The following is a 60948-nucleotide window of genomic DNA, read 5'->3' on the forward strand; positions in this document are numbered from 1 at the left end:
CCGAAGTCGTGGATACAGTAGAAGATGAGGTATGTGGTGTAGTCGTCGACGAGCCATTCATGGTTACCGTGAAGGGAAACTTGAATACAACAAAACAAACATATTACACACATGTAACTGTATTATTTAATCGTATTGTTTCTGCGATTCCAATGGGTTTAAACGTGGCCAAATACTATTTGATATATATACGTATTGACTCGTTTGCGGGGCCTTAAACATGTATTGACCTGTGCGAAACTCCTCACGCGCGAAATAGCCTGTGTACGAAACGTAACAGCGGTTACTTGTGTGGAAAAATTGGCGTCCTTCAAACGTTTGCAGAAGGGTGGATAAGAATTTCGAACGGGGGAGTGGGGGTAGGGGGTTGGGGCGCGGGCGATTGAAAAAAACAACAAATACCGCATTGAAGGCAGTGTCAAACTCAAAGGAACTAAAGAAACAGGGGAACTCGGCTGTAGAGCATCATTATCAGCCCATCTCAGACGATGATCTACAGAGGGAAAAATTCAGCAGCACAAGGTATGTGTAACAACTTTGTCAATATCACATTTCGTGATTAATTCAAAAATAATGTTTGGTACAGTGGCCTTGACCTAAAATTTCATTTAATGTGGTTTCAGGTAATGACGGAAACTCCTGACTATGGTTTAAGAGGTGCTAACATCATTGAATTGTACAAATAGTTTGCTAACATCTTGATGCAATATATAAAAAAAATGGTTCAGGTGTTTGCTTATACAAGTAGGTGAAGACAACCGAAACGCTGTAATAGTTATGTATAGTTTTGTTGATTCCTTAAGACCATGCGGTAAGACACCGATTAATCACCAATAACCGCTGAACCGAGGTTCTGGTTTTCGAAATTATGTCATCATATGCAAATGTACAACTACATGTTAAGTAGAAAACGAAATGCTTTCTTTAAATCATTTGTCAAAAAATGTCAAAGTGGATAAATAATCAGAAAAGGGAGCTTCTTGCTACAATTCTTTTTTATTATCACTGTAAAGAGTGTAAAAGGAATTACGTTTATAAACAATAAAAAATGTTGTAAAGAAGAAAACCGAGATTATTTTAAAATATGAACGTAATGGTATCTCCATACATACCTCCTTGACTTGCCCGAACTTTAAATTCGAGTGGCATCCTATTTCCACGGTAGAGAGGGCAGTGTCGCTAAGTGAACAGGTCTTCCCATATTTGTCGTAGACGTAAGAGACGCAGGAATTATCTTCAGAACATCTCTTTGCACAGTGTAGCAAACTTGTTGCAGAACCACTATCCGAACAGAAAGAAGTACATATTGTACTATATTGGAGAGAGTATACCCGTTTATGCATTATTTCTGATATGAGAAGCTACCGTATAATCAGTAGCTTGTGGTTAAACTAGAACGATAGTGAATTATGCGAACGACACTTAATGCACGGTAAATGTGACCATAAGGTACAGAACTATTATGGCAATATATCGTATATTGTGTCATATTAATCATAGTTGGGTCTTAGGGAGGAAAACGAGGTATAATTTTGTTTGCGAATACGCAGGTAATAGAAGCAATTTTAAAAACCTTTGAAAAGTAACCCGTATTCAATTATGCATGTGAATGGCATTTTTTTATTCGATCAAATTGGTCAATATCTTTTTTCGCGATAAGGTCGCCATGGCACTCGTAAAACTCATTTTAACTGACGACGTATTTATTTTACAACGATTGTGATGAAAGTCATATTAGCTTATGTTAAGTAACTCTCGTTAGCACGATGTAGCGAAAAAGTGTGGTCTTGAGTTGTAGGGAGTAACGGAGTACCCGGAGAAAACCCAACTTCCCGGCTTAGTGACCAGCAACCAAACTCACATGCTCAGGCCAGGAATCAAACCCGGCTCTCCTTCGTGAAAGACAATGTCACAAGACAAAGCAACAAAACAAATGATAACCTGTTGGAAAAGGATCCGGAAAGGACAGAACAAACCCCACTCTCTTGTCGGTATTTGTTCTCATTAATGCTTTGAGCTTGCAACAACGGAACTCCAAGAAGGAAAATGAGCGCTGCTGAAATTCAATCATCAGAGAATACATTTCATTATACATATTCCATCAAAAATAACTCCAGGGACTACAATTCCAGCTTCTTGAAAATAAATATATTTAAGGGCCACATGGCAAGGGCCATTCTTCGCCATATTCTGGGAAAATCGTAAATGTCGCTAAAGTAACTGATTTAATCGCTTATTGAAGTATTTCATTGAAAGAAATTAGTTAATAAAGCTTGATTTTACAAGTAAAAATACTTTGTGGTAAAATACTTTAACAGAAATTTACTTTAAACGTCTAAAAACACGTTCAAAAATTAATATCACACACTTTTAACTAGATGCAGTGATAAACTTGATTCTGTTACAAAAGGGTGAACATGGTCCCAGGAACAAGAATTACGATCACATGCAAAAACACAATGTATGGATACGGTAAGGTATTATGCGTCATACTTTTCGGCAACTTTTTGAACTATAAATTTTTAGAATTTTATAGGAATGCAGAGGATATTTAACAAAAGAAAAGATCTGTCTGTTATATGTATACATAATAATGACTCGATAATTGAATCGTTCCGCTTACATTGCGTCTCTTTCCTTTATAGTACTTCACATCTATCTAAGTTCTTTCTAAGAGAAATTAGCGGAAAAGTGATAAAGTTAATGAACCTAAGGAGTGCTTTTCGTGAGAATGCTTATTTCTGCCATTTTACGTGAATGCCCTTTGGGACGAAGACTCGACAAACAGCATTCCGATGAGTTATGTGGCCGAGGTTTTAGAAGACAATACATAGTACACAGTACATAGCCTTTTCGCTCTCAAGCGTTACCAAGTTCTTTGTCGCCCTTTCGCCTTTTTCCGTGTCGGGTAAGGAAAGAGATACAAAGAAGGCGAAAACGCGATAAAGCAAAGTAAAACGTCGAGTTTCCGCTTTAAATTGTTCCTTTTTCGGGTCCAGGTTTATTATCAATAATCGAAAGCATTTACGTCATAGATAGAACATGTCTCTAAACGTTGATACAAAAATGCCGAATATTAACAAAGGCGCTTAAACTTTATAATTATCCATAGAGCACGCTTTCGTTTTTAAGCTAAACATATAGCATTTAACTATTGTAAAATTAATAAAATTAATTAAATAATAAAAGAATTCACTATTGTTAGATTAACAAAATCGTTATAAGATTCAATCATCATCATTATCATCGTTATCATCATTATCATCATCATTAAGTCGTCCAACAAAGTGTAACATACCTCCATATAACCAGCGCATTTTTCCAATCTCAATCTCTCCAATCTCCAGAAAAAAATGAAATAAAATTGCCCTTCTGAGACAGAACTTTGCCCGTAAAATAAAGTACTTTAAACGTCTTAAAAATCTATATTTTATTGGTTTTTGCCTAATAAGAATGTTTAACTATTGTTAATTTATTCTTTGACTTTGAATATTTCATTTAGAAACTATTATTGAAGTTCAAGAATAAATATTAGCACAATCTGTACATATATATTATGTTTACATTTGTCGGCGGTTGACGTATACAATATACATCAAAACGGTTTGTTTCATGGCATGTTTATAATGGTCAAGTTCAAAGGCAATACACTTGCAAATAGGGGAAGTCAAGAGCAATGCTTATATCAATTTAATGAAATACAAATAAGTGATACAGCTTATGAACTGTACATTTGATAATTGCAAAATAAAGCGACTGAATTAATATACATTTCAGAAATATTGACTCCGTTGTGAATGCGGTTTGTGCACGTTAACTGGTTTAAACCCCCAGTAAATTTACAATTTACTGACCGTTCCAAGGCGGTACCTAACAATTCTCGATAATCATACCTAGTTTTTAATATAGTATATATGCACTGTGTTGTTTTGTGCTGTTGTTCCATGTTTCTTGTTTGTGATTTTTTTTGTGTGTGTTCTATGTCTTTGGCGTTTACCCTGTGCCATTAACCGGGATTTATGTTTAAACCTTTGGCTACTGAGCTTGTTTCTGTATTTTTTCACATAAGAACTGTTGCATGGGCCGATCTTGACATTTGTTTTTGATTTTGTAATACTTTGAAACAAGTTTATACATTTCCCTCGCATAGCTGTCTTTATATGTGTGCCCGGATCGATGGTTGTATATTGCCGTTTTGGCTTGATTATATTCTTTCTTAAGAATCATTTTCATTGGTCAACATATACTTAAAGGCGATTGTGATTGGTTCAGGCATAGTTTTACTAAGTCAGTCACAAAGTTTTGGAGCGAAAACACTGTTCGCTTATATCATTTTTAATGAACCTGGCTGCCTTTCAATTAGATATGATTAATATATTCAGTTCTGAATATAATGGACCAGAACAAGGCGTTCATTTTTGTTAAAACTTTTTTTCTTCAGTTTTTGTTGCTTTGGTCTATTAACATATTTAAGATTTTGAAAAAAATATTTTACATTTAGGATTGATTTCCATGTTTGCAATAAAATCACTTTTATTGTGTAATGCCGACGTAAACATAGTTATTATACAATATTGATTTTTTCTTCTTCTGAATACAACCTGCATTATTCTTTATTTATATTATCGCTCATTTAATCCTTACATGAAGCGTTTTTGTTTTAAGGATTTTATTTTCTTGATTACCATTGTCGTGAATTATGTGTTTGGTTCGGCCTTGTTTTTGTAAATGTATGTACTCTGAACGCAATGATGAGGTGAGTTGGGTTAACTGAGCCTTCCTTGAATTTAATTCAGAAGTTCTAGACCTAAAGAAGATGTATCTGGTACGTCTGTCCTTAAAAAGTTACCAAAGTTCAACCCTTGAATGAGTAGAATAAACAAACATGAATAATTTATAAGAATAAGAAATACACACACAGCGTTCGGCTCTAGTACGGATTTTGTGAAACGAAGTTGTTTCAATATTTGCCTATATAATAAGACTCCCTTCTCGGTTCGACCTTATTTATTTAACCACGTACGACGCCTTTGTTTCACATTGAGATGACGGAACCGGAGGTCATAAAAAGATATGCAAGCGTCACTGTAACGATTTCTTGGGCCATTCGGAATTCCTCTGCCATTTTTATCAAAACAACCTCGGATGTATGCCGGTACATCTGTTGAAGTAGTTCGTTAATTTTTTAATTATATCATTAATTAAACATAGTGTTTTAGAGTTGTATTTATTGATCTAAGTTTAAATTAATTGCCAGTAAAGTGTTTTATTACAAACATAATTAAGATTCCAAAGAGTCAATTCATAAAGTTAAACTGCTTAATAAAATTACTACGCGGTCTCCATGAAGCGCACTTTTTGAGTATGTAAACCGTCCAAATACACCCAAGGTTGTTTTCGATAAAAATGGCCGAGAAGCTCCGAATGTTGTTGGGCATGGCTGTCTTACTATGTACTGTCACATATTCAAAGCGCCCAGTGTTTGGGCTGGGGGAGGATGTACATTGTGATTTAGCCTAAATAAGGAAATTGTCTGTCTGGTTGATGTTGACCGTCATCAAAACTGAAATTGACTCAGACTGACGATACGAACAATTTAAAGCAAAACAGGTAAAACAAAAACTGAAGATATAAATACTTCGTTATTGTCTATGCTGTAATTCAAGAGATATAGAAGATAAATTTCATTTTATTTGTATTTGTACACGTTTTGAAACTTTAAGAAAGAAATATATAAAACAGTATTATTATTTACGTTCGTCTGTTTTTACGTTAAATGAACTGTTATACACAAGAAATGAAAAGCAAAAAAGTAAAAAAATAACTGAAGTAATAATTACCTCAGAGGCCTTCATTTGTGATAATGTGGTTGACAAGCTGTTTGGTCGACATTCATTCTTATGATATGAAAACGTTGATTGAAACTACATGCTTTTTATCTTCTCTGTTGCATAAAGGGAAGCAAACAGAGTGGTGTTAGTTCAAATAAAACTTCTCTGTTCACATAGAAATGACGTGAAATACAATATATGGAAAGTTTAACTCATAAAATCAAATAAACATTGCTTAAACTGACCATTAAAGCTATTTCTAATTTCTCAGAAATATCAATTCGAAAATCTAGTCATGGCCCCCAAAACGTTTAACCATCAATCTATCAGAGCTTTTCTCAAAGTACTGCAGAAACACAAAGGTTATTGATTGCATACATAAAGCGATATCAAATAAAGAAGAAAAATATAGATAAAGTGAACGCTTAAAATACACGTTTAAATCATGCTAATCTTAATGGTTTATATCTTATGATTTTGATGTCCACAGCTTTTCAAAACTCACAGGTACGTTTTTGTTTTACAGCGAAGTTGATAAACAACTCATATATTCAACTATCATTTGACTTAAATGGTTTCATACCCAGTCTTGATTTTATACTTCCGAACGTTTACATGTTCTCATGCGTCTCTCGATCATAATTTGTCCAACTGAACGTGACACAAAATCAACCTAACAAATTAAATATTTAAACATTACATTGTACTGACGGGCAAAACATTATTTAAACTGTCAATATAATACAACATTGCGATTATCACGGTAACCGATATATATTTCGTATTAATAAATTATCCTCTGTATAACACAGGGTGATAAATTCCGTCATATATGCTACTTCGGATGGCAACATGCTTAAAATGAAGACATAAATCAAAGATAACTTTTTTAACTTTACCATTTTGAATAAAATAAAGGACAGTCTATGTCGCTTAAAGATCCCCGCCTTCGCTTTATTACTGAAGATGATTAGTTTCACCAAACACTTCGACAAACCTGTTTCCAAAATAATGTTTTGACAGTACTCCGTCAGACGGCCTTATTGTGAAAAGGTTTGTCGAAGTGTTTTACGAAACTAAACTCTCAATTAAACTCGGGTAAAAGACCGAAGGCGGGGCTCCGTAAGAGGCGTAGACTGCGCTAAGTTTCATTTTAAATGGTGAAGAAATACTGAGAAGTAATCTTTGTTTCAAGTCTTGATTAGAAGCAAATTATTTCCTTCCGACGTAGCATTTATGACACAATTTATCACGTGGTATACATACACTGTAACATGTTTACCCCAATTTCGGCACTAGTCTGATGCAATTGGACCATCTTAATCAATGCGTCAAATCTCCTTAAAGAGCCTCAATACACACTGAGAAAGACTGGAAAGAAATGAACCACTTGAACACCAATTTGCCAGCCCAATAAAAAGAGGACAAGAATTCTTCATTGTTACCGATATGTTCACTTTTATACATACAAACGTTTTGTATGTCAATGAACGTCTCGTTCTTTGCTTAGGAATCTGGAAGTGATGCAACTTTCAATTCAAAAGAATTGATATCTTCTAAATACTTCTATACTATAACGATATCATTAAATGTTCAAGCGTGATTTAGATAATGAATATGTGAAAAACAGACACACAAAAACAGTCTTTATATTTGTTTATCCTCCGCACAACGGCTTCATCCCAACCATATTCTCGGCACATGTCAGAGGTAACTGGACGACCTTTAGCAAAGCTTCACAGGCTCCTTTAAGAGGGTCAATACAGGCAGAGAAGGGCAGGAGGAAGATGTACCACCAAGCAACGAAAAATCCAATTGGCCAGCCCAGGAAGATGAGGATTAGAAACCACAGAATGGCCCAGAGAATGCCTGGACATAGTCCTCCTTTTCCGCTGCCTTGACCTTCACCTTGGCCACTGCCCATCTTGTAAAATGATCGTCAACTCACTGTGCTTGCCTTCTTTGCGGATTTTTTCTTCAACGTTTCTGTTTAATTGACAACAGTAGGTACATGTCTTGTTCTGTTCTTTTTAACTTTTGCTCCGAGGACTGACTTTTCCTCCGATGCGTTTTTTCTCTGTCTGTGGAATAAACATAATCATTTAATAAGATGATTGATGAAGGAACGACGCATAGAAGATACAGGATACAAAAATCTTTATTTAAAGGCAGTTTTCTTTGCGGACGATGCGTTATTTTCTCTGTCTGTGGAATAAAAGAAATAATTAAAAATAGGACGGATTGAAGAAACTAAGACAAAATGTGTAGTTATATACAGTTGAAAAAATTGCTACCTATTTTTATATTGTCATTATTTTCTCGTAGATGATATATTTCTCCAAACTGAAATATAACTTATTGAATTGCATTATTAAGTCATTTACAAGTGTATTAGAATCCATACTTAAATTAAACAATTGAACTGACTTACATTAAGTTATCCGTAAAAGTGTAGTTCCTGAACAATGCAGAAACAACAGAGTGAGCGATACGTGTTCACAGACTGTTGATATTTTATTAATTTATCGGGTGTTTGTTTACAAAGTTGCTAAGGCGTCTGCTTGGAAAGCATCAGACGATGCCATGCCCGAGATCGTTAGGAGATGCATTTATCCTGGTGGAATTGACATTTTAAGCTGAGGCCAAAAATGGTTTGGTTAGGGTTACATTCTTTTCAAAAACAGGTAGGGAAGGTAGGCTTTTAAAAAAAATATAAGGCATTATATAAGAACATAATTGTCATCATTGGATAATGATTTTAATTAAAATTCTGTATAAAGCATTAAAGGTTTAAAACGACATCCTTAAACAGACAGCAGGTAGGGTCGGCGACTATATCGCAGGTAGGTCGGCTCCTAAATCGCAGATAGGGTCGGCGCCTATATCGCAGGTAGGTCCGGCGCCAATATCGCAGGTAGAGTCGGCGCCTATATCGCAGTTAGGTCCGGCGCCTATATCGCAGGTAGGGTCGGCGCCTATATCATAGGTAGGGTCAGTGCCTATATCGCAGGTAGGGTCGGCGCCTGTATCGCAGATAGGGTCGGCTCCTATATCACAGGTAGGTCCGGTGCCTATATCGCAGGTAGGGTCGGCTCCTATATCACAGGTAGGGTCGGCGCCTATATCGCAGGTAGGGTCGGCTCCTATATCACAGGTAGGGTCGGCGCCTTTATCGCAGGTAGGGTCGGCGCCTATATCACAGGTAGGGTCGGCGCCTATATCACAGGTAGGGTCGGCTCCTATATCACAGGTAGGGTCGGCGCCTATATCACAGGTAGGGTCGGCGCCTATATCGCAGGTAGGGTCGGCTCCTATATCACAGGTAGGGTCGGCGCCTATATCGCAAGTAGGGTCGGCTCCTATATCACAGGTAGGGTCGGCGCCTATATCGCAGGTAGGGTCGGCTCCTATATCACAGGTACGGTCGGCTCCTATATCACAGGTAGGGTCGGCGCCTATATCGCAGGTAGGGTCGGCTCCTATATCACAGGTAGGTCCGGTGCCTGTATCGCAGGTAGGGTCGGCTCCTATATCACAGGTAGGTCCGGTGCCTATATCGCAGGTAGGGTCGGCTCCTATATCACAGGTAGGGTCGGCGCCTTTATCGAAGGTAGGGTCGGCTCCTATATCACAGGTAGGTCCGGTGCCTATATCGCAGGTAGGGTCGGCTCCTATATCACAGGTAGGTCCGGCGCCTATATCGCAGGTAGGGTCGGCTCCTATATCACAGGTAGGTCCGGTGCTTCTATCGCAGGTAGGGTCGGCTCCTAAATCGCAGATAGGGTCGGCGCCTATATCGCAGGTAGGTCCGGCGCCTATATCGCAGGTAGGGTCGGCGCTTATATCGCAGGTAGGTCCGGCGCCTATATCGCAGGTAGGGTCGGCGCCTATATCATAGGTAGGGTCAGTGCCTATATCGCAGGTAGGGTCGGCGCCTGTATCGCAGGTAGGGTCGGCTCCTATATCACAGGTAGGTCCGGCGCCTATATCGCAGGTAGGGTCGGCTCCTATATCACAGGTAGGTCCGGTGCTTGTATCGCAGGTAGGGTTGGCTCCTAAATCACAGGTAGGGTCGGCGCCTATATCGCAGGTAGGGTCGGCGCCTGTATCGCAGGTATGGTCGGCTCCTATATCGCAAGTAGGGTAGGCCCCTATATCGCAGGTAGGGTCGGCGCCTATATCGCAGGGTGGTCCGGCGCCTATATCACAGGAAGGGTCGGCGCCTATATCGCAGGTAGGGTCGGCGCCTGTATCGCAGGTAGGGTCGGCGCCTTTGCCGCAGGTAGGGTCGGCGCCTATGCCGCAGGTAGGGTCGGCGCCTATATCGCAGGTAGGGTCGGCGCCTGTATCGCAGGTACGGTCGGCGCCTATATCGCAGGTACGGTCGGCGCCTATATCGCAGGTAGGTCCGGCGCCTATATCGCAGGTAGGTCCGGCGCCTATATCGCAGGTAGGTCCGGCGCCTATATCGCATGAAGGGTCGGCGCCTATATCATAGGTAGGGTCGGCGCCTATATCGCAGGTAGGGTTGGCGCCTTTGCCGCAGGTAGGGTCGGCGCTTATATCGCAGGTAGGGTCGACTCCTATGTCGCAGCGCCTATATTGCAGGTAGGGTCGGCTCCTGTATCGCAGGTAGGGTCGGCGCCTATGCTGCAGGTAGGGTCGGCGCCTTTGCCGCAGGTAGGGTCGGCGCTTATATCGCAGGTAGGGTCGACGCCTATGTCGCAGCGCCTATATTGCAGGTAGGGTCGCCTCCTGTATCGCAGGTAGGGTCGGCGCCTATGCTGCAGGTAGGGTCGGCGCCTTTGCCGCATGTAGGGTCGGCGCTTATATCGCAGGTAGGGTCGGCGCCTGTATCGCAGGTAGGGTCGACGCCTATGCCGCAGGTAGGGTTGGCGCCTATGCCGCAGGTAGGGTCGGCGCTTATATCGCAGGTAGGGTCGACGCCTATGTCGCAGCCCCTATATCGCAGGTAGGTTCGGCGCCTTTATCGCAGGTAGGGGTAACCCGAAACAAATGCCCTTTTTAGGCCTGATCTTGATATTTTTTTAGTTTTGAAGAAGTGGTCTTATCTTAGACGCATATTTAAAGATATATAAATATATTGATATATAATTACGTATGTAAACATAATTATGAACTGCTGAAGCAGAAATTGAAAAAAAAATAAAGTCTTTTTTATCGCTTGGTTTCACTGCGCTTGCTTTTGAAACTGTTTGCGCTTTGTATAGCAGCGTATTATATAAACAGTTTAATATCTTGATATGGAGAAGGCTATCAAAACCGTTTGATGAGTGTGAAATAGGTTTTATTAGCTAATGAAGTCATTCAAGGTTCCAAAAATCAAAAATAAAAGAAATTTCAACGGTATAATAAATGATACAGCTAGGCATGCTCAATGTACTCAACCGATTTCCCTTTTAAAGGCAGTCTAGCGATACCAATTCTAATTTATTCTTTTGAGTCCTTGATTGATGAATCAGTTATTGATTTTGTAATTTCACATTCAAACACCCAGCAAATGTCTCGTTTGAAGATCTCCCTCTCGGACTGCCTGAGTGAAGCTGATCGATATTTAATCTATCACTGATATCGAATCAATACCTTGTCGGTATAGGCAATTAGTTGTTTGATGTGATTTAACCCTTATTTTGTTGAACTATACAGATCAATATTTACTTCGCCATGACGTTCCTAGACACGTTCTTGTTTTGTCGGTAATAATGCAAGATAATCTCTTACATAAATCGGCTTCAGGTTTTGTTTATTTTGAGTTGTTGGTGCCTAAGTAGATGAAGCTCAAGCTCGAATACAGTAAAACTGCGGTCGTTCGTACATGCGGTCGTTCGAGAACCGGCGTTCCCTCGAGGTTGGCGCTTGGTCCCGAACTTTTTTCCTTCTATTTACATATAAAATATACCTACGCTGCATCGAAACCTGATTATGTCGAGGAGTCGAGCAATATTCTCGGTCCCAAGTACACAAATCATGCACAAAACCTTATGGCTCCCTCGAGGTCATGATTTCACACTTTTTCCCGAACGCGTGTTCCAAAATAAACAAACAATTGCTAGGTATTAAAATTTTTGCAAGTTGTAAAAATTGCAATGACAGTTGAAAGGCAATTGATAAGGTGTGAAAACCCGTTTAACACTGTTAACGCATGACCGGTATTAGTTGATATGGGCATTTTAAAAGGTAATTATGAGAAGTTAATGACGGGAAGTTAGACACTACCATATCGATCCAACATCGGAATCTCTGAAAATAATTCCTTTTTGTCACTTTGCTTTGCAATATGGCCATTTTGTAAAAAAAAAATCGATTAATTGATACATGTATTTCTTTTACATTTTATATTTAGTATACATAAAGTAGACGACAGCCTTTGAACATATGAGCGATTTCAACAACGCAACACATAATCTGGGTCTTAGTTAACAGACTACTTCATACGTGAAATACACAGACTGGATAATTGAAAATCGGGCCGTTCGAATATCGGTTCCCTCGAGGTTTAGGCTCGGTCCCCGGCGACCTCGAGCGATGGCAGTTTTACTGTATATACATTGATATTTTATGAGAATACGCTGTCTTGCATGCATACCTATTTTTGTGTTTCATGTGTTTAATTTAACCTTTAAGTCATTAAGCTATACGTTGCAGGGTTCTCATTTTATGTTAAGGAACAACAATAATCTGTTCATAAACTATGGGTAAATTCTTAATAAATGCAATGTACCGTAAAACTCCCTTAGAATGCTGACTCCTTTCGAAATGAGTACCACTTATAGTCTGTCCGCTTCCGTTCGATTGTAGAACCGCGAATATCATCAATGCGTATTTTAAATTAAACAATAACGCGGGTGTATTTCCGAAATAGATGGCGCAGGCAACTACCAATTAAAAAAATGTCCCACGTCATTGCCCAAACCAGTGGCGGATCCAGGAATTCATTATTAGAGTTGGGGATGCACAACCGCCTAATAGTTTACCTAAGTTTTAAAAGACACGCATACATCTAAGATAGTGAACATACTTATAAGAAATAAACTACAAATATGTAAGAAATATTACACACCACTGAGTGTCATATGACATTATAAGGACCGGTCAGTCAACCACCGAAAGTGGATGTCCATTCACCTGGACTGACTGGCCGGTCCTTATAATGCCATATGTGGTGTGTTAATATTTCTTATATTATACCGAACATTTTATATTACCTTTCAATATTTTCAAAGCGCTTTAGAAGTGTTTTATTGAACAAAGCTAATACGAAAATTTTTTGCCGTTATGAAAATAGCAAGCCACACTTACAAGTTGCATGACGTCAGAAGTCGTCTGACTCGAGTGAAAATATTGGTGTTTCTGTTGACAGTTTCAAAGCTGTACCCAAATATATATCAATGAACAGCTTCTAACATTAGTGTTTATTGAAGTTCGTATGTATTGCATGCTTGCTGTATGTCTTCGTCTATGTTGTGTGAGACTAGGTACTCATTAAATAGTTTAAACTCAAGTACACTCATGTTTTGCTGGCCGTTTTAAAGTGGTACCTCCATTATTTATTTATACAGATTCTTTTATTTAAGTGTTGTCTATCCTTTTGTTTTGTGACGTTTTGTGTCACTCGTTTAGCGTATGTAAGGCTTTACATTGTGTCTCTAAACTGTATCTTAGTTGAACTATCGTGTACTTGGCTTGTCCGTCTTGTTGTATTATTGGTCAGTCTGTCCTTAAACACGACCATAATAAGATAAAGGCTACTGAGTCTGCCCCTGTGCTTGTATTATTGGTCAGTATGTCCTTAAACACGACCATAATAAGATAAAGGCTACTGAGTCTGCCCCTGTGCTTGTATTATTGGTCAGTCTGTCCTTAAACATTACCATAATAAGATATAGGCTACTGAGCCTGCCGCTGTGATAGTACTATTGGTCAGTCTGTCCTTAAATATGACCATAATAAGATATAGGCTACTGAGCCTTCCCCTGTGCTTGTACTATTGGTCAGTATGTCCTTAAACACGACCATAATAAGATATAGGCTACTGAGCCTGCCCCCTGTGCTTTTATTATTGGTCAGTCTGTCCTTCAAGATGACCATAATAAGATATAGGCCACTGAGCCTGCCCCTGTGCTTGTAATATTGGTCAGTCTGTCCTTAAACACGACCATTATAAGATATAGGCTACTGAGTCTGCACCTTTGATAGTAGTTTGGGTCAGTCTGTCCTTAATCACTATCATGCTTATGTATAGGCTTGTCACCGAAATATCCATAGAAGCTGTAGCGCTTTTTGTGTTTAGGTATGCACAGACAGTACCATTAAAATCATTCTTGATAATAAACGAGTGTCCATATCTCATTAAACAAGTAATTCATTGCCTATCTAAACACTATTTGCAAATCTAGTATGCAGCATGGGACATCGGTACGACAGGATCTGTTTCGACTTAATATTCAGGTTTAAGATTCGTTCAGTAATTAGCATGCAGAAGGTATTCATTCACCCATTTGATGTGAAAGCATAAAACGTACTTTTAAACGTATTCAGATCAGCAGTACATTCAATGATCCAATATTCCTTTTGAAATGAACTTACATTCAGAGCCTAGATACTTCCCAAATAAATAAAACTGAATATATATGTTTTGATACGAAATTAATCACTTTTTCATTTGTATCTTGAGGATATTAGAAAAAGGTATTTATGATATTAGAGACAAAATGTTATTAAGTTATATAATGGTTGGTACTTCACATAAATATTCTCTTAAAATAATGACAATCAAGCAAGCATTTATTTGCATGAAATACAATCAGGTGAAGAAAAGCTTAACTTTATGGCAATTAAGTTATTAACAGATCAAAAATGCTCCAAAAAGTAACTTTGTTTTCTTAAAAAGGTTAAAACTTATTCAAACGTGTTATTCATTGATTGTTTAGGGCTAAAACAGATATTAGTTAAAAATAACGTTTTTCTTGTGTTTGTTCTCATTTATATAACTCATTTTTAAACTCGTATTTTGTAGAAATTTAGAGAAATCATCAAAATATATTTTATTCATTTAAAAACAATTCAAACAGGTCGTGAGCTATGGGACTCGGCGAAGGAGAAGGTCAAGGTAGCGGACGTGGCGGACTTTGTCCGGGCATTCTATGGGCAATCTTATGGTTCCTCATCCTGATTTTCCTGGCATGGCCAATCGCGTTCTTCTTCGACTGGTGGTACGTGTTTCTCCTGCCCTTCACAGTTTGCTGTGGATGTATGACCACGATAACGGACTTTCTGTTGAAGATCGTACAGCTGCCGTTAAAATGTGCGGAGAATATGGTCGGAATGAAGCCACTTTGCGGGTGATTGAGACGCCCATTAAACAATAGTTATTATAGATATCTACAGTTCGTGACTTAGAGATCGGGAAGTGAGTGCTTGAGATATGAAAACTTTTCGAGGAACTATTTTTAACCAAACAATTAACGTACAATAATACGTATATATATTTCTAGACAAATGCGGACTATTTTGACTGTGATCTTTTATAGTTTCAATGTGTTTGAACTCTCTGCACATTCCATTTGATACCAGGTGTAAACCAAATAAAGAAAATTTATTTAAATATATCAAGTACTGTAGGTATAAATCATATGAACAAAAGCAATGCTGAGCTCATTGGGCCTCCTGACGTTATTCTAAATCTTGCATTTCAAAGACAATATTTGAGCCTATATCGACATTAGTCGCCCGTATCTTTAACACTTCTTATGCTTTGCCAATTCTTATTTGGTCATATGAAAAAAAAATGCATTTTTCAAAAACATGAGTGAGTCCATTAATTTGTTGGCAGTAACTTGGAGAAAAGTGACTTCCTGCTTGGTGAATACCTACCAAACTTATATGCGTCTGAGCCGGGAATCGACTGCGCAACACCACCATATAATACTTCACTTACAGCTAGTTCGCAAATTCAAAACAAGGCTAGAGGGCGTATTAAATAAGCTTATCTTAGTGAACATTTTAAACTTAGTGAGAATTTCATAATTTTTTACATCGATTGTTTTAAATACCCGCTACTTTTCATCAGATTTATTCATATGCATATATTGTTTAGACCATTTTCTGGCTTATTTTCATATTTTTGGTTTACAAACGTTGTTCGTTCTCTTAAAATTCAAATTAGAAAAAAAGGCAATTTTTCACTAAGTTGATTTTTTTACTAAGCTGCTTATTGCATACGACACCTGGAGCTCTACCTTATTTGAGATCTGATTTATAACGAGCTAAAAGGGAAAACAAACTTGAAGGATTATCTCAAGTTTTTATTGAACTAAATTAAGAAACAGAAGAATTGGTAGGCTCCCGGCGAGTTAGAACATCTGCAATAGAAGAATAAAATCTACATTATTATGAAAACTTATAACATATAAGTTATAATACTAAACCTTTTACACCTAGGATTTGGAGTAAATGTACAAAATATTAAAACCCTTTTGATCGTTGTATTTATGTTCATTTTCAAATAGATCACTTATGGATTCTTAGACAATTGAGTCCATTGAATCAAATTACAAACATCTGGATTCATTATTATAGGTTTGTCATCTTTAGGTAAATTTACAAAAAAATAGTCGCATATTTGAACCATAGTTTCTGCAAAAAAATGGCGAAAAACTTTGGCTGTGTGTGTTTATAAGTTGTATATCAGTCATTTTTATAATGATGATGATGATGATGATGTTGCTGATGATGATGATGATTCTGATGATGATGATGATGATGATGATGGTGTTGCTGCTGCTGCTGCTGCTGATGATGATGATGATGATGATGATGACGACGACGACGACGACGATGATGATGATGAGGAGGAGGAGGGGGAGGAGGATCATGATGAAGATGATTATAGGTCGTAAGAAAGTCATGGAACATCGTAATAACCTGCAAGTGCGTGGTTTGCAAAACGGACTTCATTGAACCAACTTTAAACACTTCGGTGAGAATATTTTAAGAGAAGTTAAACAGTACGTATTACTTGGATTTTAACAATTTGGTATTTGTTGCTAAATGTGATGTCGACATGTAGAAAACTGGACGTACATGTGATTCGTATTCAACCGAAACTGTCAATAACATATAGTAGATTTTCGCAACAATACAGGTGTCATTTGGTTGCATTCGGAACTTCTCGGCCATTTTCTATCGAAAACAACCTCGGACGTATACGGACGCTTCACAATGTCGGAAATCTGTACACTTTGACTACGCTGCAAGAAGATCCAGTAGCAGTTTTAATTTACCAGTTAAACTTAATGGCTTAAATCTTGGGAATCTTAATTATGTTTGCAATACTACACTTCACTGGCAATCAATTTGACCTTAGATATACAAGAACAATTTAAGACACTATTTTTGATTAATGATATAATTCAAACATTTACGAACTACTTCTACTGACGTACCGGCATACATGCGAGGATGTTTACGATACAAAACGGCCGAGAAGTTCCGAATGGTTTGCATGACGACACTGTTCTATCGGAATAGGATGATGATCGTATAGGTTAGAGTCCATTAAGTAATTTCTTCGTGAATAAGTAACCTTAGGAAGCGGAGCGCAGCGAAGAAATTACTGAATAAAATCTAACCGACTTATTGTTAGCCCCTCCCAAATTGCATCAGCTTTAAAATTAAGCCGTTAGCCTGCCAAAAAGACCTGTTAATCAATGCCAGATAATCGTTAATTAGCGTTGAAATTGAAATTGCGCCTGTGCATATGCAAACAGTAGGCGTGGTTATGTGCGCATGCGCAGTTATAGCAATTTACTTAATCCTGAAGAATCGTCGTCAGAAATAAGTAACGAAACATTATAAAAATCTATCGCTCCTGATTGGCTGACAATGTAGGGCAAACACTAAATATAAACTGAGTTTTACACGTACCGTACCTTTTAAGGCTTTAGTCGTTTTTCGGATGGTGGACCTAATTTTGGTCAATGCTTCTCCCGCCGATAATAACGACAGATCCACCTGTCGTGGTTGTAGGGCCTGGGGAGGAGTTATTATGTAGGTTTAATTAATTGCGTAGCTCATCTTCATAAAATGGAAATTGCTACTAGATTGATAGTGAATAATAATTTGAATATGCCATTTGATTATACCATATAAAATCCATTCAGATTGCAGCTTTTAGGCAAACAATGCAAAAAGTTATTATCACTTTAAAGCTTAACAAGTCACGGTGTAATAAACATTTATTACTCAAAATGGCATTATTTTACCAGTTCAATCACAATACAGGCGAAACCCGATGGCTCGAATTCCCAGGGACTACCGACAATACCACGAGCCTCGAACATTTCGAGCCAAGCAGGAATTTTTACCTTCACTATAAAGAAAGCGGTCATTTACATTCAGTTCGAGCCAACGAGGAACGTGACCGAAGCGAGTTAGAGCCAACAGGGTTCGACTGTGATTAGAACAATTGTAAACATAACGAACCATTAGTTGTCGTTGTCTGAGCGGATGGATACAGTGGCTTCTCCATTGTCGTAGAGCCTTGTCCAACCGCTGTCGCAGGGACACCAGTAGAGCTCGTGATCATTGTCCTTGTTGTAGTCATTGGTAGCTCGGTTGTTGTCGTCACAGGCACGTTAGTTGTTGTTGTTGTAGTCATTGGTACGTCAGTTGTTGTGGTGGTCATTGGTAGGTTAGTTGTTGATGCAATCATTGAAACGTCGGTTGTTTTCATTGGTGCTGCGGATGCTGTGTTGGTTATCATTGGTTGAGTTGTGGTCGTCTCCATCATTGTCGTTGGCAATGGGCTTGTTGTTGGAACAGCTGTCAGTTCTTCAGTTGTTGTTGCCGCTTCTGTCGTCTGAACAACTGGAGCAGCAGTTGCAGTAACAGGAGCTTGGGTAGTGGTAGGCGTGGGTGGCATAATGGCTGTTGTTGTTTGGACAGGCTGTGGTGGCTGTGTATCTGGTGCCATGGTCATTGTTGCCTTTGTTGGTGAAAGTACAGTGGTGGTGGCTGGTGGCGCAGGGCCACACAATCCACAGTGCTTTTTACACTTTTCGTGCGAAAGAGCGTAAGCGACAGAGTTAGGGTCCGTGCAAAAGTTGAATTTGTCCAAGTCGACACACTTAAAGGTGTCACTTTCCACATTAAAACAGTCGCAAAACCCACAGTGCTTCTGACATTTGTCATGAGCAAGTGAGTATGCGATGGAGTTGGTATCGTGACAGAGGTCATACTTGTCGTAGTCGCTACAATTGAATGAATCGCTTTCGTGGTCAACGCAAGTTGAAGTAGCTACAATAAAAATGGTAGTATGAGAATATGTAAACAAACTAATTAATGTCGCTATCAAAAACGACGTAACCCACATGAATAGGGATGTAAGTTTATCGCTTATCTCATTATAAAGACAATCAAATCTAGATTCAAAGCACCAGAAACAATATGGCCACTAGACAGAAACAACAATCCGATTATTAGCCCAGCAGATTTACATCGAAACTCAACTCAAGAATTCGTCAACATGCATTTCTGTGACTACCCCGAGGGAATCCCAGTGAACGTACTGATATATTTAATTCACGTTAAGTTTCAATATTAAGTAGAGATTCATGTATCTGTTCAGAAATGTGTTTTTGATAACCTTGCAAATTATACAAAAAACATTTTAATAAAATTCAGTTCAAAATGCTCTCAAAAGTAAAAGTTCTCTTATTTCAGATGTCAAAATGCTCTACACTACCCAAATAGCAACACTTTGTATTAATTAATTAATTAATTAGCTTTGTATTAATTGCGTCTATGTTAATACAGACAATTTTTGGATTGAATTTAGTAATAAACCAATATTTACAGAGTTGTTCTTATTTGAAATGATTTTATCTAGTTTTATTTTTTTATGATTGGATACTCTGGAATATTTGCCGACAAGCATATTTGTAAATTCAAGTAAATTGAAAAATTGCATCAGAATCTGTTTGAATCACGTGACTTTCATATGCTAATGATACACAATACGAACTGGGTAACCATTATGCGTTATTTTGGAACGGGTAAACTCAGCTGAGACAGCCACACACTATTAATCATGTAAAGCGACGTATAATCGGCCTTAACAAGCTCGTATTGACAATGCAAAGCTTGTTTAAAGCTTGTTTTGAGGAAATAATGTATTTGCCAATCTTGGAACCATTTGCAGTCAATTATGTAAAACTAAGATAAAATGTCAACTAATACGGTTGGGCTAGTTTACATTTTCAAATGATTTGATTGGCTAGAAATAATCATTGGATAAATATTGACCAATCAATGAACATTTCGGATACCTTTGACCAAGCCAGAAAGACCGGTTTTATACAATTGGCTTATGTACCTTTAAAGACCTAGTTTAATCCTTCTGTAAATGACCCCTCCCCCCTTCCAAACCGTGTATTGTTCACAACGTCTGCGAATTGATCTTAATCTAATTGCCTTATTGTCTTATCAGATCTATGATCTAAATATCCTGCTGTGCAGTATTGGAGGTTTTATAATAGAAATGGACCCTAAATGGTCCTGAGCCAATAAACAAATAAACAGGAAATTGGCCCATTCTGTGACATCAGTGCAATTAGCAGAAGATGCACAGCAGGGGATTGTCATGCCAAACATTCCTTAAACTAGGCCTTTAAGGTAAGCGATCCAGCATTAGGATGCAAGTATATCTCAGTGCATTAATCAAGATCATTGTTAACAATTATATTATTTTTGCACGGATGACGTCTTTGAATAACAATAAAATGACGTTACTGTTAAGATATGTTATACTATGAAACGTAATTAAACATTTTTACAACTACTATGTAGCAAGTTTATTAAAACAAATTAAATAGCATAGTTTCCATGAACAAAAAGCTCTCAGTGAAAACTTTACAAATATTCAAATTTCACATTTTGTAACTTTAAAATGAGACATAAACATGAACATTTGTTGTATTAATAACTGATAAATAATCTTAATAAAGACCCTTATCAAAATAAACCAATACCTATGTTTACTGACGTCATGGGTGGTGTCGTGGCGACGGCACTTGCATAGTAGCTGGCTTTAAGTGAAAATTATACAAAAAAATATTGATTAATACAGGATAAGTTTATGCTTTAAGCTGCACTCTCACAGATTGTCAGTTTTGACACTTTTGAAAAAAAACTAACCCAAAGTCAGCTGATTTTGGATCATTGCCTTTAATTCAGTATATTAGATAACTCGCAATTGAACAGATCTCAATTATGGTAAACCGCATAATATTTCATTTTTCTTAAAGCGTTTGTTACGCTTCTAGCCATGGAACATCAATTTTCGAACGTAAATATGATAGACTGAGATCTAATCCTGGAATAGCATTATTATATCACTGGTTTCCAGATATAAACGCAAAAATTGGCTCAAAGACGAAAACTAAAAACGTTGTCACGTTGTCAAAACGATAATTCTGTGAGAGTGCAGCTTTAAGGGTCAACTCATGTGTACCGGTTGGGCATGCTTAATGAAAAGAAGTGAGGCGTACTTTGCTTGTTCATACATAAACAGATAAAAAAGTTTACTTTAATGCACCAGTCAACTGTAACCACCCCACGCTCAAGATCCGGGGAATAGCGGGGACTTTGACTTTCGGTCCAGCCATGCGCGGGTAAAATCTCCGCAAATGCCCCCGCACTCTAGGCCCATTCCTCGCTATTTTTGGCGCGAAGACAAAACCATCGCATTCACCCAGGACTGCGGGGCCACCTGGAAGGTAAAAACACAGCCCATTTCCCCGGCTTTCCCCGGTATACCCCCGGACCTGAGGGGGGGGGGGGGGGCGTGGTTACAATTGACTGGAGCATATTTGTTGAAAGTTGCCTAGTGGATATTCTCATTAACATGTTGTTATATATTGCTTTTCACATGAATACAACGAAAGTAGTCATTTATAAATTTTACCCGTAAGGGATCTGTAAGAAACAAGAACTTGCGTGTTACTTCAAATTTTGAAAACACAAATATTATAACCTCATATCTGTAGATAAATATATAGGTAACCAATTTAATTTCATTTTAAATTATAACAAGAGCTGTCGCAGAGAGAGCGCGCTCGACTATTCCGCCGCTTTTGGGTTTAAGGATTGCAAACTTTTAGTGAAATATGCATGGATCACTGCAAAATTAGATAAAATGCAAAACCTTAATCAGAATTTCTAAGTAAAAAAACAAAACGGCACATTTTGCATTATATGAAAGGTAGAGTTACTGAATTGTTTAAAGGATCAATGGAATACATCATGTAGTTGCTGGGTTATTAACGTATGTGTGCTTACATGTTAAATCTTCACCAAAAAATAAAGGCCACTAATTTCATTACATTCAAATAAGTGTTATCTAACTTCTTAAATTTAGTATTTGCTAAGATAATGACTTAAAGGTGCTAACATGCAAAACCTTAACCAAGTAGTGACGCCGACGCCGACGCTAGAGTGAGTAGTATACAATCCTTATATTTCGAATAGTCGAGCTTTAAACACACATAGCCATTTGTGTAATAATAATTTTGACCGACAAAATAAGAACGAGTTACAGTCGAACACCGTTGGCTCGAAGTCACTTGGCTCGGTTTCTTTGTTGGCTCGAAATGGATGTAAAAAAAACAATTTCTTTCAACTGAAGGTAATCATTCCCTCTTGGCTCTATTTTTTCGAGGCTCTATTTTGTGTTTTGGCCGGTCCCTTGGAGCTCGAGCTACCAGGGTTCGACTGTATAACAATACACATCATATTACCGCATTGGTTTTGTTCACATCCAGTGGTCAGGCAACATTGTCTGCAAACAACTTGACCATGATGTCCGGCCCTTCCTATTAAATGCGGTTGTTCGCATTCCTGACATTGCAATAATACTGCATTCGGTACAAGGTAAAGTTATGCTTTTGTTTACATAATAATAACTGTGTGCACGATAAGGAAACAACAACTGTACAAGTGAACAACACTACTGTACAAGTGAACAACACTACTGTACAAGTTAACAACACTACTGTACAAGTGAACAACACTACTGTACAAGTGAACAACACTACTGTTTTAGTAAAAATATAAATCACAACAAAAAAACAACTTGTTAACCGAATGCTGAACTAAAAAATGTGCATAAATTTACTGAAGAAACACTTCTGTATAATACTTGCATTGGATAATAAAAATATAGGCATAGCTTTAAAGAGCATTTGTTTGACAATTTTGAAAAAGCAAGCAAAAAAATATAAGAACTCATAAAGTATATTTCAGCAGTCCAAAAGCACATGCGACTATCGGCGCTGCGAGTATTCAGATCAGTAAAAGATAACGGGTCAAATCTGTGGTAATAGAACGACGTTATATACATATATGGTGGCTTCAAGAGATATCTCTGATGTTTCATATTAAGAAAGACTACATGTATATATAATATACTTACATGATGACCCTTACAGCCCATTGTGAATGAAAGGACTCCGTTTAAATCATGAACCTCTGTCATGCATGCCTGACAAATAAAGCAATGAATTATGTACCTTCCCACTCAGGAATATAGTGCAAGATATTCTGACTCATTACAGGTTGTTTGTAACAAGGGCGGCAATGTCAGGCGCGTCCTGGTTTCCTGGATCAATTTTTGATGTGAAAAACGTCTTCGATTCGGTGAGTATAAACCTTGTTTTCTATATGTTAAAACGATAGTTTTTAGAAACGACTTATTGCACCGAATGAAGAGCAATTGTTTGTTTACGATGACGCTTGTTTTAGATGAAAACTATGCCCGTATTAAAATATCTTGTGAAAACAACGCACGTTCTTACTAGGTTTACCGACTCACTCAATGCATTTTAGTTTTCCAAATAACGATTTTATACCGTTATCTGTCGTGTAAATCAAATACGATACCTCGATTTGGTCAACGAAAGATATTGTTATTGTTTTCCGAGTGCAGATCGCCAGATTTGGAGATAAATCGACACATTCCAGAAAATGCTTATCGGTTCATTCTATACAATTTTAGAACCCAGGTTCACCCCAAATCTGGTAAATCAATGGAACACTAAAACAACGATTAAAGGGTGTCGATTTTTTTCCTCATCCATGTATGTGTACTATAACACGTATAAAAAGGGTCATTTTGATAAGTACCATAAAACTATCTGCTAAAAGTAGAATTGTCATTATAATTCGGCTGTTATAAAGTAAGTCGATACACGGTTAAGTCTTAAATTGAAGACTTTACCTAGGATGTGACGGACTACCTTTCAGATGTAAACTTGTTGACTGTTTCCTGGAGACTTTCTCTCTTTTTATTTTGATTGCCAAATTTAAATATATATCGTAAGACACATGCATACCCTGTAAGGTAAACTCTTTGTTTGTTTTCATTTTTGTTTTGTTTTCCAATTAAGGCATTTTTAAATAGTCCACGATTTGACCATTAGTGATAAGTGTTTAGAGTAGATCAACTCGATTGATCAACACGTAGCAACAGAAAACAACTATTTTTATATACGTTTTACATCATCTTCGAATTCTTCATTATTTCATCATCAATTTCAGTTCAAAATGTCGGCTGCCTCAATCTGTCGTCACTGTAGGGAACTCTTCATGAGTATTTCAATACTACGCCAACACGAAAAGAGACATGCTGGGAAAGGACCAAACGAGTGTGATGTAAGCGGGCTGGGAAATACATCACGTCCATCCCATGAGTAACAGATACAGCGAAAGCATCATCTGGACAAGTGTCATGTGTGTAAAAGATGTGGAAAGTCTCTTTTCGTGTTGGCGTTTGGTTGAAGTGCTCTTACAGGTAAATACGTTGTTTCAAACATTTTCCTAAAAGCAGCGTTATTATCTATTACGAATTAAATAAAAACCATCTTTACCTTAAAATCTGTAATAATTATCTTATGATTTTGGTTCGTCCTTTTTTGTGCTCACTCAAAACTATTGGAATGAAAAAAAAGTATTTGTGGATTTTTTTCGCTTTCTCGCTTCGAGTGTTTCGTCCCCAAAATCCGTGGAACAAAACATTAGTTGGAAAGAAGAAAATCCGAGATGTACGCAAAAGTGTCAAGGATAGATTAAATGATAGGTCGGAAACCCGCAGAGAAACATATTTTTACGCCTAAAGTATGTTTCAAATATTGTCCAGACGACAGATACACACCCCTGCGTGACAAGCTTCTAACGTTACGCATGCGTCATAACTAGGAGCATTGTGACATGTCTTGCAGAACTTGGATTGGTGACCAGCTGGAGCAGGAACTCCAGGTATCAGCGCTGAAAAGCCGAGATCTCATAAACATTGATATAAAGTGCGTATATCTATCACAAAAGTAGCACTGTAATCATTAAGTTTGGGTATGGGTGTGTCTTCAACGTCATTTTGATTTATTTGCCAGACACATTAGCTTTACAGAGACGATAACATTGCACTGACACACAGGGGCGTAGCTAGGCCGTTTCGAAGTATACGCACAATTGCGGTTTAAATGGGCGGAATGCCCTTATGGGGGGTCAGGGGGGCACCGGCCCCCTTGAGCTCTCGGTTTTGCCATAGGTCAGAATGATACTGTATAGGCAAATAAATTTTTCAGTACAGGATCATCAGAATTTAATCAACGAATATTCAATTCAAAAAATGCTATGTCTAAAACGGCTTTGTCTGGGGGTCCAACGTGTTTTGTGTTTTCCGAACATTAAATGAGGGAAATGTGTGATGCGGAATGAAATGGCGGTGTTCGAAGGGATTTTGGTGTTTTGGGAGGATATTTTCACGTGGTAAGAAAAATATACAAGTGTATCTGGTAGGTTATTTTGCATATCAAATACGCGGTACGTCCTTATTGGGTAACAATTTGCCTTTTGATATAAATATTAACATGTCTTACATCTCGTGTCTTTATTACACTTTTATTAACGCACGCTTATTCTTATTCTGCAACTCACAAAAATGCATAAAAATTTCTTGCCCAACATAAAAAGTGTTAAAACATACATAAATCGGCCGTATAGTGCCCATGTAAGTGCACTAGCCGTCGAAAATAAAAAAATACGCAAAAAAAATCAATGAAAAATAGCTAAAATAGGTAAAAGAATGGCATACTTTGACTAAAAATGACTTAAAGCACAGTTTCAAGTCACGCAATTTTATACTCTCATTTTGTAAACAAGCATTCGTTCAGCTTATACATTAAATCACTTTTTTTGTTAATGCCTCTAGAAACATAGGGTAAAGAACTGAGGGAAGCTTACTCGTTTGGCCTCCGGGTAGGCGTATTTATATTGCGAGATAATTTATATAACACACTTACCAGGTGAAAATATCCCCCCAAAACACCAAAATTTACATAAGTACACCCAGCATGACAATAAACACCCAGCATGAAAATGTTGACATATAGTGACGCATATGTACACCCAGCATGAAAATATTGACATATGGTGACGCATATGTACACCCAGCATAAAAATATTGACATATAGTGACGCATATGTACACCCAGCATGAAAATGTTGGCATATAGTGACGCATATGTACACCCAGCATGAAAATGTTGGCATATAGTGACGCATATGTACACCCAGCATGAAAATGTTGGCATATAGTGACGCATATGTACACCCAGCATGAAAATGTTGGCATATAGTGACGCATATGTACACCCAGCATGAAAATGTTGGCATATAGTGACGCTTATGTACACCAGCATGAAAATGTTGACATATAGTGACGCTTATGTACACCAGCATGAAAATGTTGACATATAGTGACGCATATGTACACCCAGCATGAAAATATTGACATATAGTGACGCATATGTACACCCAGCATGAAAATATTGACATATAGTGACGCACATGGACACCCAAATTTACTATACTGGCAAACAATGACGCATATGTACACCCAACATAAACATGTTGACATAGAGTGACGCTTATGTACACCCAGCATGAAAATATTGACATATAGTGACGCATATGGACACCCTAATTAACTATAATAATGGCACACAGTGACGCATATGTACACCCAGCATGAAAATATTGACATATAGTGATGCATATGTACACCCAGCATAAAATTATTGACATATGGTGACGCATATGTACACCCAGCATGAACATATTGACATACAGTGACGCATATGTACACTCAGCATGAACATATTGACATACAGTGACGCATATGTACACCCAGCATGAACATATTGACATACAGTGACGCATATGTACACCCAGCATAAAATTATTGACATATGGTGACGCATATGTACACCCAGCATGAACATGTTGACATATAGTGACGCTTATAAACACCCAGCATGAAAATGTTGACATATAGTGACGCATATGGACACCCAAATTGACTATACTGGCCCACAGTGACGCATATGTACACCAAGCATGAAAATACTGACATATAGTGACGCATATGTACACCCAAATTGACTATACTGGCACACAGTGACGCATATGTACACCCAGCATGAAAATACTGACATATAGTGACGCATATGTACACCAAGCATGAAAATACTGGCACACAGTGACGCATATGGACACCCAAATTGACTATACTGGCCCACAGTGACGCATATGTACACCCAGCATGAAAATGTTGACATATAGTGACGCCTATGTACACCCAGCATGAAAATGTTGACATACAGTGACGCTTATGTACACCCAGCATGAAAATGTTGACATAAAGTGACGCATATGTACACCCAGCATGAAAATATTGACACACAGTGACGCATATGTACACCCAGCATGACTATACTGGCAAATAATGGCGCTTTTGTACACCCAACATGACTATACTGGTACAGAGTGACGCATATGTACACCCAACATGAAAATATTGACACACCGTGACGCATATGTACAACCAACATGACTATACTGGCATACCGTGGCGCATATGTACACGCCCATGACTATACTGGCATATATTGACGGTTATGTACACCCAACATGACTATACTGGCACAGAGTGACGCATATGTACACCAAACATGAAAATATTAAAACACAGTGACGCTTATGTACAACCAACATGACTCAACTGACACAGAGTGACGCATATGTACACCAACATGACTATACTGGCATACAGTGACGCATATAACGCACTTGTACACCCATCATGAATACTGGCATACAGTGACGCATAATACGCACTTGCATACCCATCATGACTATACTGGCATACAGTGACGCTTATTTACACCCAACATGACTATACTGGCATACAGTTGCGTATATGTACACCCAACATGACTTTACTGACATACAAGGACGCATATGTACACCCAACATGACTATACTGACATACAAGGACGCATATGTACACCCAACATGACTATACTGACATACAAGGACGCATATGTACACCCAACATGACTATGCTGACATACAAGGACGCATATGTACACCCAACATGTCTTTACTGATATACAAGGACGCATATGAAAACACAACATGACTTTACTAATATACAAGGATGCATATGAAAACCCAACATGACTATACTGATATACAATGGCGCATATGAAAACCCAACATGTCTTTACTGATATACAAGGATGCATATGAAAACCCAACATGACTATACTGATATACAAGGACGCATATGAACACCCAACATGACTATACTGATATACAAGGGCGCATATGAAAACACAACATGTCTTTACTGATATACAAGGATGCATATGAAAACCCAACATGACTATACTGATATACAAGGACGCATATGAAAACACAACATGTCTTTACTGATATACAAGGACGCATATGAACACTCAGCATGACTATACTGATATACAAGGACGCATATGAAAACACAACATGTCTTTACTGATATACAAGGACGCATATGAACACTCAGCATGACTATACTGATATACAAGGACGCATATGAACACCCAACATGACTATACTGATATACAAGGGCGCAAATGAAAACACAACATGTCTTTACTGATATACAAGGATGCATATGAAAACCCAACATGACTATACTGATATACAAGGACGCATATGAAAACACAACATGTCTTTACTGATATACAAGGATGCAAATGAAAACCCAACATGACTATACTGATATACAAGGGCGCATATGAAAACCCAACATGACTTTACTGATATACAATGACGCATATGAAAACCCAACATGACTATACTGATATACAAGGACGCATATGAAAACACAACATGTCTTTACTGATATACAAGGATGCATATGAAAACCCAACATGACTATACTGATATACAAGGACGCATATGAAAACACAACATGACTTTACTGATATACAATGACGCATATGAACACTCAACATGACTATACTGATATACAAGGACGCATATGTACACCCAACATGACTATACTGATACACAATGACGCATATGAAAACACAACATGACTTTACTGATATACAAGGACGCATATGTACACCCAACATGACTATACTGATATACAAGGACGCATATGAACACTCAACATGACTATACTGATATACAAGGACGCATATGTACACCCAACATGACTATACTGATATACAATGACGCATATGAAAACACAACATGACTTTACTGATATACAAGGACGCATATGAACACTCAACATGACTATACTGATAAATATGTTTGTGTTTTCGCGTAAGCGGTTTTAGTGAAAGTTTGGTTCTTTACTGTTTTAGTTTTCAACCTAATATATTATGAACATATTAAAACATGAAACCAAGTGTTATAGAGTGTTTTGGGTTTGGTTTTTGTCAAATCTTGTTTCAAAGATTATGAAACATAAACGTATGGTAGATTTGAAATACTGCCATCCCAGGGGATATAATTTCAAACACTTACAATATAGGAAGGTTTATGCATCAATCCAGTTCGTTTGTATTTATAACGTTTTCATCAAAGTTCATGTAATTATCCGCAAGTTATTAAGGTTGAAATGTTCTATACAAAATATTGAGGGGAAATTCAGGACGCTTTTAATGCGTTCATAAAATGACAATTAGTTTACCATTGGAGTACAATCTAACTCGTTAACTCAAGCAGTCATGATATAATAAATAGGTCAGGTCATGAACTATTAAAATCGCTTTTCTGTGTAGTCATTAAACATCTGTAACGATATGCAGATTTGTTATTCGGTCTTTTTGAAAATCAGAAACATATCAATGATGTACTCACCAACCAAGACAGCTCCAATAAAAACCACAGTTACCTTCATCTTATGTGACAAACGATTGCGATGGTACTGCTCTTATCTCGAGTTACAAAGGTCTGACATATGTTCATCTAAATTGAAATTGGTATCATGAACTTAGTACTCTGATTAGGTATAGGCCACACAAAATTAATATTTCGTTCGACGAATTTGCAGGTTCTTATGACCTTAGAGTCTTGGCTTACTTCTCAGGTCTGCCCATTTCTTCAGATAATGCAAAATGTAAATACATATTAAGCGACAACTCCTACTTTTCGAAAAAATGACACACGTTTTTATCACCTTCCATGAGATTGAAATGGATGATCTGCGGAGTAAAGGATTAATCACACATCAGACAGCTTCCACCGGACTGAAATGGATGATCCGCGGAGTGCATGGTTAATCACGCATCAGACAACTCCCGCGAGACTGAAATAGATGATCCGCGGAGTATATGGTCAGTCGCACATCAGACAACTTCCACGAGAGAGAAATGGATGACCCACGGAGTATATAGTCAATCACACATCAGACAACTTCCACGAGAGAGAAATGGATGACCCCCGGAGTATATAGTCAATCACACATCAGACAACTTCCACGAGTGAGAAATGGGTGACCCACGGAGTATATAGTCAAACACACATCAGACGACTTCCACGAGACAGAAATGGACGATCCCAGGAGTATAGATTTGATCACACATCAGGCAACAGCGACGAAACTGATATGGATGATCCGCGGAGTGCATGGTTAATCACACATCAGACAACTCCCGCGAGACTTAAATGGATGATCCGCGGTCTATATGGTCAATCACACATCAGACAACTTCCACGAAACTGAAATGGATGATCCACAGGATTATATTATTAATCACACATCAGACAGCGTCCACCGGACTGAAATGGATGATCCGCGGAGTGCATGGTTAATCACACATCAGACAACTCCAGTGAGACTGAAATGGATGATCCGCGGAGTATATGGTCAATCACACATCAGCCAACTTCCACGAAACTGAAATGAATGATCCACGGGATTATATTATTAATCACACATCAGACAACTTCCGCGTGACTGAAATGGATGAACCGCAGAGTATATGGTTAATCAAACATCAGAAACTCCCGCAGACTGAAATGGATCATCATCGGAGTCTAGGATTAATCACACATCAGACAACTATAAGACTAAAAAGGTTGATACGCAGATTATATGGTTAATCATACATTAGACAATTCCCGCAGATTGAAATGGATGACTCGTGAAGCATATTGTTAATCACACGTCAAACAACTCCCTCGGAGTTGAAATGGATGATCCGCGGAGTATTGGATTAATCACACATCAAACAACCCCCGTAGACTGAAATGGATAATCCGCGAATTATCGGATAAATTATACATCAGACAAATCCCGCAGACTGAACTATCTACACAAACTAATAGTTTCTCTTTCGAACGCTCTTTTCTTTTAAGGAAATGGCAATATAATGTATATCTATATTTATTTCTGTCGCTCGCTGGAATAGATTTCGATCTAAAAAATTTGGTGTGGCGTTCGGCTTCCTTTTAATATGAACTTCAACTGACACTCTTTGTTCTATATATGAATTGGATTCTACTGGTCATGACTTATCTGTCATTGAGTAAAGTGTATTACTTTTGTGCCTTTTTCATCTTCAAAATATTCCAACCATGCACCTTTTAAAGGGAGAATAACACACACTTTTTGTCTTTAAAGCATAATGCATGACACTCTAAAAAATAACTGAAATGGAATGTATGTGTTCATATTCGTATATCTTATCGGCTGAATTGCATCCGAATGTATATAAATATTATGTGTAATACGTGTGCTCTAGGTATTCGTGTGTCTGTACAAATCAATGAAATAGTATATCGTGCCACGTATGTTACAGCCATACTCTATCATGTCGTTTGGTGCTTTTTATGAGCAGACGATAACGACGAAAGCTTTGATCAGTCAGGGTGTGGCTATATATGACATGATGGACAGTATTTAGTCTTGCTGCCCAAATCTCGTCCCTCGTGAAGTAAGGCTGCTCAAGGTCATTTGCGGAACTAAAATCAAAGCGCTTAAAGCGTTAAAAGGCGTTCGGCCTGCAACGTTTTGTGGATATAGTCATGTAGTTGTAAAACAAATTAACATAAACATATTAAGATATGTATGCTCATGAATTCCTTCACAACTCATATATCATAACTTTTAGATTTTAAAACTTATTATCAATTAAAACAATATCAATGTGGAATACCCAAATAATTACAAAAGTATAATATTCTACTGCAAGTGAAACCTTATCTGGAACTTTTGGTTTATAAACAATGCATTGCAACGGATAACGTAGTTAAGCACTTTTAAGTAAACTCTACTCTCCCATAAAACATGACTGTGTCGTATTTAATTTACTGCTAGGGTATGTTGCTTAACCTAATGCATCCAAAAAAAATGCATTGGACATGTTAATAACGTTTATGTTTAAGGTATCTTTTTAAAATGACAGGATCCTCGCACAAAATTCCTCTCGATCAAATCAAAGCATACTATTTATTCCCGGTATGTATTGATGCATCGTATTACTGGCTTCAGCCAGTGATTTGATGGGAATGAATCCTGCTTTTGTGTCATTTGACCTGTACAAAATTTAGTGTGATTTAATCTAAAATAGTTATGTTTTTTTTCAGATTTATCAAAAGGGTCACTTCTACCAACTAGCTAGCATAAAATAACTATGGATTACTGCAGTTTGACAATGTCAGAAAATCACGAAATACTTAAATAGAGGAAAGTGAAACATCTTAAATTTGATCAAAAAGTTTTGAGTACGAAAAACATGCCAAGAAACGTACCCAAACGAAAAATTGAAACAAAAACTACAGCTAACATGCAGATTACCCTCCAGTCTTTCAATTGCAACCAGAATTCTCACCTGAACATGCGTCTAGTTAAAGATATTTGTTCAAGTTTCCGCATGTATCCCCAAAAAAAATCAGCACAGTGATCCGGTTCAATGATTAACATTATCTACAGTTAAAAGGGACTGTACTCCTGATGTGGAGTACATTCCCTTCAAATGACTGTAGTGATAGACAGTGGAAAAAATCATAACTTAACAGCTCTAACTGTGTTTAAAAGCAATGGTTAATTTATATATTCCGTTGTCACTAGCAATATTTATGGGAAAAGCTACAGAAACAAGCTCAGTAGCAAATAGTTTAAACATAAAACCGGTTGAATGGCACTGGGTAAACGCCAAAGACATATAACATAAAATCACAAACAAGAGACATGGAAGAACAGCACAAAAAACCCACAAGCAGCACAGTTCATACATACTATATATAAAAACATAGTTATGTTTATCAAAGATTGTTAGGTACCACCTTGGAACGGTCAGTAAAATGTGAATTTACTGGGGGTTTAAACCAGTTTGCGTGCAAATCATTTAAAAGCTATTGTGAAAGTAAATCTGCCGGTGGAACTTAGTTTAAACATGTGTATTCAGTTCAGCGGAATACAAACATAAATGCACAATGTCAATATAAATCATACATGTAATGTTTCTGAATGGATTGGTAGACAAGCGTTTTAAATGCTTAAACATGTATAATGTTCCTTTCCATGTTGCAGTTGAACTTTTCTGGATTATAAAGAAGTTCTGTAGTATAGCTAATAAGGTTACGGACCAGACATCGTGTTTAAATGACGAAATACAGTTTTAGTCAAGGCAATGCGTATTTAGTGAATTTAATTATATGTTGAATTGAAGGACACGTCAAAAATCGTTTGAATGAAGTTTTTTCTTCCATTTTTTCCAAAGAGAGATGCGCGTTACCGTACTGCAGAGTGTTAGTTGTTGTTGCACAAGAGAAGACAAGTAAAAAAGACTGGGTCGTTTATATCTCGACGATGGATAAGGTAGTGAGTCGGAGATTCGGTTGTCTTGATATACTTGGTGAATTTAGTGATAATGCAGCGATTAAGTTCAAAGTTGCAGAGAGCTACATCTAGGTCAATGGCGTGTGTAATGTACTGGACTGATTCTGCTGCCAAAATTTAAGAGGTGCGTTGACATGACATCATTCTGTTTGTCTTTTAAAAGCGTTTGAGGTAAGCATATATATAGTTTAATGCATATAAAAGCGTTCGTTACGCTAAAGCTGCCGTTGTAGCTAGGAACAAATGTAGAGTTTGTTGCATTTTATTAACGTTGGTTAAGTAATAACTGCCGTTGTAGCTACGCAAATATAATGTTTGTTGCATTTAGAAGTTGTTATAAAAGTATAACTGCCGTTGCAGTTTAGCAAACGTAACACTCGTTCCATGGAGTTGTAAATTCTGGCCTGGAACATGTTTACTAAGTGAATGTACGAAATAAGAACCAATTCCTGAAATGCCAGGTATGTAATTGCCTGAATTAGGGAGAGTTTTTATGCGTCTACCTATTTGTGTGAACCAAATCTAAACCACCAAAAGTCTTTCAACGCCTTCCCCACTCCCACCCTCGCCAAGGTGGTAACTCCAACTTTGTTATACCTTATGATAATTTGTTGTTTGTGTTGTGTGTGTTTGACTTGTTACGTATTTGCTTGGCCTGGATCCTTGTGAATTAAAATAAGATCTTGATTGAAGGTTTGACCGTGTAGCTTCCATTGTTTCAAAACTATTTCAATATCACTTTAGGTTTGCACACATTTGTGGGCCAATGACCATAGAGGATTTACCCTATTTTCTGAAGCTCCATTTCGTGTGGAGCAGATTGGACGGTGAACATAAACATTTTCGTAGAGAGTGTTTTGTCCATCTACATGATTTGACAACGTCGGCTTTTTTATAAATCACTCTGCTCTCTGCGCATGCGCAAAGTAACTATGATTGACCGTTAAGGGTGCCTTTTTCTGGAGTCAGTTAAAGCTTACATCATGAACCCGAAAATAGATGTGTAATTAGCTATCAAATCATATTGACATCTTTTCAATGCACAATTAAAATATTCATGTGACAATATCTAAACACAAATCCCATTTATGTTTCTTCCTTTAAAATGCTCTTTATAATATACAACCAATAAAACAGATTCAGTCCCAAAATGTGCAATATTTTGTTCATCATTATGAATAAAAAACTTAAAGAGGTCATGCCAGTTAAGTTATGTACTATGCAAACATACTTAAGGAATTCCAATAATCTAAATTATTATAAGCTAAGTATCAACAATTTGTTGATTATTTTAAACGAAAAGTATTATAAACATTCATGTTTCTGTGCTTTTCGATTTTTGTTCAAACATAAATCAATTTTATTTGCTATTGTAACATATTCAAAACGTCGCGACAAAATTATGAATTAAATGAAACTAACTCCGGGAAGGTCTTGCTTTCGCGCCTTCACAAAGAGCGGAGCCAGTGTGTGTATACCACGTGATAAATTACGTTATATATGCTACGTCGGAAGGCAAAAATTTGCTTAAAATGAAGACTAAATTCAAAAATAACTTTTCATTTACAACACCATTTAAAGAGCCCCGCATTTGTTTTATTTCCGGCATTTGATGAGGTCAATAGTTTCATCAAACACTTCGACAAACCTGTTTCCAAAATAATGTTTTGACAGTGCTCCGTCAGACGGCGATATTGTGAAAAGGTTTGTCGAAGTGTTTTAAGAAACTAAACTCGCAATCAAATTTTGGTAAAAGACTGGAGGTGGGGCTCCGTAAGCGGCGTAGACTGCGCTATTTTTCATTTAAAATGGTGAAGAAATAGTGAAGTTATCTTTGTTTAAAGTTTTTTTTCATATCAAAATATTGCCTTCCGACGTAGCATTTATGACGCAATTTATCACGTGGTATACACACACTGGGAGCTAGTTGATCAACTGAATGAGAACACCAAATAAGTTAGCGTCCATTTTGGCGTTCTACAGAAAATAGTGTGAGCTTTTCGGCCTGCGGCCTTGCAAAATGAACTCTTACGTATAGTTTAGCCTCTTTGCGTTCTTAACAATCGAAATACGGGAAACTACTTTAATAAGATATACATCAATCCATTCAATGAATTTATTTATGGTTATTTGTACAAATATATAATTTTGTCATTATGCGTCATTATGGCTGACACATTCCGCATGTCCGCTGGCAACGTAGGAGCGCAATTTGATATTCTACACCGAAAGTCGGGGCACAAAAACCACTTTGTTTCCAATTGGCGCACTGGAAGTTTGCATCCTCGAGGTCTACGCAAAGGGTCGTCGGTGCTGAAATGATATTTGTAAATCGTTATTGAGCTTTCATACATGTTCAGTATATGCATTCACACTAGCAGCATTTGTTTGTAAGCTCTGAAAATCGAAAAAAATATTAATATCGTTCAAACCGTTCCTCACGCCATTTGCCTGTGCATATTTTTCATCGTTTCATGCCGGGTGAATGAGGTGGTTTTGTCTTCGCACCAAAATTAGCGGTGAATGGGCCTTACCTAGGGTCCCCGGGGTGTGGGGCATTTGGCAGGGATTTTACCAGCAGTTCGTCCCCGCCGGGGGTGGGGTGGATTTTACCCGGACTTGGCTGGACCGAAAGTCAAAGTCCCCGCTATTCTCCGGACCTGGGGGGGGCGTGGTATCTATTGACTAGTGCATTATTTCATAACCTTTTCTTTTAGATTTAGGGCCAAAGGAAACGTTCACCTGACGGGCATGGAACACGTACTCTCTTGAATTTCCTATACCTCTGTAAAAACATATACAGTGGATAACCTTTTCAACCAGTCGCCCTACATTTTTTCTGTAGTAAAATGATCAAATCAATTATAATTCAAATTAAAAGTCGTGTATGTATCAGTATTATCTGTGGGACATTTTGCTGACGTTATGATTGAAAAGTGGACATGTATATACAGCTTTCATGTTATTGGTGCTTATATCATAAGAGAATATGTAAATTTAAAATGGTAACACCAAAACACTAATCCAAGACATTACATAATTTGATTGAAAACAATTTCAATAAAATATTTTTTGCAAACTAACTACGGTGCAGACGAAATATGCAATTTTCTGCCCGCCGTTTGTTTTTCAATCTGGCAGATTGTCGCATCGCTTCTTTTTAAGTTGCGGGATTTAAAAAAAATTTGCGTCTCCTTTAAACGTTCACGATTCAACATATCAAGATGTTTTTTTCATGAGAAGATCACCGATGACAATGATAAAATGTGTCTCTTTACGAGTAAACGGGATACTGTGCAGCATTTTATTTTCCCTAGCAGGTAAATAACTCTAATCTGAAATTCCATTTCAGGCGTTTGTACCTAGATCACACGGCCTCTTAACGCCTGCTCCACCACTTTACGGTGGTGCAAAGAAAACGAGCTGTCGACACTTCCGTGGTGGAGCTGTGCCCTATGTTTACATGAACAAACATGAGTATGGTTTATATTTTATTTGATAATTTCATTTAACGGACATATTGCAAAAATCGGAGAATGTGGTACCGTGTAAGAACACTTCTGCTACAAGCTTGTTACTATTTCGTTTCAATAGTGTGCAAACTGTGGTGCCAGGAACCTTTCTCCCGAATCAGACTTGTGCATATTTTGAGATCTGATTGCATAGCAAGTACATTTCGGTGCTTACCCACCTCGTAGGAACATTCTCATGCATGCAAACATAACTGGTATGCATAGTACCTATGTCGGAACACAACAAAACGGATAAGCACTTCTTAAAACGGAAATATGCACATATTAATAAAAGTGGTGGCGCTGTTGTCCTAGTGGTGGCGCTGTCGAGTATGTTTTGTTCTTATATAAATATAGTAATATAAAAAGTTTTTAGAGTGAATACAGAAGTTTCTATGTTTATCATTCATTGAACATTATGCCGATTATGCATACTTCGTGCGGAAACTAGATTCTTCGCGAACTACCTTTACCTTATTTAAAACTATTTCGAAAACAAACGGCTATGTGCTTTAATTTTACCATAGAACTATAAGTATATATCATGTGTGTCAGATACGGTTAGAAAAATCCGACCCGAGTGCACGCGCGAAAGCCAGGTTACCGACCACGCAGCGTGACCGAGGGACGGATTTTTCGATCCGGACCGGAAAAACGTGATTACGATTTTTTCTTCCGTATCTAAAATTATCAATTTGTGGAAAATTGACTCAGAAACGCACTTTTGTACATTTTACCAAAAAGCGCTTGAAATTTTGTTTACTGACGTCATAAAGCGCAGTAATTTTAAATTACTATTGATGTCAAATAGTAACTATTTAGATCGCGTTTTACGATTATTTATTATCTATTTTAATTAATTGCATACTTAATCATTTGATTGTGCTTTTTTGAAATGGAATAATGTACTTTTCATAACCATACAATAAGATATATAAGAAGTGGCGCGTTGTTGCGTGTGACATATCTTACATGGGGGTGAGATGCGTTTTTCCAGCACTGGTCACATGACCGTTAACACACGTCCGGTCTGCAAAAATACCCATCTCTTAACCGCACACATATGATAGATACTTATAGTTCTATGGTAAATATTAACAGCACAAAGCCGTTTGTTTTCGAAATAGTTTTCAGTAAGGTTAAAGTAGTTCGCGTAGAGTTTTGTTTCCGCAAGAAGTATGAATAACCTGCATAACAATGAATGATAAACATAGCAACCTTAATATTCATTCAAAAAGCGTTAATTTTTTATATTACTTCAAGGGCGAAACATACTCGACAGCGCCACCACTAGGACAACAGCGCCACCACTTTTATAAATATGTGCATATTTCCTTTTTAAAAAGTGCTTATCAGTTTTGTTGTGTTCTTGCATAGGTACTATGCATAACAGTTATGCTTGCATGCGTGATAATGTTATTACGGGGTGGGTAAGCACCGAATTGCTCTAGCTCTGCAATCACATCTCAAAATATGCAAATGTCCGATTCGGGAGAAAAGCTCCTGATACCACAGTTTGCACAATATTAAAACGAAATAGTTACCAGCTTGCAGTATAAGTGTTCTTACACGGTACCACATTCTCCGATTTTTGAAATATGTCCGTTAAATGAAATTATCAAAAATAGAAAATAAACCATACTCATGTTTGTTCATGTAAACATAGGGCACAGCTCCACCACGGAAGTGTCGACAGCTCTTTTTCTTTGCACCACCGTAAAGTGGTGGAGCTGGCGTTTAGAGGCCGTGGATCAGTAGGCTGTTGATAGTAAGTGGCATGCTTTTAATAAAATGTTGTTTTCAATGTATCTTTATATGAGTTAATATCAAATGCTTCCAGTGACTACATCGACGAAATTAAAAAAAATATATATATATTTGTATAAAATTCCGATAGCAGGGGTGATGTCATGGGCTAGTTTTGTAAAATTTGATGATTTGGGGTAATTCCATGCGGGTTCGAATGCTAACACTGCCATTTAGGTTGTTCTTTCTTATGTAAATGTTTAAAAAAACATACTTACATTTTGATTTTACATGCATTATTAATGTATTTCATTTCCGTGACGATGCCCACACGTACGCCTCTATGTTTTAAGAATGTAGAAATCTGTAGAACAAATGTGTGGTCAGTGAAGACAAGATATGGCTGACCTTGTGACAGTCTTTGTTAAAAATAAATTCCAGATGCTGCATGTTTTATGCTTATTTAATGTTATTATGCCACACATTATGGTATGATCTGGGCTCATTAAGATTTTGTGAAATATTCGCCAGAAGACACCCGAAACCATACAGACGAAAAATACCCACAAACCCCTCTAGAATGGTGCGTAACTTAGAGCCCAGTTACGCACCTGACTGCGACAGTGTTAAGGCAGTAGGAAAGTTTTTTATATTAAGAGGTACTTTTAGTATATGAATGCAGACCACATTTCAGAGCAAGCTCTTCCTGAAATGATCATATCAAAAGGTACAGATGGGGCAATTCTTCGGTAAATGTTATTTAAGATTCTCCAAAATGATTTTTGCTATTTGCGTTTTTACGTGTGAGGAGGTTTTTGATACATTTTCAAACGATATTATATTGGAATTTGACAACAAAACAATTAGGATAAACCCTATATTTTACTTGTTATGTTTGCATTCATCATTGACGTAGATGTAATAGTAGCAGGATCCGATGTAGCAGAATCGGTTGTTGTAGTTGTGGTAGTGGTAGTGGTAGTGGTAGGTGTCGGTGGAAGGGTTGTATCGGTAAAGATACACATGTTGCAATATCGCCGACACTTCTGGCTGGCTATTGAATAAGCGATTGAATGAGGGTCGGTGCAAAAGTTCGTAAATGTCTTGTCCGCATCAGCGCAGTGAAATGTGTTATCTTCCTCGTCAACGCACGATTTGCGTAGAGTGGTGTAGCCGGAATACATGTTGAAATCTGCGATTGTTAAATGGTTCAAAATTATAACAAGTATATTTGGCTTACAAGCTCGCTTATACATATGCCTCATCTCCGATTACGCTCAAACTGTTTCATCCGTTACAGTATTAAGAACGTTCACCTTTTCACAAGTTTCAGCTTTGCTTTGTAAATCTATAGTAAGTCTAATAATTGTTTTATTACTTCATTGTTTTTAAGCAGTTACATTCCTTTGAAAACAACTAATCTAAGGTCAAGATTGTATATGTGATGTCGTCTGCGAAAGTGATGCCTGGAGGCATTCATATTTTCATCAAGGCCCAAATCAAAAAGTGATTGGATTATAAATTACAACTTTTAAAAAGTGTTTTATTTATAAACATAATTTTAAAAGATAATTTTCAAAACAAATAACAAATTGGAACTCATCGCCTACGTATGAGGCACGATGTTTTGCGAAAACGAACTTGCCTCTTTTACCTCTGCTGAGGTATCATTTCTAAATATTATGCAGTACAAAGTGCATATTTTAAAAAAAAATCAATATTTTTTCACATATTCGGTATTATAATTTTTAATAAGGAATTATAAGATTTTTTTTTTGATTTTTTTAAAAAATGATTAAGTTTGAAAATCCGGTGCCAGTGGACATGAAATATAACAGTTAAATAATTACACACACTGATGTCTATTTCCAAAGTTGTATTCTAAGCGTTTGCAACATTTTCGTCTGGAATATATCTGACGTCGATATTTTATTTATTTATTCTTGTACCCAAATAAAAAACTTGTAATCTTACCAGTTGTCGTTGGTGTAGTTGTAACTGTAGTCGTTGGTGTTGTAGTAGCTGTAGTCGTTGGTGTAGCTGTAACTGTACTCGTGGGTATGGTGGTAAAATAGTCCGCTGAAATTAAATAAAATGCAACTCGATCAATTCCCCAGATTAGCCGTAAGGAACCTGCTACAGACATATAAACTTTGCTAATATGCTTTGGTAAAAATAAATTTCTATTTCTTTTGATAACCGGGATCGTCTGACTTTTAGAATGCTATACATTTAAAAACAACATAATGACCTAGTCATCCACAACGCCTAAATACTTGCATTTGTTACCCATTTTCACATGTAGGAATAAATAATACCCGTCTTTGTAAACTACCAGAGACAAAACATCTTTATCTTAAACTTATCCGCAAATATATACAAAGCACTTTCAGATGATGTTTGATCAGATATGTCGTCTGTTATATCATATGATACTGTTTGTATTGAGTGTGTTATAACCAGTATGTATTACATTATATAACACTTAGTAGTGTAATATTAAATAAATATTGGCTGCCTTGAGGGTAACAGCGAAGGAAATTTTGTCGAACGCGGGAAATTCATCATGAAAGTTAACAAAAACAACATGTTTATGACAAAAATATCTGCAGCGTATTTTCAACTTCATGACGTCACAGGCTAACAGTGCCGCAGTGAATGAAAGAGCGGGTCGAAAATATTACCTTGACGATTTTACTAGATGTTTTTATAGAAGTGGGGCAAAATGATATTACTTACACCGTTACTTACAGTGTACTAATTATATTTCACCGCGTACCTTCAATGAGTAATACATTCTTATAGTGTTCTCTGCTAGACTTATATACTGCAGATTTGTTCCTCTATCAACACTATACATAGAAAAGTTAATCAGCTTATTTTTGGAACAGCATTAGTGTCAGTTTAAACATAAACAGTACATTCGTGCGAAGCGAGGGGTTTGATAGGTCGCCATTCTGTTCTTCTCGTTTGTGGGTATATAATTACGAGGAGTGTATGGATTATACACCCCTCCACGTAATCGCTCTATACCAATCGGATAGCGTCATTTATGTAGGAGGTGATATCGACGTCATTTCGCCCTACTTATTTGGAGTCATGTTTTTTTTATATGAACTATTTCTAAACTCGTTTCTTAAAGTGTTGTATTAAATGACAATTCATGTAATATACTACATGACATAAACCATTTATAAAGCATATAATGAATTTAGTTCAACATTTGACCCTCAAGTAGAAATAGGTTTATTTTCAACTTATCAATTTCTGGCGTCACGTGAAATGTTATTCGAAAATACGGAGCGTTATCTACATTGTGATATCCTATGAACAATAATGAACTATGGCGATGCCTACTGGCCCTTAATTATTTTGGTATCATTTGAAAAGGTGTAATGAGTAGAGAAAGACTACGTAGGTATTATACTCATACACATATTGTAAAGATATGTTTTCACCTTGGGACTTTGGACGATCGATCATTTCACTTCCGATTTCATTAGAAATACAAACTAAAAGCACTTTATCTGTTATCTGTACATTCTGTCATTTATGTTTTATACAAGAAAGACCATTGATGCAAAGCATCAAAGGGCGCCGTTTAATAGTTTATGCACTTGTTATATGTTGAAAAACAAGGAATGTCAAGGCCAACAAGCATATTATGGTGCATTGAACCGCATCTATGAAATTCTCAAAATATTTGTAGTATTCTGCATGACAACATAGGCAAAAGCATTGAAATTGAAGATTTTCAAGATGAACATTTCATTAGGGGTGGGGTACATAAATGAACACGACATAATAAGGGTGCTTGTGCACTATACTTTTTGTCATTGCCACATACCCATATACCAAGTGTTATTTCAATACCATAAGTAGTTTTAAAGTAATGCTCTGGTCAAGAAAAAGCGGCAAAGGGCAATAATTATGTAATTAGCCTAAAAACAGCTATAGTCATTGTGCACTGCACTTCCTCTCGTTGTGCTAAATACCATTGAATGATGTTTAATAAAATTCCAAAAAAGTATTTTTCTAGTTATGCTCCGGACAGGAAAAGATACAAAGGGAATAACTCTTGCAATACGCTGAAATAGAGTTATTGTTCATGTACACTGCAGTTCTAATCATATATGGGGAGGGGGCAACGTCACCATGCTGGAATGACAACTTGTAGGGAAGAATAAGTGATATGAAATAACAATTTAACAATTTGTGTAGTACTTTAATAAACATTATCATTTCGTCCGAAAGTTGCAAACATAAATAGAACATAATTATTGAACTGTAAAGTTGCAAACATAAATAGAACATAATTATTGAACTGTTATATAAAAAGTGAACATTGTTTACTAGATGAAATGCATTTATAACATAACATGCCTTGTTTTTAGCTATTTAATAATATTAAAATGTAATGTAAAATTGCATAAAAATCTAGTCAATGGAGTTATTATGTTAACTTCTTCATTTACATAGTAAAGAAGAGTTGAAAATGGATGTTTTTAATTGATATTAACACAAAAACAGCATGTGTCTTATTGGACAATGGCAATTTTTTCAAATATGATAAAAATAACGCATTCAAACTGAATATGTATCAGACTATGTATGAAAGAAATAATACTGTTTCTATTTTTCACAAAGGTTTTGAAATACAACAATGCACATATAAGCATAAATAGGCCGAATATGCAAAAATGATAATAGTAAACAATGTGTGAAAGTGATACTGAACACTTAAATCAATTTCTTTGTGCATTAAATGAATATATACCAGAAAAGCAATACTAAATCAAGTCCAAAATGTATAATAACATGAAGAACATCCCTTTATGAATATCTTCATAACAAATCAGAGTACATGTAAACAATAATCATTTATATCATTAGTATCAAATGTGTCTAGTTTAAAGTGTGTTTTCATTTGCATTAAATTACATTGTAATATATACCAGTATTTATAACACACATCAAATTGAATGAAAAAACAATAACTACTTACTAAATAATGCATTTACTGAAATATCGTTTACTGATAACAAGCTTGTCACCCTGATTATAATAGCAGAAAGCATGACAAATATTAAATGATTGGTGATTGCTAAAAGATTTACTGTGGTCTACTATAGTATCACAAGGCAGAAATACCATGTTTTATGTTCATTCTTATTAATTAGCAAATTGAACTCAAGATCCTTCATTAGAAACATTGTTGTTGACATCTATCAACCCATTTTGAAAAATGAAAACAATAATATTAATTATCATAAGTCTTATTTGGGAGTAAGAGTGCATCTTTAAAAATAGTGTGTGTGTTTTTTCACTTAAATATGTTACAATTCAATTTGACAAATGAGACAAAAGTTAGGAAATAAAAATAGTAATTGTACATAATACAAAACAACAACAAAAATGACAAAGCTCAATATAACAGGAAATCTATATGAAAACACAAATCCTTAAAGGCCATAATTATTTAAACTGAATTAAGGTATAAGTAATACACACTTTTATAAAGCTTTTACCGACAACATAGTTATTATCATGGTACACTATGGGACTTTTATCCAAATTTTGAAGATTTTTTACTGTGAATTAAAAATATTTTGTCTATATTTGATTTCTTTTCACATTATCAGAGATTATGAAATAAACACAACAGTTTCTGGTAAAATAAACTTCAGTTAACAGAAAAATTAAGTTCAACCGAACATATTATTGATACACATGGAAAAAAATCATTTTGATTGATCTTGTGAGTCTTCTGAACAGAGCAGTATTTCGATGTTTGAAAATATATAGCAGTTTTATAAATTCATAAAAAATAGTTAATAACAAAACAACCTGCTGAAATCATTTTAAATATTTTCTATGATGTCTAATGAACAATTTAAAAGACAATTTATGATAGTTTACCGTTCAGTTTTGAAGGAAATATACATAATGTCATGTAACTATACATTTTTATAACAAATAAAATACTTAAAAATCAACCTTTTTCTTGTAAAAAGCTTAATTGGACTTATTCATAAAATGTAATCATTCAAATAAATGAATTTTACTTGTGATACTAACTCAGAATTCAGATTTAAAAACAATGAATGTACTTTTAAATTAAAATATGTAAAGAAACAAGAACACTAAGTAGGCGGTAATGCCCCTCCAAAAATGTCAGATTGAAAGTTCTCAACTAATGTCTTTTTAATATTATGACATGTAAACAGTCTCTGTTGGTAATCGATGGCTATTTGTTTTATTTAGTCAATGGTATTCTAACATTTAGAATTTTTCACAATAATTCTTCACTCTTCAACATTTGAAGTTTGGTTTGTTCCCATGCGTTTGTACTTGTAGTGTGTGCACAGATGAAAATTACTCAATGCTTAGTCAATGCTGATTTGGTTTTCATGCCCCTTCAGGTTCTTTACCCATCTAGAATGTTTAGTGCTGTAAAAGAAAAAAAAGTACTTTCTAACTAATTCGTATAGATAATACTACTGCCATACCTATACAAAATAAAATATAAACAGTTTAATATTTCTCAACATTATTTAAAAACAACAACAATAAGCTGATACATACATGTATATAATATAAAGAAAATTACTAAATTTATCAATACAATTCATCAGCACCACCACCATCACCACCACCACCACCACCACTGGATTATTGAAAACAGTGAGTTTATAAAACAACAAACACCAACTCAAATATGTTTTATATGAAATACTCACATCATCTCTATCAGATGTGACTGGCTTGTGGATAGACATGGATGTCAAATCTGTCTCAATGATCCAACAAAGTATTTAATGCAGGCTGGAATTCTTCATATAATAGTAATATTCAGTCCTTTTCCTGCCTGAAAGAAATTGGACTTCTGATCAACCAACAGAAACTACAACCGTAAAATACAAATGCACATGTATTAATTATACATTCTGCACTAATATCCGTTTTAGCCAAGAGTAAGGGTTGGTAGGCACAAATGTGTAGTTGTTGTGCATTTGGTTGATAATGATTCACAACAGTATGGCGTTCAACGAGACCTACACCAAGCAAATGAATGTCGCTTGTGTCCAAGCTGTTGTGGCTTCCAGCCCGAAACCATGTACATCTTTTAATACAGGTTGATTTTGAAGATATGCAGTTTGTAAACAAATAATGGGTATTTTTAAGTCTAATATTTTTCTAAGATAAAACAATCAAATAAAAGATTACATACTCATATCATATACATAAATGATGTACATAAGTACATTTAAAAATATGTAACATGTACATAATGCACCAGTCAACTGTAACCACGGCCCCGCAGGTCTGGAGATATGCCGGGGAAAGCCGGGGAAATGGGCTGTGTTTTTACCTTTCAGGTGACCTCGCAGTGCCGGGTGAATGCGGTGTTTTGTCTTTGAGCAAAGTATAGCAGGGAATATGCCTGACCTAGGCTCCCTGGGGTACGGGGCATATGGCGAGGATTTGACCATCAGTTCGTCCCCGCAGGACGAGGATTTTACCCGGGGTTGGCTGGACAGAAAGTCAAAGTCCCAGCTATTCCTCAGACCTGGGGGGGGGGGGGGCGTAGTTACAATTGACTAGTGCATTATAAGTGGATGTAAAGTATGTAACATGTATATTTATAGAACATGTAGAAATATTAAAATGCTGTCTTAACATTTAGCAAATAAAAATGATTTAAGAATTCCAAAGAAATTAAAAAACAAACATTTTTGAACACATAAACTTACACAACTACTCAAGGATACTTACATGAATAGCCCTTTGATACGAATATCCCAGTTCCATGCTAATTTTCGACAGAAAATCTTCTCTTACGCGTATAATTCACTTATAATCCATGTTTTACTGTAATGACTAAAATTGTTAGATGTATCGTAATTAACTGTCAGTGTGCACTTTTAGTGTTTACTTATTTTAAACGTATATTCATGACAAAACTTCACCGAGTTTCCAACTATAAATCGACGATGTAGAAATTCCATTATTGACCTATGAATAGCGGGGAAATACCTTCTGGTTCTAAAAATAGCAACATCCGGATATGTGTAGTGTTCTAAAAATAAAACAACTCGGGGGCAATCGTAATAAAATTTTACTAATGTCACCTTCAACACATTAACAAATAAAGTTAGGTGAACATTTAATTCCAATATCGATTAAATTAAAGAAAACAGCTTACCTCATGGTTTATTAATGCAGTAAACATAACAAAACAACATAAAACATAATTATTCCCATTCACATAATTACCGGTCCACACATTTTACATTTCATTCGGAACTCCTCCGAATATTTACATTTCCGGCACATGATATTACAGTTAACCAATCGGAAAACGTAAACGAAACGGGAACAGTTATTAAACTTATTTGTCGTTCTTCCGATATAATGTTTTGAAGATAAATTGAAGACAATCTATTCAACCATAAATAGCATTTTAACACCCATGCAATCGCCATCCATTTGCATTTTTTAATCATAATAAAATAACAGTAAAACCCAACTGTCAATCAACTTAAAAACCGCTCCTACCACTAACTAAAATAAATTCCCATTCCATAATAGGCGCGCACTCCAGTGCGGCGCCAATAAATGATTGGTAAACGATGCGCCTTTATATAAAACAGAAACTAACATGGGGTGAAAAGGCATACAAATTTAATTTTATAGCCAATGGCTCATAGAAATGAAAAGGTTACGTATACATTGGGTACATTGAATGTACAGAATGGAAGCTAACAATACGCCACATCATTTCCGCCATCGCAATAGGAGGCAGTGGAATAATGCTACATTTAAATTATCTTTAATACCTATTATTGTTTGTCTCGGTTCAATTTTATCACCGTTTCAAATCCAGCTGTTTTTCTTACAATTTTATCACCGTTGTAATGCAAGCTTTTTCCCTTACAATTGTATCACCATTGTTTAACTAGAAATGCTAGTTGCTTCCCTTACATACTAAATTGACAACAGTGGATTCCTTTGATTGTATCGTAGTATTCATTTTAATAACACTATACAAACAATAGATAAGCTTAGAAGCCAAAATATTTCCAAATACCCTGTCTACATGAACGATGCTAAGGCGTCACAAACACTGAACAAGCGCCACACTACATGCGAACAAAACACAAACACTGAACAAGCGCCACACAACATGCGAACATTTGTACAGAGACACTGAACGAGCGTTACACAACGTGCGAACTATACACTGGCAATGAACGAGCGTTACACAACGTGCGAACAATACACTGGCAATGAACGAGCGTTACACAACGTGCGAACAATACACTGGCAATGAACAGGCGTTACACAACGTGCGAACAATACACTGGCAATGAGCAAGCGTTACACAACGTGCGAACAATACACTGGCAATGAACGAGCGTTTCACAACGTGCAAACAATACACTGGCAATAAACGAGCGTTCACAACGTGCGAACAATAAACTGGCAATCAACGAGCGATACACAACATGCGAACATTTGTACACAGACACTGAACGAGCGTTACACAACGTGCGAACAATACACTGGCAATGAATGAGCGATACACAGCAAGTGAACAATACACTGGCAATGAACGAACGATACCCAACGGCGAATAATCCACCGACACTGAACGAGCGATACTCAACATGCAAACAATACATTGGCACTGAACGAGCGATACACAACATGCGAACAATACATTGGCACTGAACGAGCGATACACAACATGCGAACAATACATTGGCACTGAACGAGCTATACAAAACATGCGAACAAAAGACCGACACTACACGAGTGATTCACAACATGCGAACAATGCACAGGCATTGAACAAGTGATTTATAACATGCAAACAATACACAGGCACAGAACGAGCAATTCATAACATGCGAACAATTCACAGACACTGAACGAGCGATTCATAACATGCAAACAATACACAGGCACTGAACGAACGATACACAACATGCGCACAAAACACAGACACTGAACGAGCGACACACAACATGCGAACAATACAGAGGAACTAAACAAGCGACACACAACATGCGAACAATACACAGGCACTAAACGAGCGACACACAACATGCGAACAATACACAGACACTAAACGAGCGATACACAACATGCAAACAATACACCGACACTAAACGAGCGACACATAACATGCGAACAATACACAGGCACTAAAAGAGCGACACACAACATGCGAACAATACACAGACACAGAACGAGCGATTTTAACATGCAAACAATACACATGCACTAAACGAGCGATACACAACATGCGAACAATACACAGGCACAGAACGAGCGATTCACAACATGCGAACAATACACAGGCATAGAACGAGCGATACACAACATGCGAAAAATACACAGACACTGAACGAGCGATTCACAACATGCGAACAATACACAGACACTGAACGAGCGGTACACTACATGCGAAAAATACACAGACACTGAACGAGCGGTTCACAAAATGCGAACAATACACAGACACTGAACGAGCGGTACACTACATGCGAACAATACACAGACACTAAACAAGCGACACATAATATGCGAACTATACACAGACACAGAACGAGCGATACATAACATGCGAACAATACACAGGCACTGAACGAGTGGTACACAACATGCGAACAATACACAGGCACGTTACAAGGGACACACAACATGCGAACAATACACAGGCACTGAACGAGCGATACGAAACATGCGAAAAATACACAGGCACTGAACGAGTGATACACAACATGCGAACTAAACGAGCGACACATAACATGCGAACAATACACAGTAACAGAAGGAGCGATACACAACATGCGAACAATACTCAGACACTGAAAGAGAGGTACACAACATGTGTACAATACACAGGCACAGAACGAGCGATACATAACATGCGAACAATACACAGGCACTGAACGAGCGATACATAACATGCAAACAATACACAGGCACAGAACAAGCGATACACAACAAGCGAACAATACACAGGCACTGAACGAGCGGTACACTACGTGCGAACAATATACAGACACTGAACGAGTGATACACAACATGCAAACAATACAGAGACCCTAAACGAGCGATACACAACATGTGAACAATACACAGGCACAGAACGAGCGATACATAACATGCGAACAATACACAGGCACTGCACGAGCGATACATAACTTGCGAACAAAACACAGGCACAGAACAAGCGATACACAACAAGCGAACAATACACAGACACTGAACGAGCGGTACACTACATGCGAACAATACACAGACACTGAACGAGTGATTCTCACCATGCGAACAATACACAGACACTGAACGAGCGATACATAACATGAAACAATACACAGGCACAGAACGAGCGATACATAACATGCGAACAATACACAGGCCCTGAACGAACGGTACACAACATGCGAACAATACACAGGCACAAAACGAGTGATACATGACATGCGAACAATACACAGGCACTGAACGAGCGGTACACAACATGCGAACAATACACAGGCACAGAACGAGTCATACATAACATGCAATCAATACAAAGGCACAGAACAAGCGACACACAACATGCGAACAATACACAGACACAGAACGAGCGATACACAGCATGCGAACAATACACAGACACTGAACGAGCGACACACAACATGCGAACAATACACAGGCACAGAACGAGCGATTCACAACATGCGAACAATACACAGGCACAGAACGAGCGATTTACAACATGCTAACAATACACAGACACTGAACTAGCGATACACAACATGCTAACAATACACAGGCACTGAACGAGCGATACATAACATGCAAACAATACACAGGCACAGAACAAGCGATACACAACAAGCGAACAATACACAGGCACTGAACGAGCGGTACACTACGTGTGAACAATACACAGGCACTGAACGAGTGATACACAACATGCGAACAATACAGAGACACTGAACGAGCGATACATAGCATGCGAACAATACACAGGCACAGAACGAGCGATACATAACATGCGAACAATACACAGGCACTGAACGAGCGATACATAACATGCGAACAATACACAGGCACAGATCAAGCGATACACAACAAGCGAACAATACACAGACACTGAACGAGCGGTACACTACATGCGAACAATACACAGACACTGAACGAGTGAATCTCACCATGCAAACAATACACAGACACTGAACGAGCAATACACAACATGCGAACAATACACAGGCACAGAACGAGCGATACATAACATGCGAACAATACACAGGCACTGAACGAGCGGTACACAACATGCGAACAATACACAGGCACAGAACGAGTGATACATGACATGCGAACAATACACAGACACTGAACGAGCGGTATACAACATGCAAACAATACACAGGCACTGAACGAGCGGTACACAACATGCAAACAATACACAGGCACAGAACGAGTGATACATGACATGCGAACAATACACAGGCACTGAACGAGCGGTACACAACATGCGAACAATACACAGGCACAGAACGAGTGATACATGACATGCGATCAATACAAAGGCACAGAACAAGCGACACACAACATGCGAACAATACACAGACACTGAACGAGCGACACACAACATGCGAACAATACACAGGCACAGAACGAGCGATTCACAACATGCGAACAATACACATGCACAGAACGAGCGATACCCAACATGCGAACAATACACAGGCACTGAACGAGCGATACACAACATGCGAACAATACACAGACACTGAACGAGTGATTCATGACATGCGAACAATACACAGAAACTGAACGAGTGATACACAACATGCGAACAATACACAGGCACAGAACGAGCGATACACAACATGCGAACAATAAACAGGCACAGAACGAGCGATTCACAACATGCGAACAATACACAGGCACAGAACGAGCGATACACAACATGTGAACAATACACAGAGACTGAACGAGTGATTCATAACATGCAAACAATGCACAGGCACTGAACAAGCGACACACAACATGCGAACAATACACAGGCACTGATCGAGCGACAAACAACATGCGAACAATACACATGCACTGAACGAGTGATACACAACATGCGAACAATACACGGACAATGGACGAGTGATTCACAACATGCGAACAATACACAGACATTGAACGAGTGATTCTCAACGTGCGAACAATACAGAGACAATGAACGAGTGATTCAATACATTCGGACAATACACAGACACTTTACGAGTGATTCACAACATGCGAACTATACACAGACACTTAACGAGTGATTCACAACATGCGAACAATCAACAGTCACTTAACGAGTGATACACAACATGCGGACAATACACAATCACTGTACTAGCGTTACACAATATGCAAACAATTCAAAAGGTAATAAACGAGCGACACACAACATGGGAACAAAACACAGACACTGCACGATCGTCACACAACATGAGAACAATACACAAACAATGAACGAACGATACACAACATGCGAACAATACACTGACACTGAACGAGCGACACACAGCATGCGAACAATACACAGACACAGAACGAGTGATTCACAACATGTTAACAATACACAGGTACTGAACAATTGATTCACAACATTTGAACAATACAGAGGAGACACTAAACGCGTGTTTCACATCATGTGAACAATACACAGACAACGAACGAGCGACACACAACATGCCAACAATACATTGGCAATGAACAAGCGACACACAACAAGTGAACAATACAGAGTCACTGAACAAGCGACACATAACAAGTGAACAATACACAGACACTGAACGAGCGACACACAACATACAAACAATACACAGACACTGAACGAGCGACACACAACATGCGAACAATACATTGGCAATTAACAAGCGATACACAACATGCGAAAAATACACAGACAATGAACGAGCGACACACAACATGCAAACAATACACAGACACTGAACGAGCGACACACAACATGCGAACAATACAGAGACACTAAACGAGCGACACACAACATTCGAACAATACATTGGCAATGAACAAGCGATACACAACATGCGAACAATACACAGACACTGAACAAGCGACACTCAACATGCGAACAATACACAGGCACGTTACAAGGGACACACAACATGCGAACAATACACAGACTCTGAACGAGTGATTTACAACATGCGAAGAATACATAGGCACTGAACGAATGATACACAACATGCGAACAATACTCGGACTCTGGACGAGTGATACCCAGCATGCGAACAATACACAGACACTGAACGAGCGATTCACAACATGCAAACAAAACACAGACACTGAACAAGCAAACAATACACATGCACTGAACGAGTGATTCACAACATGCGAACAATACACATACACTGAACAAGCAACACACAACATGCGAAAAATGCACTGGCAATACACGAGTGATACACAACATGCGAACAATACACAGACACTGAACGAGTGATTCACAACATGCGATCAAAACACCGAAACTGAACGAGGGATACACAATATGCGAACAATACACAGGCACTGAACGAGCAAAATGAAATTGTACATAAAAATCGTCTTATCTCTGGCTATCAGGATTACCAAAAATGCTTTTGTGTACACTGGACATATATTTTGGGATAACAACAAAGCGAATCCAGGTCTTGTTGTCAGAGCAAACAATGAATTAGGTGGAAAGCCAAAGATACTAATTAAGCGTTAAAAAAGTGAGTGAATGAAGACCGAACAGACCCTATGTGGGTCAATTAAGTTCGGGCGATGCACGATTCACTCCTGTCAGAGCCCCGATAATGACCGAGATACTTACAGCACTGATTCTTTTCACAGCCGGAGTGATCGCAACACTTGCTACATACGACGAAGCCGTCCCGTTTGCCAACTCCAAAATCCATATAATTTGTACACTCCTAAACAAAAAAATTGAAATCAAATAATGAATTTGATAAGTCCAGATTACTCACAAATCAATGGATCGTTTACTAACATATGTCCAAAACAGGTGATGTGCTGAAAACATTTGCATTACGTGTTTCAAGCATATTAATATGAGTGGTATGTATTGGCATCGTCTTTATTGTATTAGCATAATTATGCTCCTGAAGCCATTAAACTGAGTTAATTCTAATTCATGTAAAGTTTTCTATCCATCTTTTAGTGTCGCTTAAGTTTAATCTTATGTCGATTGTAAGAAGGTTATTATATATCTATACGTGTGTATAAGTTTTATAGTGAAGCTTATCATCCGGATACTTCTATCTAGTAAAATATAATTTTGACTTGACTTGACTTAGCATTTTGCATATATATTGGATACTTACTCCAGTATTTTTACAGCTGAACGAATATTCGTATTGTCCGTTATGAATAATGACGTCTGTTGCACATAACTGAAAAATACAACAGTTTAGACACGTCTGGTAAGGAACTGAAATTGGTCGTGTATATTTACCTAAGCCGCAGTTTTGACAAAGACCTGTGACGGACGACATACCCGTTAACGATACACAATGATGAAACTGGGCCAAGATGACTGAACACTAGAGGAAACCACCAATACCATGTTTGTATTCACTGCAAAGCTATTGGTACAGTGTTCACCATTTTTCAGATTATATATATTAAGATGCGCCTAACGTAGAGAGCATTTTATTGGCTGACCAATATATTTTACAAACCAGAAGAACAGAAACATCTTTACAGAACATGACATTGAAACAGATGTCTTGGTACCACGGTAAGAAATCCGACATAATTTAAAGATAAAGATGTGCATGTTTTGGCACGTAATTGACCATTCTAGCGATATCAGCAAGGTCAAGGCCACGTTCCAATTTAAAAATTAGAACGTTATTGCCATTATGTATTTGCGTGTGTAAGGGATAAGCTCGATAGATAGCAGATGGCTTGAAGAAAAGTACATGCTTGTTTTGGCAACACATTTGAAAACGAACATTAGGCCCCAATATCACGAAGATGATCAAGTCAGATCTCAATCTCAGTCTTAACTCTTTTTATCAAATTACAGCATCATATGATTCAAAAATGTAAATGTTTTACCCTTTTTAAAATTGCATTCTCTCATTCAGTATGTTGATAAAAAAATGGCCAATATTTTATTGAAAAAATATTTGAGAGCAAAACTTGTACTTGAGTCCAGTTTATTATTTTTGAATTTCACTCAAGTACATTCTGTGCTGTAGAAATAATATCTTTTTAGAATGTTGAGCAATTATGTTTATCAACATAATTCATGTGAGAATGTGCTTTTAAAAATAGTAAAACCTAAGTAATTTCTAATATTGACATACTGTAGTGTGGCAAAATGAGTTTGGATTGAGATTGAGACTTGACTTAGTATTCTCGTGATATTGGGGCTTGGCCTTGGAAGAATAAGTCTTCATACTCTTTGCTTACAACGGAAGCGGCATTTTTTGAAACATCCGTATGCCAATCAGAATTTTAGTTTGATTACAATTCTTGAATGTAAAATTGTGTATTTTTTTCAATTTTGTTAATAAAACTGGTTAAAACATACTTCAAATAACTTACTTTGTGGCCACAGTCCGCAAATATGTTACAGTCGTCCGGATCTGTTATGTGCGTGCATGTTCTACACAGTCGAAAACAGGCCACTCCATTGACTAGAAACGTTAAAGGGAATACACAACTTATGCATATATTTATCATTTTTGTAACGTTTAAATTGAATATGGAAAAATATAATGTCATCTACATAGTCACCATTGACAAGTAATATTAAGTGCATTTTTGTAGGCCAATGACATTTTTTTTAATTTTCTGTTTATTAATTTGACGTAGATTCTGGCGAATGCATCAACAATAGTTATTTTTATAGAGAATATTTCAGTAAGTCTGCTTTTCCGTCATGGCAAACTTGCTTAATTAGAGTCAGTATGAAAAACTAGCATATACTTTGTGTTTGCATTGCTGTGTATGCCATTGGATGGCAATCGAGTATTTTTCAAAGTTTCTGTTCACTAACTTGAAGTAGATTTATTCTGAACAATGCACCAACAAACACCAAACAAGTAATGATACATTAATATAATTACATGTTACTCATCAATTTATCATTGACAAGTAAATTTGAGTAGAATATAGAAACATCTAATGCATGGACTAATCATTGACTAGTAACTTTAAGTAGAATATACAAACATCTAATGCATGGACTAATCATTGACAAGTAACTTTAAGTAGAATATAGAAACATATAATGCATGGACTAACCATTGACTTGTAACTTTAAGTTGAATATAGAAACATCTAATGCATGGACTAATCATTGACTAGTAACTTTAAGTAGAATATAGAAACATCTAATGCATGGACTAATCATTGACTAGTAACTTTAAGTAGAATATACAAACATCTAATGCATGGACTAATCATTGACTAGTAACTTTAAGTAGAATATTCAAACATCTAATGCATGGACTAATCATTGACTAGTTACTTAAAGTAGAATATAGAAACATCTAATGCATGGACTAATCATTGACTAGTAACTTTAAGTAGAATATAGAAACATCTAATGCATGGACTAACCATTGACTAGTAACTTTAAGTAGAATATAGAAACATCTAATGCATGGACTAATCATTGACTAGTAACTTTACGTAGAATATAGAAACATCTTATGCATGGACTAACCATTGCTTAGTAACTTTAAGTAGAATATAGAAACATCTAATGCATGGACTAATCATTGACTAGTAACTTTAAGTAGAATATAGAAACATCTAATGCATGGACTAATCATTGACTAGTAACTTTAAGTAGAATATAGAAACATCTAATGCATGGACTAACCATTGACTAGTAACTTTAAGTAGAATATAGAAACATCTAATGCATGGACTAACCATTGACTAGTAACTTTAAGTAGAATATAGAAACATCTAATGCATGGACTAATCATTGACTAGTAACTTTAAGTAGAATATAGAAACATCTAATGCATGGACTAACCATTGACTAGATACCTCTATAGATATGATATGTAAAAGTGACATGTAATCCATATATTATTCCAGGCGAAGACAGAATAGTTGGGATTAAGCAATATCGGAAAGGTTAACCGTGATAGAAAAGACAACGCCATCTATGCAACCGCTAGACCTTGCGTGGGTGGATTCTAACTTTAACAATCACTAAGATCATTATTTACCGCAAAAAAAATAATACTGTTAATGTTGTAACTTACTTATTGCATGTATAAATTATCCATATGCTGTACATTTTTTCCGGTTTAATTTAACCATCACGTATTTTTTCTGGGTTTTATTTCGTTGTATTTAAACATAAAATTGAATGATGTCGTGAGCATGTATACCAAAATTATAACGTCAATTAACCGAGTGACGTCACCATTTATAAAAAAGCATTTTTTTATTAATACTTTTCCTACTCGACTCGTATTATTCTCTATTTAGAAAACAACCTACATTTTAAGCCAATGAAATTGCGGATTATCATTAAGCTCTAGACTTTATTATTAAGAATGTCATCTTTCGTGGGTGTTTAAAGGTCCGCCTACTGTCACTCATCCAATACACATTCCCTGCGTCAGGTTGTGCGTTGTCAATGTATCAGCCAATGAGGTTGTATTCTAAAGTCAATAAGATGACCTGAAGTAATTTCTTAATGATTAAGATGGCCTCGTTCGCTTCGCTCACTCCACCCATTCTTGTTCATTTAGAATTTAACTCATGTCATCTAACTATTACATAGTAGTTTCTTATTATCGAAATGTATGCAAATATGGTGTTCTTATTTCTGATACATATATCACTTAAATGATTTGTTCTCATTTGTCATACATCCTTGTGTTATTTATTTTTTGTACATATTGGTTATAAAACTTATGTTCCCACGTGTGCCTAGTTCTTAAATAAAAATGAAACTGAATCTGCAACAGTTAAAAGTAGAGTATTGATGTTGTCATTCTTGATATCATTTCAGGTTTCATTTTACTTATAAACGGAATAAAAACGATTGGATATAAAATTATTTGGTTTTAAATTAGTCCGTGTACTACTTTTCGTCATCTCATATAGTGCGGAAAATAGCATTGCTTTGTCAGTTCGTAGTTATAGGCTCATCATCAGCGCAGGTAAAAAAGGTACGCATTTGTTTGTTGTATTTGACCGGAATATGATAAAAGATTCTGACACTCATCATCATATAATACATACTATTATTCAGTTCGTTGAATACACGTGTGTATCATATGACGACTCGTGGAAGGCCGTGTGCATACATTTATTACATAGATAGATATACATATGCATTGTGTGTACAAGTTGGTTAAAACCGTAACAATATTGTCAATTCGGTACTTAAACAAAGCACAGAAATGCATTGCGAAGCTTTTTTGTTGTTTTTTTAATTTATGTATTTATGTTAATTCAAAATATTGAGAAATTGTAAATGTAGATTTTATACGCTCTACCGTTTGTAATACCAATCCAATGAAATGTTATCGAATCACATTTATTTTTAAATATTTAATTGTTAAATAAAATATAGTCTTACTGATAAATGCCAATAAAACAAAGTATAACTTGCTGTTCATCGTGTCCAGATTTATTCAGTATAATTATGAGAATTTCAAAATTTTGAACTGTTATAGTGCCCTATATATTAACATGACTTTATTCCTTATCTGGCATGTGTTATTTTCTTTGTTATCGTCAAAACCAGACAACTAAGTTTGTTTTCATATCAAATATTATTTCGGTCACTCCGTTTTCTAAAATCAGTGGGCGCATTTCCAACGTGCGAAAATAATGCTCTTACACGATAAGAAATGTAACAAAATCTGCCAGTTTTCACGTAAACATCATGCATAGCATGTTGTATTTTCTTCAATTTTGGTCTAAGACATCAATGATCTTTTCTAAATTTAAAATGATAGCGTGTTAAGAGTGAAAAAATTGTGGGATATGTTGGTCACGTGAAGATTCGTACAGTATATCCTTAATGAGTAAGAGTTAACAAGAAAAATGCAGCAGACGTTTTTTTCTCAAACTCAGCCCTTAACTTTTTACAATGTAAATTTGATCAGGACGGTTTTGTTTTTTACGTATTTAAAAAGTTATTTCGATGCTTTAAGCGCGAAACAAAAGTGGCAAAAAATATAGTTTGTTACTCTAAATAGCGAAAAATAAACAGTTGCAAAATTTGTTCCTCTAAACAAGGCCGATATTTTGCAATGTTCACATGTTGACAAGTATAACGAATTTGTAATAACGAACTTTGTCATTGACATAAAATCCCCATACGGCAATGAAATAGCTGGATTTGACATATCCTTAAATGTGATAAAAAGATAAAGATAAAATAATATAAACTATCAGCTATCTCCTCAATCCTTACGATGATACATATATGATATGTATTTCAATGTACTTTCATGAATACAATTAACCACACAAACACGTTAAGTTTATTATCTTAAACGTTTCGGCGTAACGCCTTCAGCAGTAGATATAAACAAAGGTCTTTCTTCAAAATTCAAGGGGTCTCCGACTTACACTAAAAGTAAGCATAGAATCCGACGCTACGGACCTTCAAAATGACATCGACAGTTTACGTCATAAGGTTAGCATTGAAAAAATTGAACGAATTCGGGCAGACCACATTCGTCGCCCTATCTTACTTGACGGCATCATTGATGAAACAAGAAACACTTTGAAAGATCAACTGTCAAGCTCAGATTTCTTAACAAAACTGCATAGTTGTCATAATTTATTATATTTGCCAATCATTACGATAATTAATGTATTTCCATAAAATAAATAATGTTTAAACTAAGACGTGAAGGACCAAACACAGGCAATGCTTGTAGAGTAATGGAGTTGGTCGAGCGTGGGTATCTGACAATGATGTATTCTTAGCGACATGTATATTATATAATATACTGTGTCATTATATGCAAGATATTGGTTTTATCACATGCTTACCCTTGTTTTTCTTGTAGTATACCCATAACAAATATTTTATCGTTCACATTTGTCAGACAGATCTATTGGCTAGACTAAGCACACGCGATCTAGATATCCCTCCGCATTGTTTGTTAACAAAACGGTTTGAAAGCAAACTAATACTTACCTCAATAATGAAGCAGTAGAACTTCAGGGAGACAAATGGCTAACGAATCATAGTCCCAGAAAGCATCTTGTTCAAAATGTTTCTGATAACAATGTTCCACCAAACCAGATAATGCAGGTCACTTGTCACAGAAATATCAAGTCAGTCAACAAATACAGCCACATTAGTGACAAACAAGACGAGAACATTTCAAACATCTCCATCTTGACAAACACAGGCCATATGCAAATAATGCCATTCGCTTGCCAGTTTAATCAGCTGTCGTTTACCAAAAACACAAATACGAATTCCGCAGCACAGGCTTCTCAGTACACATTTTATGACGGCTAGAACATCATGTTCTCCGGAAACATTCTTGGTGGAACTTCTTCAACATCCAGGTAGTACAGAGTAAGGCTT

General features: G+C 36.9%; 3 protein-coding genes and 1 long non-coding RNA gene across 4 annotated transcripts; 1 reads left to right on the top strand and 3 right to left on the bottom strand.

The window, feature by feature from the left end:
- Positions 1 to 8663: 8663 nt before the first annotated feature.
- LOC128243975 (cysteine-rich, acidic integral membrane protein-like) lies at positions 8664 to 10645 on the bottom strand. The gene is made up of 2 exons (XM_052961994.1): positions 10438 to 10645; positions 8664 to 10126 (listed from the first exon to the last, which is right to left on the bottom strand). Exons 1-2 carry the CDS (start codon positions 10643 to 10645, stop codon positions 8664 to 8666), a joined length of 1671 nt encoding a protein of 556 aa, XP_052817954.1.
- A 3759-nt stretch (positions 10646 to 14404) lies between these two features.
- Positions 14405 to 15657, top strand: LOC128242559 (uncharacterized). The gene is made up of 2 exons (XR_008262635.1): positions 14405 to 14540; positions 14924 to 15657. It is a non-coding gene; the product is annotated as an uncharacterized LOC128242559 (long non-coding RNA).
- A 478-nt stretch (positions 15658 to 16135) lies between these two features.
- LOC128242558 (mucin-5AC-like) lies at positions 16136 to 30185 on the bottom strand. The gene is made up of 8 exons (XM_052959751.1): positions 30105 to 30185; positions 25060 to 25172; positions 23323 to 23391; positions 22649 to 22748; positions 20882 to 20938; positions 18336 to 19148; positions 17783 to 17882; positions 16136 to 16213 (listed from the first exon to the last, which is right to left on the bottom strand). The coding sequence occupies exons 1-7, from the start codon at positions 30142 to 30144 to the stop codon at positions 17818 to 17820; spliced, it is 1257 nt and encodes a 418-aa protein (XP_052815711.1). The 5' UTR covers positions 30145 to 30185; the 3' UTR covers positions 16136 to 16213; positions 17783 to 17817.
- Positions 30186 to 36190: 6005 nt separating this feature from the next.
- On the bottom strand, positions 36191 to 59073 carry LOC128244991 (zinc metalloproteinase nas-15-like). The gene is made up of 7 exons (XM_052963172.1): positions 58972 to 59073; positions 55962 to 56053; positions 54731 to 54799; positions 54220 to 54319; positions 41322 to 41426; positions 40234 to 40539; positions 36191 to 36402 (listed from the first exon to the last, which is right to left on the bottom strand). Exons 1-7 carry the CDS (start codon positions 59009 to 59011, stop codon positions 36254 to 36256), a joined length of 861 nt encoding a protein of 286 aa, XP_052819132.1. The 5' UTR covers positions 59012 to 59073; the 3' UTR covers positions 36191 to 36253.
- Positions 59074 to 60948: the final 1875 nt, after the last annotated feature.

The sequence above is a fragment of the Mya arenaria genome, chromosome 8 (assembly GCF_026914265.1).
Source record: "Mya arenaria isolate MELC-2E11 chromosome 8, ASM2691426v1".
In the NCBI taxonomy this organism is placed as follows: Eukaryota; Metazoa; Mollusca; class Bivalvia; order Myida; family Myidae; genus Mya; species Mya arenaria.

Coding starts and splice junctions, on each gene's coding strand:
- LOC128243975 (XM_052961994.1), bottom strand. CDS start 10,645: ATGCGGCAAAGGCGCCGACCCTACCTGCAGCATAGGCGCCGACCCTAC. Junction 10,127..10,437: donor TACAGGAGCCGACCCTACCT/GCAATATAGGCG, acceptor CCTGCGGCATAG/GCGCCGACCCTACCTGCGGC.
- LOC128242558 (XM_052959751.1), bottom strand. CDS start 30,144: ATGAAGGTAACTGTGGTTTTTATTGGAGCTGTCTTGGTTG. Junction 25,173..30,104: donor TATTGGAGCTGTCTTGGTTG/GTGAGTACATCA, acceptor TCGGCTTTTCAG/CGCTGATACCTGGAGTTCCT. Junction 17,883..18,335: donor TCAGACAACGACAACTAATG/GTTCGTTATGTT, acceptor ACTCCTCCCCAG/GCCCTACAACCACGACAGGT.
- LOC128244991 (XM_052963172.1), bottom strand. CDS start 59,011: ATGAACAGCAAGTTATACTTTGTTTTATTGGCATTTATCA. Junction 56,054..58,971: donor TGTTTTATTGGCATTTATCA/GTAAGACTATAT, acceptor TAACGTTTCTAG/TCAATGGAGTGGCCTGTTTT. Junction 54,800..55,961: donor TTGCGGACTGTGGCCACAAA/GTAAGTTATTTG, acceptor TGTATTTTTCAG/TTATGTGCAACAGACGTCAT.